At 43.6% G+C, this 72089-nt stretch overlaps 2 protein-coding genes and 1 long non-coding RNA gene across 4 annotated transcripts; all 3 read left to right on the top strand.

Annotated features, from left to right (window-relative positions):
* Nucleotides 1-14320: 14320 nt before the first annotated feature.
* On the top strand, nt 14321-34213 carry SRD5A3 (steroid 5 alpha-reductase 3). Of its 2 annotated transcripts, XM_075566420.1 has the most exons (5): nt 14354-14677; nt 19085-19236; nt 22528-22719; nt 25827-25955; nt 33936-34213. In XM_075566420.1, the coding sequence occupies exons 1-5, from the start codon at nt 14457-14459 to the stop codon at nt 34193-34195; spliced, it is 954 nt and encodes a 317-aa protein (XP_075422535.1). In that variant the 5' UTR covers nt 14354-14456; the 3' UTR covers nt 34196-34213. The 2 variants fall into 2 exon arrangements, with proteins under 2 accessions (XP_075422543.1, XP_075422535.1); XM_075566428.1 differs by lacking the exon at nt 25827-25955 and having other exon boundaries at nt 14321-14677.
* Nucleotides 34214-42308: 8095 nt separating this feature from the next.
* Nucleotides 42309-60445, top strand: TMEM165 (transmembrane protein 165). Its single transcript, XM_075566406.1, has 6 exons — nt 42309-42712; nt 49222-49447; nt 52872-53047; nt 54277-54459; nt 57146-57251; nt 58268-60445. The coding sequence occupies exons 1-6, from the start codon at nt 42518-42520 to the stop codon at nt 58342-58344; spliced, it is 963 nt and encodes a 320-aa protein (XP_075422521.1). The 5' UTR covers nt 42309-42517; the 3' UTR covers nt 58345-60445.
* Nucleotides 60446-65430: 4985 nt separating this feature from the next.
* Nucleotides 65431-70695, top strand: LOC142463528 (uncharacterized). Its single transcript, XR_012787448.1, has 2 exons — nt 65431-66967; nt 70392-70695. It is a non-coding gene; the product is annotated as an uncharacterized LOC142463528 (long non-coding RNA).
* The last annotated feature ends 1394 nt before the right edge of the window (nt 70696-72089 follow it).

Below are 72089 nucleotides of genomic sequence, written 5' to 3'. Positions count from 1 at the left end.
ACGAATGTAAGTTGTCAGATAATACATTTGGCAAGTTAGCATCTATTTGTTTTCAATTAGGTGGTCATTTTATTTATGACATTGGGCTATAGAGTTTCTTACATTTTACGCAGAATGTTAGCTTAGGAAATGTGTGCCTCCTTACATTGGGTGGATTTTGAGACTACAGAAGTAAAGGAAGAAAGTGATGCTCTGATACTGTACATATCATTAAAATGTATCAGTTATTTACCTCCCTACTTAACCCCCATTGTAACACTTCCCTAATCACAAACATGCTGTTTAATCAGATAGAAAATGTGCAAATATTCACTATTTAAAATACTACAGTGTCATCTAGTGGCAGAAACAGAAACAAGAATTTCCAATAGACCTAGTGTAAGAATTATGTTTAGTTTCTCTAAGATAATAAAAAAATCCTTTCTATACAGAATAAAAAGTAAAAGAAACAATGGAAGTGACTTTTACATAACAGGGCAAATGTATGTAGGGCACGGGAATTGTATTGTGATTTGTGTCTTTTTAGACAAGCTTGCCTCTACAGCAGGGGTGTGCAAACCTTTCAGTTCGCTCCCACCCTGGTCGCGCCCCCCTCCCTACCTGCTCCCAGGCTTCGGCGTCGTCATACGATGTCACAACATCATGTGATGTCGTGTTGCCATGGCAATGCGTTGCCATTTGATGCCGCGCTGTCAAGAGACGGCTGAGAGCAGGTAAGTGAAGTTGCAGAGGCCTCATGCCTCCCCCTGCATTTAATTTAAATGCCTTGGGGAAGAGCGCAGGGCCTCTGCAACCTGGAATTGTAAACGGGTTCATTGATTTTACCACCAGTTGGTGGTTCCTAGATATCCTTTGTTAATTACTCTTTAGGTAGAAACAGTGTGTAGGGGACAATGTGTTTAGCTCCAAGAAAGTGTGTGTGCACACATGATGCTGCATTGAAGGCAAAAATAACTTTCTTGATATGACAATGAACGTCTGCTTTCTGATATAGCCAACCTTTGTCATGCAGGGAAAAGGGATGAAAATAATAACGATCTCTAAAACAGAAGATTTTTACAAGATATAATATTTTATACATGCCATTAAAAATATGTGCACTGGATAACTCTAGCTTGATTTTACTATTACTTCACACAGCTAACCCCAATGTCTTACTGACCCAAGCAGGAAACAATATTGGCAAAATGCCGTCATGGAAGGTCGCCAAGAGATGCATGGTCAACGTTCATTCTTTGCTTTAATTGAAACTAAAACTTATCTTTTGTCATTAGTTAATAAATAAATACATCATGTTGTCATTAGTTAATTAGTATAGTCAATTTACATACATTTTGGTTCAACATTTCCATGAATCACTTCTTAAATTTAATTTTTTTAATCTGGTGATGAGCTATCGTTCTATGGGATTACAGCTACCATGGTTCAGCGAATAACTATTGAGCCATTAAAGTAATATTGCCTTATTATTTTTTAGCATCCTAAAGAAGTACATTATGATGGGCAGTGCATATAGAATTTGAAAAACTGCAGTGATTAGAGACAAGGTACCAAGTCGTTTTTGCAAACTTCCCAAATCATGTTGATATTATTTCAATATCAGTTTTTTTCTTTTTCTTCTTCCGAAACTGAGATCTTTAAATGAAAAAGACAAAGGAAGACAAATTCAGGAGTTGGGAATACACATTTGCAAGTACTAACTGAAAACCGCAGGTGTGAAAGGCCTACAAAAGATCAGTGACAGAAGCTGTTCACAATGTTTGTGTTTGTCATCAGGGGCAAATCAAGACTGTGTTTTTGACAAAGTCGCACAAAGTCTTGATTGACAGAAATGTAGCAAATGAAAGTAAGCGTACTGGCAGACTGACATTACGTCAATAAATCAGAAAGTAATAAGAACAATGCATGTAAAGAAGCTATTGTACTTTCAAACAGATTGCATCAACAAACACATCTTGAAAGGAATTGAATGACAGAATCCTGGTTAATCCTCACAGCGTGGCACAGGTGGAATTCTCCACATGAAGTGCAGGTATTATAGAGAAGGAAGACAATAGAAGTGCATACAATACAATAAACAGGCAAGCTTTTTCTCATTTAAAAAATATGTGGTATCTTCAAAGTAGAGGACTCAATAAAAAAAATAGTGGGGATTGACATACAAATATGTGAATATTTCAAAACAGAACGGCCCTAAGGTTCATTGAGCCTGTCCTTCTTATAAATTGGTAGTTACTTTCCTTGGAATATGTATGTACACGGAGAAGGGTTAGATATTTTTGCCTTGTTTAAAGTTATAAGCTGTTTTTCTGTCTGATCAGGACTCTGCAAAGTTGCAGTTTGCTGTGTAATATACTGAAAAAAGGCAAAAATAAGGAAGTACTTTAGATTTCCAAATCTGAAGAGTCGTTGTCTCTGCAAACAAAACTTCTGATGACTTGGGGGCCTATGTACTAAGGTGACATTTTAATTTGTTTACTTGCCAAAATTGTTGTGCTAAAAAGTCATACAAATCGTCATGAAATACGCAGGCAATGTGTTTCTGCTGCCGCCAGCTGTAGGACCGCTACACACCCGTATGACCTGTCTGAATTGTGGCTCCAAGGAGGTCAGAGAGTCCTGTCATCAGTAGGAACTTAGGCAGAGAAGGAATAGAACCCTACAGGTCACTTCTAGTCCGGTCCTGAGACTCGATGGCGCTACTTCACCCAGGTTCAAGGGAAGAAGAGTGAGGTAGCTATCCAAACATTGCTGCTCTCCCCGGAGCAACACATCTTCCCAACATCACCACATGGAGAAGCCCGTACGTCCTAACCCATCTTCAACTGAGGACACTGATGCTGCTAATGGACCAATGCCTGAGAGGAGTGCCAAGAGCCACATAGAGATAGACCAGGCCCCAACTGTGGAAACCACCCCCTCGAAGGAAAAGCTGCCGGAGAACAACATAGAGGTGGCCCTTTTCCATCTTTACTGCCACAGGGAGCCTAGCAATAGAAGAGCATTGGCCAGCTTTCCTCGCAACTACCCTCTTGCTGCTATACAGTGGAGGAGCTACAGGCTAAAATTAAGCCTACTTGGATTAGAGGCCAGACGAGGAGAGCAGGAGTCAAAATGTCCACAGGATGATGGAGGACGACCACTGCACCAAGCAGTGGGTATGCAAGAGGATCTGTGACTTGTGGGGGACTACCCCTTCTGTATGTCCTAAACTACTTGATGGACACTGTGGAGTGAGACTGCACCATGTGAATATGGGACTATATCCTTGACTTTATCAGGACCCCATAGGAAGGCAGGGACACAGTGTTACTCAATCTCCACAATGCCCAATATGACCACTTAACCGGGAATAGACCCAGTGGTTGCAATATTTACAACCACAGAGTAGAATATGTCCAAGGAAGAAGGCATTGTGGTCTGCTAGTGTACAGCGTGTCAACAGGTGCCTCATGCGTTCCGGAAGCAGGAAGTGAAACGGAAACTGGATAACGATTTCAGTAGAAAAATTTAATGAACAACAAGGACATCAGTAAAAGAGAAAAATCATCTTGATAAGGAACTCTGACGCGTTTCAAAGTGCACGAAATGCGTCAGAATTCCTTCTCAAGATGATTTTTCTCTTTTACTGATTTCCTTGTTGTTCATTAAATTTTTCTACTTAAATCGCTATCCAGTTTCTGTTTCACTTCCTGCTTCCGGAACGCATGAGGCACCTGTTGACACGCTGTGCACCGCCATTCTCTATCCTCTTCAGGGAGACTTTCCTCTGCTACACACATTGGGCTGAGAGCACGCCGGGACCAGACGGACCATACTCATAAGGGTCGTGAGTACTATGTCTTTAGACACTGTCATTTATTCTTTAATGGTCTAGCTCTAAGGGTTGTTGTTAGAGTTATCATTTAGATAGGGATCAGGTTTCCTTGTTCACATAGGTTCCCTTGACATCCCAGCTTCTTTATGTTTTAACCACACCCCCATCAATGAGCATTAATGACCTTAGTACAGTTTTGTACTCACTTTCATAGACCTGGACCCTCCAACAAAGGTGCATTTGAAGTAAAGACAACTGATGATTATGCTATATAGCCTTTATTTTACATCTATGGAGAAGCATATAATTGAACTTTGAGCACTGGCAGAGAAATCCCTTCTCTAAACTATCTCTGGTCTGCTAGTGTGTTAACGTACCCAATGATCAGAGAGGAAGTTTAGAAATGCCCAACCCTGTGTAACGATGCTCATCTCAAACAGGAAACGGACCTGCAGGGCTGAGGTAGGAAGGTGAAAGAACCGACCTGAGCTGAGGGACAAAGTCCTGATAGAGTAGTGAGTCGAAGGCCGATGGTCAAGTCTGGAAGCAGAGTTGCGTAGTCGGTGTGGATGCAAAGGTCAAGGCAGGCTGAAATCAAAGGTTAGTTGAGGTACTTGCAATGGGATGGGCGGGCTGAAGACAAGGGTAGTCGAGGTACGTGAGCCGGGTCTGGTAATGTGAGAGACAAAAAGCATAAACGCGTTGCATGAATACAGCAAGAAACTGAAACTTTGCTTGGCAACTTCCTGCTAACAGGGCTGCCCTTTTAAAGGCAGTTGCCAGGAGCAAAAATGAACATTCCAGCCACAGAGGGCGAGCAAGACCAAAATCCGGAACCGGAATCTGAATACCCGGAAAGGATTTTAACCAAACCTCTACCCTACATACTACTTTTAGAGAGGTTGTCCCATGTTCCTTGTGTGCCCATGTACTACATGTGGAGCCCCGTATTTTTTCAATTAGATTTTCATGTTGTGTGTGTTACTGTATACTGTTTTTATTTTTAAATATCTAATGTTTTATAAAAGAAAAATACTAATAAATAACACAAATACACGTTTTAGTAACCACATACTTAATGTGACCGTGTACTTTACATGATAAATATGTGTTTGTGTAGCTGTATTATTGTATTTTATTTATTTATTTATAAAATATTTTACCAGGAAGTAATACATTGAGAGTTCCCTCTCGTTTTCAAGTATGCCCTGGGCACAGAGTTAAGACAAATAATACATGTTTACAAATACAGTTACATAATGAGCAGGGTATACATATATATACAAGACATTGCATGCACAGTTAAAGATAATTTGTATTATGGGCGTATGAAACAATTACAGACCAGATTAAAATGTGTGACAGCCTTAGATTTGAAAGAACTTAGACTGGTGGTGGATGTAAGATGTGTATGGCAGTATAATATTATAAGGTATGCATTGGCATAGTAGTATAGTCAGTGTTCGACAAACCTATACATTTGCACGCCCCGGGCGAGTATATTTAATATCGTGGCGAGCTCCTATTGGCCCAAGCAGCACACGTGTGGTACTAGGTGGCGAGTAGATTTTTTTGTTCGGCAAGTAAATTTTTTGGTGATTTATCGACCACTGAGTATAGTGATGATAACAATTGTGCAGTATGTGTATGTATTGTAATTGAATTACATGAACTCCAGTAAAGGGTGTGACCATGGTGTGAGAGAGACCAGGCCACTTGTGCATAGGTCCCTAGAGATAGTGTGTTTCCATAGAAGGGGTATCAGGGAGGGCTTCTTCGCACCAGGTTCTGACAGTGTTGTATTTTGCCATGATTAGTAGGAATTCATCCCCTGAGAAGGTGGAGTTACTAATGGGCTCCTCAGGTAGCATTAGCTTCACAAGCAGTGGAAGGCTTCAGAATGTAATAATGTACATACTGAATGTATAGTGCGTACAGAAATCTTGACTGGGGCAACAGTCAATTAAACCAGGGAAGAATAGTCATCTATCAGGACACAAATGAGCTAGCTTTCTTATGGCCAGATTCACAGAGGTCCGTTAATTTACGGCTCATAATGTCTTGTTACCAAAATCAGTACGGTGCGTTATTTTCCCTGAGGTTAACACATACCACCAAAGTGAATTATATGCAAAATTATATGCGTTAACGTCAAATAACATGGTGTTAAGAATGTGTTACCTTACGGTGGCATAACTCCCATTACTCCCCCTGAGATATTGGTTTTGCAGTAGGAGTGGTGAGGTAGGTAGAGGAGTCCAATTTCTGCTAAGTCCATGGTGACATTTATACCTCCCAAACACTCATATAAACATCACGTGAGAGATGCCTGTGCCCAAACGCAACACACCTTAACTATAACGGACCTTTGAGGCTATGCATTGTTATGGGGAACACGTGTTTTGCATCTTATTAGTCCTAACAGCTATTACAGTTAACTCTATGCCCTTTACAAACTAACAATGCGTTATTAAGCTTTAAGGATACACATTAATGCTTAACACAGCCTTAACTTAGGTTATTATATAGGCCTCATTAAGTCAGCAATGAACATCTGTGGATCTGGATCTTAGAACTAGCCTAGGGCTCCACCTTGTGGAAGTAGTTTATGCTAGATTATGTAACACCCTTTCCCTACCCCTAAGGCTAAGGCCCCGCTCCCTCAGTCAGCGCGCCCGCATTGCAGACAGGCGGCGCGCTGACAGACACAGACCGCGATATGCGGTCTGTAGGAAACTTTTTTAGGAGCGGGGGGGCGTGACCAAAACGGGTCGGGTGGGCGGGGTGTCATGATGTGGGGGGCGGGGCCATTACACACAGGCACACACATGGAAACCCCTCTGCCGTGTTGCTTCTCTGTCTTCCCCCCCCCCCCCAACCACCAAATATGCTGCTGCCTCTGCCTCTCCTCCCCGGGAAGAAGATGAACTCAGCAGGAGCTGGCCGCAACCTTCCCAGTGAAACCGGCACCGGAGGGAGGGGAGGCGGGGAGTGTTGAAAATGTGGCAGGGGGGCGGGGCCGTGGCAGGGGCGGGCCAAAACACAAGCTATTTGCAACACCCAGCAAAAGCAGCAGATATATATATATACTGTTAAAAATGGTTTTTGAAGCAAAAAGTGACACTGTGTGCTCATTTGCATGTCATTCCCCAGAATCCCTTGCTGCAGTGGAAGTGCTGTATGCTGGGTGATGATGGGGAAAGGCGGGGTTGCAGACCTGCCTAAGACATGCAGATGAGCATACAGTTGTATTTACATTTGCATATATATATATATATATTTATATTTATTTCCCTGACACCACTTCCGGCAGTGACCATAGCCCTCACACTCTTGGAGCCCCATAGTCCTCACACTCCCAGAAATTCCCCCCCCCCCCCTCCCGGAGCAGGGTCAGCCTGCGAAACGGGCACAAGAGAGGAGGGGGGGCGCTTCACGGCTGCAGAGACACACAGACTTCCCTCCAGCTCCCCTCCTCATTGGCTCACTGCGAGACCACGTGACGCGTCGCCGCACGGGAACACAATTCTCTTGTATCTCCTGGTGGCTGACGTGTCACAGTATGGAGGGACTGGGACCGGATCGTGAGGCTACAAGGCAATGGCGAGTAGCGCTCACGCGGCCGCCCGCGCCATCGGGCGCAGCGGGTCCCAGCCCTAAGGGAAACTGCAGGTAATTAGTGTTACGGTGCTGCCTGTTAGAAAACACAAAACACACACAGCGCACCGGGGATTAGTAACCAGACATAACAGATAATGGACAAAGAATGTTGAAATGAGCCTCTAATATGTATTTAAAGGAATACTTTTAATAGGTTAATAACAATCTAATAGACCAGCGTTTCCCAAATGGTGGGTCGCGACCCGGCACCGGGCCACGGAACGAAAATTGCCGGGTCGCAGTGAGGCTGGCCGCGCGGTGTCCCCCTGCCCCTTCCGCTAAACCCCCTCCCCCCCCCCCCCCCCCCCGCTCAAGTAAAAAAAAATGGCGGCGATTCCCCCGCGGTCCCGCACGCATGCGCAGGGCATGCAGGGGCTGCCCCCCGCTCCCAACATGGGACGGAGGAGGAAGTACCAGCTCCTCTGCGGCCCGCACGTTACGTGGGATGGAGGGGAACGTACTAGTTCCTGCTGCGGCCCACTTCCCCCCGCGGCCAGCTTCCCGCGCTCCCCCCGAGCTCACCTCCCATGGCCCCCCCCCCTCCCGAGCCCACCTCCTGGGCCCCCAAGCCCACCTCCCATCCCGGGCAGCTGCCGCAGGGATATTGGAGCAGCAAGGGAAAGCGTCCGGCGGCAAGGTAAGTCACCCCACCCAGTCACTGTCACCCACCCAGTCACTGTCACCCACCCAGTCACTGTCACCCAGTCACTGTCACCTAGTCACTCTCTCCCACCCAGTCACTGTCACCCACCCAGTCACTGTCACCCACCCAGTCACTGTCACCCACCCAGTCACTGTCACCCAGTCACTGTCACCTAGTCACTCTCTCCCACCCAGTCACTGTCACCCACCCAGTCACTGTCACCCACCCAGTCACTGTCACCCACCCAGTCACTGTCACCCAGTCACTGTCACCTAGTCACTCTCTCCCACCCAGTCACTGTCACCCACCCAGTCACTGTCACCCACCCAGTCACTGTCACCCAGTCACTGTCACCTAGTCACTCTCTCCCACCCAGTCACTGTCACCCACCCAGTCACTGTCACCTACCCACCTACCCATCCAGTCACTGTCACTCACCCAGTCACTGTCACCCACCCAGTCACTGTCACCCACCCACCCAGTCACTGTCACCCACCCAGTCACTGTCACCCACCCAGTCACTGTCACTCATCCAGTCACTGTCACCCACCCAGTCACTGTCAATCACCCAGTCACTGTCACCCAGTCACTGTCACCCAGTCACTCTCTCCCACCCACTGTCACCCACCCAGTCACTGTCACCCAGTCACTCTCTCCCACCCAGTCACTGTCACCCAGTCACTGTCTTCCACCCACCCAGTCACTGTCACCCAGTCACTGTCTCCCACCCACCCAGTCACTATCAAACCCAGTCACTATCTCCCAAAGTCACAATCAAGTCACTATCAAGTCACTATCTAAGTCACTATCTCCCACCCACCCAGTCACTATTTCCCACCCACCAACCCACCAGTTACTATCTCCCACCCAGTCACTATCAAAGTCACTAAAAAGTCACTATCTCCCACCCACCAACCCAGTCACCCACCCACCCAGTCACTATCTCCAAACCCAGTCACTATCTACCACCCACCCACCCAGTCACTATCTCACAAACCCAGTCACTATCTCCCACCCACCCAGTCACTATCTCACACCCACCATGTCACTATCTCCCACCTACCAATGGTCACTATCTACCAGTCACTATCTAAGTCACTATCAACCAGTCACCCACGCACCCAGTCACTGTCTATCCAGTCTGTTGGTGCGGGAGATGGGCGCGGGTGCGGGCAATGGTGGCTGTGCAGTCGCTGGTGGGCAGGGAGAGGCGGTGGAGCCCCCTGCTTGGATCGCCGTCCTTTCCTCTCTCCCCCGTCCCCCCCCCCCACCTCCAGTCACTCACATCCGTCTCTGCCTGTAATTCCCTGTGTGTGTCTGTGTGTGTATAGGGGAGAGTGTGTGTGTGTGTGTATCAGTGTCTGTGTGTGTGTGTGTATCAGTGTCTGTGTGTGTGTGTGTGTGTGTGTGTGTGTGTGTGTGTGTGTGTGTGTGTGTGTGTGTGTGTGTGTGTGTGTGTGTGTGTGTGTGTGTGTGTGTGTGTGTGTGTGTGTGTGTATCAGTGTCTGTGTGTGCGTATCAGTGTCTGTGTGTGTGTATCAGTGTGTGTGTGTGTGTGTGTGTGTGTGTGTGTGTACCAGTGTGTGTGTGTGTGTGTGTGTGTATCCGTGTGTGTGTGTATTAGTGTGTGTGTGTGTGTGTGTGTGTGTGTGTGTGTGTGTGTGTGTGTCAGTGTGTGTGTGTCAGTGTGTGTGTATCAGTATCAGTGTATGTGTGTGTGTATCAGTGTCTGTGTCTGTGTCTGTGTGTGTGTGTGTGTGTGTGTGTGTGTGTGTGTGTGTGTGTGTGTGTGTGTGTGTGTGTGTGTGTGTGTGTGTGTGTGTGTGTGTGTGTGTGTCAGTGTCTCTGTGTGTGTATCAGTGTGTCTGTGTGTGCATGTGTATCTGTGTGTGTGTTTGTGTGTGTGAAGCAGTATCTCTGTGTGGCTGCGTGTGTGTCAGTGGCTGCGTGTGTGTCAGTGGCTGTGTGTGTGTATCAAGTGCTGTGTGTGTGTATCAGTGGCTGTGTGTGTATATCAGTGTCTGTGTGTGTGTGCTACCTGTTAGGTTTACAGCAGGCCTAAGCCTCCGCTCCTGGAGAGCCTTGGATGACTAGGTGCAGCGCCTCCACCCGTGAGGAACCCAGCGTAGGCGGGACGGTTCTTCACAGGAACCTGTATACATATATTGTATACCCCAAATGATCACAATCACAACAGTGTGTGCAACAACTTTTTACTGTGGTCCCACAGTAGGCACAATAATAAGAGTAACACAACACAGTAATAACAGTAATGACAATACCAGAAGAATGACAATTATATAGGGGTACGTATCCCCAACAGTACTGATGGTGCCCATGGCACCTAGAACCCAGTGTCCTGCAGAGCAACCCTTTTCCCAAATGTATGTATGAGGGCAGCCCTACCCTCCCCCTTGTTGTGGTGGTGCACTTCTACCTTCCTGGTACAGGCCTGTAACCAGGGGATGCTTCCAGGAGAAAAATAACGGTCAGATCCCACGCTGCGGCATCTCTGACAATAGCCCCTCACGCCTCATGTCCGGCACGCCACGTGGTGATATCCGCCGCCGGGGGAACTCCTTTCCCAGGTCTGGTCCTTCCCCGCTGGAACGTCTTACTACAAGGGAATCCCTATGCTGTTGGCGAGCCCTACAAACTCCACTGCGGTGAAGAGACTGCCTGGGGCCTAGGGGGAATAGTTCTGGCCTTGTCCAGGAAGCTTGACTAGCCTCCTGGACACTACCTCTCCCTCTGAAGGCTCCATAAGGACTGACACGCCGTCTCCAGTCCCGCAGACGAAATCCTGAACCACCAGGACATCCTCTTCCGGCGGCGCCAACCACAAGATGGGCGACGCAACTCGCCCGAATCCTCCCAAGCGACGGAACAAATACCACTGAGGAGGTAAGGGGGAGTACCCTGCTATACTCTCCCCCTCAAAATGTTACCAGGGATCGATAGCTTGTAAGTTATTTGCCTTTTCAGCAATGTCGGTCGAGTATGTCTGAGATATAAGACCATTCAGACTGGCTTTTATTTCCTCTGTCTGGAGGTGATGCAGAGAGCGGCCATCTTGCCTGCCCGCTGCCTCTTGGACGTATATGTTAAACAGCAGATGTATTGTGAGGTTTCTCTTTTCTCCCCGATCATCAAAAACTTTAGCAATGCCTTTATGGTCTTTATTGGAATCTAACTATTTTAAAGCAGCAACCCTGCATTCCTATTTATTTTGTTGCATTAAAAAGTTTGAAGTATGGGGACTCCGGAGCTGAACCGCATTAATTTCAGCTCCGGGACGCCCTGCTTCACGAGCTATTTACCTCCATAGCGGCAGCCGGTAGCAGCTCTGGCTGGGCGGCTTAAAGGTCATGCCTCAGGCGAGCCAATAAGAAGCCGTGATGTCATCATCCCTTGCGGCTTCCTATTGGCCCGCGCGACCAGGACCTTTAAAAATGTGGTGCAGCTACAGGCACCCTCTAGTGTTGATGGGGGTCCCCGCAGCTAAAATTTTAAAAATGCGGTTCAGCTCTGGAGACCCCATGCTCTCCACCTATTAAAAAAAGAACACATGTTCTGCTGCTTTAAGTCAGACATTTTTCTATTAACACAGATCAGCTTCACGTTGCATAGCCAGCAACCTCACACTGATGAGACCCAAAAGGTCAAAATGAAACAGCAGTCTGTGGGTACTGTAGGGATAGTGGCTATGCCCTTCTTTGACCTACGCTGTACTAAAAAGCTGTGTAATACGGCAGGCATGTTAAAATGGATGAGAAGTAAAGATGGTCACGCTGTGCTCATTTGCATGTCATTACCCAGAATACCTGCCTGCAGTGGAAGCAGTGGAAGCAATAATGGGGAAACTCAGGGTTGCAGACCTGTCTGAGACAAGCAAATGCACCACAAGTGATATTTTTATTTTATATTAATACTAGCTGATATACCCGGCGTTGCCCGGGAGTAAATTTTCCCGCTCCCCCTCTCTTTCCCCCCATTCACCTCTCTCTCTCACCCTTCCCCTCTCTGCCCCCTCTCTCTTTCTCCCCCCTTCACCCTTGCATCTCACATGACTCTCCCCCCCTGCACCTCACATGACTCTCCCCCCCTGCACCTCACATCACTCTCCCCCCTGCACCTCACATCTCTTCCCCCCCTGCACCTCACATCACTCTCCCCCCCCTGCACCTCACATCACTCTCCCCCCCCTGCACTTCACATCACTCTCCCCCCCCTGCACCTCACATCACTCTCCCCCCCTGCACCTCACATCACTCTCCCCTCCTGCACCTCACATCACTCTCCCTCCCTACACCTCACATCACTCTCCCCCCTACACCTCACATCACTTTCCCCACTGCACCTCACCTCACATAACTTTCCTACCCTGCACCTCACATCACTGCCCCCCCTGCAACTCACATCACTCTCCCCCCTGCACCTCACATCACTTTCCCCCCTGCATCTCACATCACTCTCCCTCCCTGCACCTCACATTACTCTCCCCCCCTGCACCTCACATCACTTTCCCCCCTGCACCTCACATAACTTTCCTACCCTGCACCTCAAATCACTGCCCCGCCCCCCCCCCTGCAACTCACATCACTCTCCCCCCCCTGCACCTCACATCACTCTCCCCCCCTGCACCTCACATCACTCTCCCCTCCTGCACCTCACATCACTCTCCCTCCCTACACCTCACATCACTCTCCCCCCTACACCTCACATCACTTTCCCCACTGCACCTCACATAACTTTCCTACCCTGCACCTCACATCACTGCCCCCCCTGCAACTCACATCACTCTCCCCCCTGCACCTCACATCACTTTCCCCCCTGCATCTCACATCACTCTCCCTCCCTGCACCTCACATTACTCTCCCCCCCTGCACCTCACATCACTTTCCCCCCTGCACCTCACATAACTTTCCTACCCTGCACCTCAAATCACTGCCCCGCCCCCCCCCCTGCAACTCACATCACTCTCCGCCCCCTGCACCTCACATCACTCCCACCCCCCCTGCACCTCACTCTCCCCCCCCCCTGCACCTCACATGACTCGTGAGGATTGGAGGCGCGGTGGGTCGGCTGGAGGTGAGGCGCGGTGGGGCAGCTGGAGGTGCGGCGGGGCGGATCGGGCCAATCGGAGGCGCGGTGGGTGGGCTGGAGGTGATGCGGTGGGGTGGAGGCGGGAGGTGAGATGCGGAGGGTGTACGGTGCGGCGGGGTGGCGGCAGGAGGTGCTGCAGCAGGGCGGCGGGAGGTGAGGGGCGGGGTGGCAGCTTTGTCTGAGGCACGGCGGATGGAGTTTGGGTGAGGCGGCGGATCGGAGGCGCGGTGGGTCGGCTGGAGGTGAGGCACGGTGGGGCGGCTGGAGGTGAGGTGCCGGGGTGGCAGCTGGAGGTGAGGTGCGGAGGGGTGTAAGGTGCGCCGGGGTGGCGGCTGGAGGTGAGGGGGGGTGTAAGTTGCGGCAGCGGGAGGTGAGGTGCAGCGGCTGGAGGTGAGGTGCGGGGGGGTGTAAGGTGCGACGGGGCAGCGGGAGGTGTGGCGGCTGGGTGGCGGCTTTGGCTGAGGCGTGGGTGGAGTTTGGGTGAGGCGGCGGGTGGAGGGTGTGAGGCGGTGGGCCTCGGTGAGCAGGTCAGGACGGTATGGGTGCACGGCGTGTGGCTCTTACGCGGTTTGAGGAGGCTGTGAGGGTGAGGGCGTGCATAGCCGTGTTGCTGACGTCACGGCACCCCGCAGGCCAATCACAGCGTGAGCCGCCGCCAACCAATGAGCAACCTCACAAACCCACACAAACAAACTTTCAGATTTATATATATAAATGTCATTTTTGTTTAAAACTTCACAATCTTCTCCCCTCGTGTAGCTTCTTATCACCCTCACACAGCCCCTTCTAGGTGATATTACACTTAAAGGCCAGGACAAATGTTTAAAGTGATGGAGACACACATTCAGCATTTCCTGCCTAAACTATTCAGTACATTTATTATCCCTTACACCAATGTCAGACAGACTTACACTAGCCCTGGAAGTGTTGTGAATTCTGTATTTTCACTACTGCAAAATCTAACCGGAGTTGAGACAGTAAATACCGCTCTAGATGGCAACAGTTCCACAGTGGATCTACCCCGTTGCAGGTTGGATCTCCCGCGTATCACAACGCAGTGTAGCCGGCAGTGTCATTCAATACACACGCAGCGTCATAATGGGAGTTTCTGTGTCGTCACAATGGGTTGGTGTTTCACATTATAAGCGTGGCTTGGTGGAGGCGGATATCTGCTCTGTGCACAGATAGCAGTGCCCATCACACCGCATGCGGAGGTGACACGGCCTGATCATGCCGCTGCATCTCGCAGGCACCGGGGTGAATGTGATCAGCCTGCTCTGGGGGCTTCTGGACGTCGCGTTCCTCTTTGCTTTGCTGTTACATCAGGCAGGGAGCCGCAGGAGCAGCCGGGCTTCGCTTTTCTGCGTGTTTGAAGATCTCATTCGCTATGGGAAGACCAAACTCGGCCTGCAGCGCCCTGCTTGGCTTCATTGTTTTGATGTCCCTAAGAGGTAACTCCAAGGTGTATATAGATTTAAAGGCATACTGTACTCCGATTCGATTCTAAAACGCTATTTACATTCGTATAATATTTGAACAAGTCTCTTTATACAACTAATCTTCATTTTCTGTAAATGAGGCTTTGTGAGCTCATTTTCTATTTTTATAAAATAAAGTGTATATTTTTGTTATTAAGGCATTGCACTTGTGTACTATATTTTAAATGCAATTGGCTGTGTGTGTGTGTGTGTATGTGTGTGTGTATATATGTATGTGTGTATATATTAATGTGTGTATATATACACACACCATAATTTATAAATAATTTTACGAGAATGCCATATAAAAACATTGGATTACATGTAGATAAAAGCAAGATAAGATCACCACGAGAATGCGACTGGGAAACCATATCATCTAAGCTTTTGCCACCAACACTTGAAGAACTGTTCACGAAATGGAATTGGGAGAATAAAGGAATCTAAATCAACAGAGAATACTTGAGCCACCTGCGATTTGCAGATATTAATTTTGCCAGAAGACCTCCAACAACAAATCGGAACTCGCCGAAGCACGTAAGAGAGTGGAGCTTTCATATGAATCTCAGCAAGACCAATGTGACGTTCAACAAATGTGTCAACTCTACAAAGATCAAAATAAATGGCATAGAACCAAATGTTTTTGGGCAGTGTATTCTTCCTCTGCTCAAGTATTAATGGGAAACTTGGACTCTTTCGGCCAGTGTGGTGCTGAGTGGGCGGTCGTGCTCACGCTGGCCGCGATGAAACACATTGCGGCAATGTGTGGCCAGCGTGAGCAAGCGAATACAAAAACAGGTGAGGAAGTAGGTTTGTGACAGCCTTGCTTTTTGCTCCCCAGCGTGAGCAAGTGCCTGCGCCTTCTCGGCGCATAGCTGCTTAAAGAGCAAGCAAATTTGAATTTGCCGCTCGCAAGCGCATCACGTGAGCGGTTCGCCCAATGAGGGCGAATCAGCTCCGTGATGTCGTAGCCGCGCGCACCTAGTCTGCCATAAATCGCCCGGCCGAGCAAGGCGCAGCGCACGAGCGCCAGCACAACCGCTCCCTGCCTTGCTGCAGCCTTAATATGAAGATAATTCAGAGTCTTCAGAATACTCAAAGAAGTATAGAGAGATGTATGCTGTGTATTACCTGGAGAGACGAAAAAGAATGAATGGGTTCAAAAACAAACAAAAGTCTGTTGTATCACATGAGTGAAGAAATTAAAATGTCAGTAGCCATGATATATTATCTTTGGACAGAGAAGGTACTCGACTGGATTCCAAGAGAAATTTAAAAGACCAAGACAATGACCAAAAGTAAGATGGGAGGATGATATCAGAAAATGTGTTACAGCAATGTGTAGAAGAGAGGCTTGCAACCTGCAGTACTTGGAAGATCATTGGGGAGGCCTTCATCCAGCAGTGGATCAACAAGGGGTGTGTGTGTGTGTGTGTGTGTGTGTGTGTGTGTACAGTTGCGAGAAAAAGAAAGTACAACCTCTGAATTCTATGGTTTTACATATCAGGACACAATAACAATCCTTAGCAGGTCTTAAAATTATGTAAATACAGCCTCAGATGAACAACACATGACATATTACACCATGTCATGATTTATTTAACAAAAATAAAGCCAAAATGGAGAAGCCATGTGTGAAAAACTAAGTACACCCTTACTGCTTCCATAGGAATTAAGATGCTAAGTAGCAGACATGTGCTGCTAATCAAATGCCCTTGATTAATTGATCATCAGCAAGTGTGACCACCTCCTATAAAAGCCGAAATTTTAGCAGTTTGCTGGTCTGGAGCATTCAGGTGTGTTAACACAATGCCAAGGAGGAAAGACATCAGCAATGATCTTAGAGAAGCAATTGTTGCTGCCCATCAATCTGGGAAGGGTTATAAAGCAATTTCCAACAATTTAAAGTCCATTATTCTACAGTGAGAAAGATTATTCAAAAGTGGAAAACATTCAAGACAGTTGTCAATTTTCCCAGGAGTGGACGTCCCAGCAAATTCACCCCAAGGTCAGACCGTGCAATGCTCAGAGATATTGCAAAAAACCCAAGAGTTACATCTCAGACTCTACAGGCCTCAGTTAGCATGTTTAAATGTTAAAGTTCATGACAGTACAATTAGAAAAAGATTTGAACAAGTATGGTTTGTTTGGAAGGGTTGCCAGGAGAAAGCCCCTTCTCTCTAAAAATAACATGGCAGCACGGCTTAGGTTTGCAAAGTTGCATCTGAACAAACTACAAGACTTCTGGAACAATGTCCTTTGGAGAGACGAGACCAAAGTGGAGATGTTTGTCCATAATGCACAACGCCACGTTTGGCGTAAACCAAACACAGCATATCAGCACAAACACCTGATACCAACTGTCAAGCACGGTGGTGGAGGGGTGATGATTTGGGCTTGTTTTGCAGCCACAGGACCTGGGAACCTTGCAGTCATTGAGTCGACCATGAGCTCTCTGTATACCAAAGTATTCTAGAGTCAAATGTGAGGCCATCTGTCCGACAGCTAAAGCTTGGCCGAAATTGGGTCATGCAAGAGGACAATGATCCCAAGCACACCAGCAAATCTACAACAGAATGGCTGAAAAAGAAAAGAATCAAGGTGTTGCAATGGCCCAGTCAAAGTCCAGACCTCAACCCGATTGAAATGCTGTAGCTGGACCTTAAGAGAGCTGTACATAAACAAATGCCCACAAACCTCAATGAACTGAAGCAGCGTTGTAAAGAAGAGTGGGCCAAAATTTCTCCACAACGATGTGAGAGGCTGATAAAGTCATACAGAAAACGATTACTTCAAGTTATTGCTGCTAAAGGTGGTTCTACAAGCTATTGAATCATAAGGTGTACTTAGTTTTTCACACATGGCTTCTCCATTTTGGCTTTATTTTTGTTACATAAGTCATGACACAGTGTAAAATGTCATGTGTTGTTCATCTGAGGTTGTATTTAACTAATTTTTAGACCTGCTAAGGAACAGATGATTGTTATTATGTCCCGATATGTAAAACCATAGAATTCAAAGAGGGTGTACTTTCTTTTTCACACCACTGTATAATCACACAACCATATCCATATCCATTCTTATCTGATCTAAGCGGTGTAATGCTAAACAAGTATGTCATGAACAAAATCCAACTCTATACTCTGCATAGGTCAATAAATAGTTATCTTGGAGAAAACAAAATAACCCATAGCATAGGAAAATAAATTTATATATTGTATGTAGAGTACAATTTTCAATTTCTGTAGCAGAAAAAAAAGCATTAGGGCCCTCCTCCCAATCGGTATTGCAGCACTAATACTGATCCTTTCATAATCTCTATGTAATAGTCAAGAGGGTCCCCGAGTACTAGCGCTCCCCTACATAATCAGACTGTGATATTTGAGTGGCGGTGTAATATTCCAGGTCCATCTCCCATCTATGGGTCAACACATTTTAAATTGGTAAAAAAGTATAGGAATGAAGCACTCCAATAATTTAAAAGATATTTTTTTTTTCAACTGGCCCGTGGCCTCCTAATTTTAAATGGACCGAAAAGCTAAAAAAAGTAGTGAGGTGCAAAAAAAAAAAAAAATACAGTAATTCAAAAATGTTTTCTAAAAACACAGAAGATTTGTCCTTTTTCAGGGTCTGCTCATTCTCTTTAAATCTCCTTTTGTGGTGACGTCCAGTGTTTAGGTTCTTAAAACACGTGTCGTACTTTAAAGAAATACTCATTAAATCATCTGTATTTGGAGAAATCTCTCAGATTTGTAAAATAAAACTGCTTTGTAAATCAAAAGATCTCTTAAATTTAAGTTTGCAATAAACCGATGATCAGCTCAGACGGCTGCTTTTACAAAATGTATATAGATCATCTATTTTAACCGATTTACAGGCATACCCCACATTAACGTACGCAATGGGTCCAGAGCATGTATGTAAAGCGAAAATGTACTTAAAGTGAAGCACTACCTTTTTTCCACTTATCGGTGCACGTACTGTACTGCAATTGTCATATACGTGCATAACTGATGTAAATAACGCATTTGTAACAGGCTCTATAGTCTCCTCGCTTGCGCACCACTTCGGTACAGGTAGGGAGCCGGTATTGCTGTTCAGGACGTGCTGATGGGCGCATGCGCGAGCTGCCGTTTGCCTATTGGGCGATATGTCCTTACTCGCGAGTCAACTTAAAGTAAGTGTCCTTAAACCAGGGTATGCCTGTAAATACATAAATGTCATTCCTTTATTTTGGTCATACTGTATGAGTATCAAAATAAATAAAATGACTGTATTGCTTAGGGCTTCTGAAAGATACCTCTGTTACCTGTTCATCCCCCTGCTCAGGAGATGGACAGGAAGAGTGTAACTAATCGTGGTTTTATCCTTGCTCCACAGATGGTTCTCTCATTTCTATTTCGTGTCTGTGATCTGGAACGGTATCTTGCTGTGGCTTCTCCTTCAGTCTTTGTTGCTGGGTTTTGAGATCCCAGCATGGATTCGATCATGGCTTCATTTTCTCAACTGCGATATGCAGCAACAAGTTCCAGGTGAGTTCTAGTACCGTGGTTTCTATCTCCGTGTAAACCTGCATGATATTTCTTTTTTAGCTCCACTTGTTTTTGTTTGGTTACCTGCTTCTTTGAATTCGGTTAGCAGTATGTTGCCCCTGAAGCTATTTAATTTACACTTGTTGTTTGCACTTCTGTTTTGAGGTTTTCATATTAACTCTTTGAGTGCCAGAGGGGTCGCAGCACCTGAATACCACGGCCCCTCCGGCACAGTGCGGTAACATGACAGCCATTTTGCAGGAAACGAAAGAGAAATACGTTTCCTCACTGGGCAGATCGTGTCCTGTGCTCCATGGGAACGCAAGACACGATCTAAGCGGCAAACTAACCTAAGTTGGGCATGACGTCACCACCTCCTGGGGGCACTCAAAGGGTTAAATGGTAACATTTATACATGGTATACATTAAAAAAAGTTTTCTAATCGATTTATCAATATAATCCACTTCCTTAGAAAGATTCAATCCCCACCTACAGTAAAATATACATTTTCTATTTGCTTTAGTTTTGTTTAATTTGAATGTTAACAAACGTGATGGGCGCTCCTCTTTTAAACCAATATTCTAAATTAGTGATACAAATGATAAACGTGAAAATAAATAACAATTATTGTGACTTCACAAGGGTTGTGAAGAAGAAATATCTGTGATTATATAATGGTGATTCCACAGGAGTGATTACAAATAAAAAAGGGTAGCATGCAGCTTGCAACCCTTTAGAAGAACAGTTTTTGTTCTTGCATCAGTTATCCCTTTTTTTTTTCTGAGATTGACCCATCTGGATAGAAGTTCATGAGGAATACCAATGCTACTGATTTGGATCTGCTGAGGCAACACTTGTATAATGTGAGTCTATTGGACCAGATATTACATACATATCACACATTGAAAAAGACATACTGCACAATATTGTGTTTATTTCTCTTCCCGGTCAAGACAAAGTTTCTGTGCTCCACTAAAGTTTGAAAATAACTAACTAATTTGAATGTTATCTGGTAAATATTCTCTTTTTAAACAAATTATGCTCCCCTCATTTGCCATACAGTTAAAGTGGAAAGAGTCTGGGTGGCCAGTCTTGCTGCAGATACAACATTTACAAACAGTGTGATCACAAAAGAGACTAGGGAATTATTGTATTAACACACCAAAGCACTGTGGAGACATTCACATAAGAAAAAAATTATATTTAGAAATACGTATTCTTGTTTGATTTTTATATATAAATGGTGTCAGTCACCTACATTAAAACTATAGATTATGCTATTAGTTAACTTTTTGGTTCTTTGAGGGATTGGCCCTTTAAATGTTTGTATGGGTTTTGGTCAATAGACAGTAGCACGCCTTTGAACGAAAAACACAGAAATCTGCACTCTAATTATAAACAGTGCGTACCTAGGTACATCATTGGGAAAAACAAAAAGCCTAAACAACATATGAGGTGCCTACCAGTTGGAAGTCAATCCCACTGCTAACTGAGAGAGCCACATGGTACAGTACTAAGAAGAAAAAGGGCCGTGCACTTGGCAAATCGAGCATACAACCCTCACATTTTTTTGTTGACTTGTTAGTGAACATGTCACAAGTGCCCAGCTCCTTCTTCTTCTTTTTTTCTTTTTTTTTCTTTCTTCTTCTTGCGTAGTAGCATGCCCTTCCCATGTCCAATAGGAATGGTACCCTACAACAATGCTCGTCTCCAATAGGAAGTGGACCTGCAGAGCTGAGGTAGGGGTTTATGATCACCGACCAGAGCCAGGGGACAGAGTATTCGGGATCCAGGCAGAGGTCAAGGCAGACGGCAAAGATGCAAGGTCAGGATAACAGGCTTGGGTCAGGGCAGGTAGCAGAGGCGCAAGATCTGGGTCACAGGCTTTGGGCCAAGGCAGGCGGCAGAAGAGCAGAGTCGGGGGTCACAGACTGGGGTCGGCAACAGGGTTAATATATAGGAACAAAAACTCACGGGGTCCAGGAACACATTGGATAGAATGCCATGCCAGGGCTGGGAGTAACTGACTGGCTGCACCTGTTCCAGGGCTTTAAATAGCAAATACCAAGTTCAGGAAGAGGTTTGACAGGATCAAAGATGGCTGTAAGGGCAAGTTCCAGGACTGGAGCCCTTACATAGCCTTGGCGAGTGTGTGTGATTTTTAGCAATACATGTTTTGCTGACAATGTATTAAAGCATCATAGAGGGGTGACCAACCTGTGGTTCGTGACAGCATTTGGAATTGTCCATGTCCATCCGCCATTCCCTCCCCTGCTGGTATCAGAAGTTGGGCCTCCGCTTGTGGGGCTGCGGCTCTACAGAGGGGCGAGATTGAGGAATGGGGGGGGGGGGGTAGCATAGTAAGACAGTGACCTGACCATTTATTGGCACGTCCTGAAAAAAAAATGGCCACACATGTATTAAAGCATCAAGTCTTCCTCCACCCTCCCCCTCTTGTTTCTTCAATCTACTAATATAAACAGGCCACCTGAAGTTTAGAGATGAACGACATTTTAATCTGGTTATTAACAAGTTGGCATACATGGAAAACAAAAGAACAGATCCTGCGCTCCCACCAATTTGGGCTTAAATATACGGAGTCCAACTTGACGAGGTTGGCTGACTTGAATCATGTTTTGATCAAAAGATGCAACCAAATGACTCCTTTGTTACACAAACTTAGGTTCTAAATGTAAACATGTCACTCGTATATTTTAGGACAAATTGGTAGGAGCGCAGAATCTGTTCTTTTGTTTTCCATAGATGTAAGGTCAATCCTTTTACCAGCAGCATACAATACTTCTAAAGGGAGGAGCGCAGGTAACATGTACTGTCTTCCACATGGTGGCATACTGTACATACCTGTTTGAGTGTGCATACACTGGGCACCATGTAATCTGCTTAAAAGCAAAGTGGTGTTAAATTAAAAGAAATAGTATGTATGATCTCTGAGTTCTTTGTTCTGTGTAGGATAATACGTGATAAGATTTGGGCGGTTAATTCTATGTACACCAAAGTGGCTCTTCAGGCTGGTTGAAGTCAATGGGCATTTTCAGCTAATCTTTGGCTGAAAATGGCCTCGACTGCCCCATGGTATACAGTATATAGAATAAGGTCCTTCGTTGAACATTGCAGCATGTAAATACAGAGATCGTTCTTTGCAGACAAAACATTAAAGACCCACGCACTAAAGCTATTTCCTTTACTGCCACATGGGTCAGCGGCTTATTGCAGGGAAATGTTGCTGGACCCTATGGCAAAGGGGCTGATCCTCAGTGCTTGTTTTGCAGGTGGAGAACTTTCGGCTGTTATGGCTCTCACACTTCTATGGGTGCATGGCGTCCGGAGGTTGATGGAATGCCTTTTTGTTAGTGTCTTCTCTACGGGAGTGATTCACCTTGTGCAGTATTGTTTTGGCTTGGGCTATTACCTTCTCATCGGTTTAACTGTATTTGGTCATTACCAATTGGACAGCAGGACTGGTAAGTGTTTTCCTTTCTATTGTGTTTTTTGTTATATTCACTTGAGGATGACCACAGTGTGATAGTTATCCTTATCTAAGCAGCGTAATGCTAAATATATATCTATATCTATATATTGATAGATGGATAGATTATATGTATATATCTATATATACAACTGTAAATATTACTGTATGTTCATTTGCATGTCTTAGACAGGTCTGCAACCCTGTCTTTCCCCATTGTCACCCAGCATACAGCGCTTCCACTGCAGCAAGGGATTCTGGGAAATGACATGCAAATGAGCACTCAGTGCCACCTTTTGTCTCAAGCTCGTATTACACAAGCCAATCCTCAAGCCACTGCATGCTGTTTTAAACACAGCTTTTAAACAGAGGCTGGGATGAGATGCAAAGCCATTAGACCTACTCACATACATGTTTCAACCTTGATGGATATAGATATATATAATCTATCTATCTATCAATAGATAGATATAAATATATATATATATATATATATATATATATATATATATATATATATATATATATATATATATATATATATATACTGAGTTAAGTTATGGTGAGTAAAAAAAGTGACAAAAACCCTCCACAGGAAAGCAAATATGCAAATATAACTGTATGCTCATCTGCATGTCTTAGGCAGGTCTGCAACCCATATATATATATATATATTTAGCATTACGCTGCTTAGATAAGGATAACTATCACACTGTGGTCATCCTCAAGTGAATATAACAAAAAACACAATAATATATAATCTATCACAATATATAATCTATCATGTATCAATATATATATATATATATATACAGGCATACCCCGCATTAACATACGCAATGGGACCGGAGCATGTATGTAAAGCGAAAAAGTACTTAAAGTGAAGCACTACCTTTTTCCCACTTATTGATGCATATACTGTACTGCAATCGTCATATACGTGCATAACTGATGTAAATAACGCATTTGTAACAGGCTCTATAGTCTCCCCGCTTGCACACAGCTTTGGTACAGGTAGGGAGCCGGTATTGCTGTTCAGGACGCGCTGACAGGCGCATGCGTGAGCTGCTGTTTGCCTATTGAGCTAGATGTACTTACTCGCGAGTGTACTTAAAGTGAGTGTACTTAAGGCGGGGTATGCCTGTATATATCAATCAACTCTGTACTCTCCATAGGTCAATAAATGGTTATCTTGAAGAAAAAAAAGCTGAAGCCCGCAATAAGGGGTGTTCTCTGAATGTTACTGATACAAAAAGAGAAAAAGAAATTCAAGGGAGGACTATTAAAGTTGCAAAAAATAATTGTAGTAATCTGTGACACTTGTAAAAACTATTCACAATAAAAAATGTTATACAATAATTATATAGAGTACAGGAGAACATTTCTAAAAAAATAATAATAAAGAAAATGCATGTGGTGTGTACACCGCCCCTTCCAGTCTAGACCATTAAACAGATGCAATGCAAGTATTAGGTGTTGCAATTAATCAAAAATTGCAACAGCATTTATTAACCAGTCTCTCTATATCAGTGGCTTTCAACCTTTTTTTGTTTTTTTGGGTTTTTTTGTTAGGGAACCCCAGAATTCGATTTTGAAATTCATAGGAACCCCAAACCTCGCCGTTGCCCCCGTCCCCGCCTCTCCCCCTTGCACGTGCACACACTTACACACACTCTCCTACTTACACACACCAACTTACACACTCACCAACTTACACACACACACACTCTCCCACTTACGCACACATACTCTCCCACTTACGCACACACTCTCCCACTTACGCACACACTCTCCCACTTACGCACACACACTCTCCCACTTACGCACACACACTCCCACTTACGCACACACACTCTCCCACTTACGCACACACACTCTCCCACTTACGCACACACACTCTCCCACTTACGCACACACACTCTCCCACTTACGCACACACACTCTCCCACTTATCTTTTTCACTATATTCACAACCGTGATCTTTTGGGGCAATTAGGAGCTGATATCAGCTAGTGATAGGTATTGGACCGTATATTGACATAGTTTATTTTAGTAGGGCAATTGTTTTTTTTTCACATTTCCACATATATAATATATGTACACACGCACGCACTCCCACTTATATACATACCCACACTTCCACTTATATATATACACACACACACACACACTCTCCCACTTATATATAAACACACACTCTCCCACTTATATATATACACACACACACACTGTCCAACTTATATACACACACACACTTATATGCAGACACACACTCTCCCATTTATATATACACACACACTCTCCCGCTTTATACATACACACAGCATGGGAGAGTAATCTCTCTCTCTTCTCACCCCTCCCCCCCGGCAGCCACGGAACCCCGGTTGAAAATCATTGCTCTATATTGTGTATATATTCAAGTATTAGAAACAATACTACCAATAAAGTGCAATCTTAAGGATTATACCAAATAGCTTTTAACCACTGGGATTGTGCAGCATACATTTAATAGATGCATAATGATGGTGTGACTATATTGGTACGACTAAGCACCTTGAGCATGCTTAAAACTATTGCAAGTCCGCATTTTATAGCTGCTTACCCTAATGTCGTCTATCCCCAACACACTTGTAGGATATCCTTAATGTTGGATGGACACGCAATAAAACATTAACATGCCAGGAGTGGCAGTGCTTTGCAGATGGTGACTAACTAAGTACTGTTTATAATAGAACATTGGCTCTTCTCTTTAAGAATTAATTTCAGTGGGGGACGTGACCTGCACAATTATAAATTTAGTCACGCAACATTGGCCATTAAGGAAATCTGTGCAAGACCAGGTGTAGTTGCTGGCGGCATATAATGGGGCATTTGGAAGGCTGTTCTTTTCTAAACCTAAAATAACTATTAATATCAACTAAGCACTTCTTAGGGCTGTAGCGTTAACAAATATAGCTAACGGGTTAGCTGTAACTACCTATAAATGTTAGAGACATACAATTTTTTGTAAATGGCGCACACCAGACTGCATCTTTTCAGTGTAATACCACGTGTGACATTACCTTTTGTAAAAAGATGTTTACCTTTACATTTATTTGTCAGTCTCTGTTGAAGATCTTCTAATGCAAACTCGCTGTTATCATGCACTGGGGATGATGCTCTACATTTGGGCTTCCATACATCAGTACAGGTGTCACGTTATTCTTGCTAATCTTCGGAAAAGTAAAGCAGGTGAGATATTTCTCTGTTTTAATGTATGGGTGCTGGTTGGTAATTGTAGAATTGAAGGCAAAGGGAATCACACAATCACACAGATAGGCATAGAAACCATTTGATGGCAGATAAGAACCACTTGGCCCACCACTGCTGTAAAACCTCAGGCCCTATTTGATCCTTAGCTTTCTTTCGTATTTAGGATAACCTTATCTGTATACCAAGCATGTTTTGAATTCACTTACTGTATTAGATCTTACCCCCGAAGAAGCTCGGCTATGAGTGAAACGCGCTTTGGGTTTTAATGACATCGCAAATGCAATTCCTGGGAGGCCACACTGAGCTGTGAGCGTGGAACGCTCTATATCTGCCTAGACTGATATAATTCTCTATCCTAATCCTCCCCTCTGAGTCTGCTTATATTTTCTAAAAGCTGTCTTTTTTTTAGTTTCTACAATAACTGCCACCTCCTTTGAAAATTATATCGGTTTTCTTATCCTAGTATTTTTACTATTGGTGGGTAGGATTTAATGCAAATCCCGAATCTGGTGCTCAAAAGACCACACAAACAAATAATACAGTGATGATAGTCCAGCTCAATCTTTACACATATGCAGCAGCGGAGATCATGAGTCCATAAACGGATAGCGCAGCGTTGTATCCACACTGAGTGTGATCGTGAAGTTATGTGAGTAAATATGCACATAAACTCACAAAGGAGGGAGACAGTCGCGGGTGTCTCTCGAGCAGAACTACCGACGCTGTCTATCCACACCAGATATGGAGGGGGGTAAGCAGGCAAAACAACTGGCTTAGAACTAAAGCACAATAATGTTGAACTCACGGTCCGCTGGGATGACTCCCCTCAGGCGCGCTCCCAGGTTTGAATAGATGAAGGGAAAGATCCAAATAGAAATAGCAGTGCATAAATAGTGCACAGCCAAAATAGCAAAGCTAGGGCGTGGTGACCAAAAAGTTAGTTATTGATTCAAAAATATAAAGTAGTAGTGCTGGTAATCCTCCTTTATTGAAGTGAAACTTCCTTAGTGGCACCTCATTCGAACTGGGGCAAAAATGGATTGTGGAGACAGAAATGAAACGGATGTGACGTCAGTGCTGGCAGTTGAGGCCGGGCTGTGTTCTGGCTCAGCCCGACCCCAACACTGACATCACACCCGCTCCACAAATCAGATGCGGCGGCGATAGCCGCCGGCGCCGCTCCTAACGCCCCGCACATCCGCTGCCAAGCTGCGCATGCTCAGTAGTCATGGGGACGCAGAGGAAAGCCACGCATGCGCAGAAGCGGTTGGCAGCGGCGCCGTTCCCCGCCCGCTGCCGCGGCTATTGACATCTGTGCTGCCGTTCCTCGTCTGCTGCCCGGGACAGCAGAGACCGCCCGACCGGGACAGCCCCCCCCACCCCCCCTTTCCTAACCCGAATGGGACCTCCCAGCTACAGTCACACATGAGCCCGCCTAACTTCCACGACCGCTGCCATGCCGCGCATGCGCAGTTGTGATGGCGCCGTTGAAGGACGCCACACATGCGCAGAAGCGGCTGGCAGCGGCGCCATTCACCCCTCCAGTGACGCGGGCGTTTGCGGGCCCCCCAGGAAGCGGTGGCACACGGCACAAACCCGGGCGCAACCTGCGCGGACCCCCCGGACCCCCCACACACTGACGGACCCCCCCACACACTGACTGACCCCCCCGGCCCCCCCCACACACTGACTGACCCCCCCCGAACCCCTCCACACACTGACTGACCCCCCCAGACCCCCACACACACTGACTGACCCCCCCCAGACCCCCACACACACTGACTGACCCCCCCAGACCCCCACACACACTGACTGACCCCCCCAGACCCCCACACACACTGACTGACCACCCCAGACCCCCACACACACTGACCCCCCAGAGACCCACACACACTGACTGACCCCCCCAGACTCCCACACACACTGACTGACCTCCCCAGACTCCCACACACACTGACTGACCCCCCCCAGACTCCCACACACACTGACTGACCCCCCAGACCCCACACACACTGACTGACCCCCCCAGACCCCCACACACACTGACTGACCCCCCCAGACCCCCACACACACTGCCTGACCCCCCCAGACCCCCACACACAGACCCCCACACACACTGACCCCCCCAGAGCCCCACACACACTGACCCCCCCAGACCCCCACACACACTGACTGACCCCCCCCAGACCCCCACACACACTGACCCCCCAGACCCCCACACACACTGACTGACCCCCCAGACCCCCACACACACTGACTGACCCCCCCAGACCCCCACACACACTGACCCCCCAACACACTGACTGACTGACCCCCCCCCCCCAGACCTCCACACACACTGACTGACCCCCCCAGACCCCCACACACACTGACTGACCCCCCCCAGACACCCACACACAGTGACTGACCCCCCAGACCCCCACAAACTGACTGACCCCCCCCACACACCCCCACCCCCCCACACACACACACACACCCACACCCCCCCACACACACACACACACCACCCCCCTGCCCATACACACACACACACCACCCCCCCACACACACACACCCCCACAACACACACACCACCCCCCCACACACACACCACCCCCCCACACACACTACCCCCCCCACACCACCACCCCCACATACACACCACCCCCCCCAACACACACACACCACCCCCCCCGCACACACACACACACCACCCCCCCCACACACACACCACCCCCCCACACACACACACACCACCCCCCCACACACACTACCCCCCCCCCCCCCCACACACACACACACACACACACACACCACCCCCCCACACACACACACCACCCCCCCCCCACACACACACCACCCCCCCCACACACACACCACCCCCCCACACACACACCAACCCCCCACACATACACCCCCCCCCACACATACACACACTGACTGACACACATACACACACTGACTGACACACATACACACACTGACATACACACATACACACAAGGAATTCACACTTAGTGCAAATAGCTAATACAGGGGATGTGTGCCGAGCACGCGCATTATAAGTCAAATTTATTTGCGTTTTGTCAATGAAATTGTATTTTGATTTTTAATTAAAACATCACCAATACAAATACAATTTCTGTGACAAAAGTCAAAGAAGTTTCACTTACTATGCGCATGCACAGCACACACAGCTTTTTTTTACTAACCTGTCTGACAAAAAGGTCTGTTTTTTTGTATGGCATATTTTAGTTTTTTCTAACAGCTCCTGCTTATCACTTCTACCTCCACCCTGCCAAAGAATCCCTTAAATAATTTCCCATATCTGAAAAGTCAGCCCTCCTACAATCTAAAGCCTTAGTTTTTGAGTGGTACAACTCATCCACACAAAAATGCAGGTTTAATATTTTTAGGAGGGCTGTAAGATATTAGATCGGAAAACCAAATCCCCCTTTCCCACTGCTACAGATAGAAAAAAACAACACTGTGATCATGGTCTGGTAGCTGTAACATAAAAATGCTTGAATCTCCATCCAATGCAAGTATGCATGTAGGAAGAATGTACTTAGTGTTCTGGTAAGTGCGTCTGCAAGGGGCCATGGTCTATGTATGAGGTGTATAGTATCAGCCACGGAGATACCCATATGCTTTGTTAAAAGGTGGATTTTAAGATGTGTCTTAAAAGGGGATAGAGTGCTGGTCAGATATTGAGGGTAAGGACATTCCAGAGGTGTGGGGCAGTGAGTGTGAGAAGTTTTAGGCAGGGAGGGGGCTTTAGATACAAAAGGTAGAGAGGAGAATCCTTGAGCAGAACGCAAGAGTTGGGATGACTTATAGCGAAAAATTAGGGCTGAGATGTAAGGAGGGGCAGAAGTGTCCAGCCTTAAAAGTGAGGAGGAGAATTTTGTGTGCAATACGGGATTTGATAGGAACCCAGTAGAAGAATTTCAGCAGGAGAGACCCTGAGACAGATGTAGGGGCGCGTAAAGTTATTCTAGCAGCAGCCCTTAGGATAGATTGATGGGAAAATAGGTGAGAGACGGGAAGGCTGGACAGCAGAAGGTTATAATAGTCGAGGCGGGAGAGCATGAGGGTCTGTGTTAGAGTTTTAGCAGTAGAGCAACAGAGGAAAGGGCGTATCTTTGCAATTTTAGGCTACGATTATACCAGATGCCGCTGGGCGTCAGCACGATCTGGTGAAGTCATCCTCGCTGCCACCGAGCAGAGGAGACAGGAGAGAAGCAGATTAGACAGGGAGACGTGGCGGAGACGTGGCCGTGAGCGGTTCACCCTCAAGGGAGGAGCAGAGGCTCAGTGAGTAAAGACACTGACACTGACCCTGGCACTTAGTTTGAAACAGGGGAACCTGGTGGAATTCCCTGTGTCTGCGCCTTGTGACCTTGAGCAAGTCACTGTACCTCCCTGTGCCTCAGGCACCAAAAACATAGACTGTAAGCTCCACGGGGCAGGGACTGCCTGCAAAATGTCTCTGTAAAGCGCTACGTAAAACTAACAGTGCTATACAAGAACAAACCATTATTATTGGCTGAACCGCTCACGTGACGCGGCCGTCATGTGGCAGCCTGCCGCTTTGCAGTTCGGCGCTGCGCGGCCATCACGCGAGGTATGTTTATTTTCATTGGATTCCAGCAATTTGTTTTTGAGCCACGCGGTGTCACAGAATGCGATTTCGGTATAACTATGGCCTAACGGAGCAAAAAAACAACAGCTACATTTTGAATGTGGGAGAGGAGTCAAATGTGACACCTAAGCAGCGTGCTTATGATGGTGCTGCCAACAGTAATATAGAAAGTGGCAGTAGGGCCAGGCTTAAGAGGAAGTATGAGGAGCTCAGTTTTTGACATGTTAAGTTTTAGTTTGCTGAGGGCCATGCAGTATAATATAGCTGAGACATTCAGAGATTTTGGTCTGTACAGCAGGTGTAAGGTCAGGAGTTGAAAAGTACATTTGTGTGTCATCAGCATAGAAGTGATATTTGAACTAAAGAGATGTGATAAGGTCACCTAGAGTGCGTGTGTAAAGAGAGAAGAGGTACCATGACAGACATCCCCCTCCCCCGGGTACCATGCCAGACCCCCCCTCCCCCGGGTACCTCCCAGAGAGAGCTCGGCAAAGGAGGAGGTGTTGGCAAACGAGACACTGAAAGTATGATGGGGATGTAAGGCTACCGCCCCGCTGCCTGCGCTGCACGCGCCTCTGGGAGGCAGGTGGCGCGTGCAGCCGAGTCCTCCGGTCTGCAGGGGGGGTGACGGGGCGCGGCCGCTACGTCACCCGGCATGTTCGCCCTCATTGGCTGAACCACTGGGGGCGTGGCCTAGCACTCCGTCGTGACTCCTGATCTCAATTTTCTTGAGCAGGAGTTTCTGTCGGCGCATCGTGGCAACTCCCCCTCGCAGCGGGCCCAGCCCCATTGTGGGGCGGCTCTTGTCCCTGCAGCGTCCGCCACCGCTGGCTCTACGGTAGCCAGCGGGGACCAGGCCTAAGAGGAAATCCAGGATGGAGCTCTGTTATGGATACCAAGAGTATGGAGAATGTGAAGAAGGTCCACGGTATCAAAGGCTGCAGAGAGGTCGAGTTATATGAGCAGAGTGGTAGTGACCTTTAGCAGCATGGAGGTCATTTGTTATTTTGGGGAGGGCTGTTTCTGTGGAGTGAGCTGTGCGGAAGCCAGATTGTAGCAGGTCTAAGAGAAAATAGGAGGTGAGAAAATGGAGCAAGTAAGAATACAAGTATACAATAAATATATTTTACACACAGATGTAGTAGATAGTATTACCCCCGTTTATGTGAAATAGCACTCCAGCGTAATTTAACAATGGTGCATTATCTTTAACAGTGGTTCAGGAGATAGTTCTGCATTACGCTGATGCGTTATTTAATGCATTATCTTAATGGGAGTGGTATCTGCTACATCTATATATAAAGATTGCAATATTGTTACTAAGCATTTACTCTTATAACAGCAGCCAAGTTTTGCTCTATGCTCTCTAAGCGGGCACCCAGTTAGAAATCAGTGTGACCCCTGCATCTGTGGTTGTTTTTATATATTTTTAACACAACGTAACTAGCAGGATATAAGCTGCTCAATACCACTTCAGGCTGCTACTGTAAGCAAATTTATGTTGATAGCTGCCCTTTAAACAGTAAAGGATTCCAGACCCTCTTGCTAATATTGCAAAAGTGTTACTTAATATTCACACAACTGTAGCTTATAGTATCTAATCGTGTTGCGTTCACTGCTAACAACTAAACTCATATGTTACTATGAGCCGTTGGGGGCAACAACTGTCTTACAGGCATACCCCGGTTTAAGGACACTCACTTTAAGTACACTCACGAGTAAGTACATATCGCTCAATAGGAAAACGCCAGCTCACGCATGCGCCTGTCAGCACGTCCTGAACAGCAATACTGGCTCCCTACCTGTACCGAAGCTGTGCGCAAGCGGGGAGACTATAGAGCCTGTTACACATGCGTTATTTACATCAGTTATGCACGTATATGACGATTGCAGTACAGTACATGCATCGATAAGTGGGAAAAAGGGAGTGCTTCACTTTAAGTACATTTTCTCTTTACATACATGCTCCGGTCCCATTGCGTACGTTAATGCGGGGTATGCCTGTATTTGATTAGTAGACATTACCGTCTGCAAGTAAACCCATACAAGTAAAGCTTTTGCTAACTAACACACCCTCTGTACATGCCTTATCGCCGCTCCCCTTCTTGATTTATTGCATCAACGTTTTTTCCATTTAACACTTGTATTTTATATGATTCTAATAAACGTTAAGTTCTAAGTGATTAATTATTCAACAATATAGGGATTTATTTTCTTTCAAGTATATATCTATAATGCTCATATATCCCTGTGTGCACCTCCTTTTACAATACTACGTTGTTTAACTTAAGCTGAGCAAACACCTGTATATACGTACAGACCTGGTCTTTGTTTGGAATGCTTTACTGTTACCATGCTGGAGCTAAGCTGTGGCAGCCATGACTGGCCTGATTTAAAGTGTCATAAACTGTATTTGTAAGGAGGGTGTATTAGTAATAATATTCCATTTCTATTTTACCAATACATCTAATCCCTATATATTATTGGTTTGGATATGATGATTGAGCAGTTAAAACTATGAATTTGTTTGTTTCTCTCTTTTGGATGAACACACAGATATCAAGCATAATACCACAAGGACAGGGACTTACCTGGACATTAATGCCCTGGTTGGGTGTTGCCTTAATGGTCAGGTCATTCTTTGTTCTGCAGGGATTATTACTATTATAGTCTAAATTATTTTTAATACGTGTTTTATTTGAATGGGAAGATTTACATTTAGGAGTAGCAACTGCTACTGGTTCAAATGTAATTTGCAGCTTTAAATTCAACCTAGGCACATTTGTATTGGTGGCATGGATGAGGTGTAAGACTTGATGCTGCTTTGTGATACACTTTAACACAAATTGTCTTCAAATTGGTGGCAGCTACACCAAAGTCCTAAATCCAAGATGACCAATCACTCATTTTGAAGAAGAAAAAAAAACTGAATGTAAATCATTTTCTTCTTTTTTTCCTTGTGGACATAGCCTGGCAAATGTACTGGGAAAATATGAACAGCTTGTCCATTTGCAGCACAATCCTTGGTGACTTTCAGTAGATCAGGCTGTGTTGTATAGGGAAACATTGTGTGAGTTGGGGTTGTGTGTATTTAAGCTGCTTCTCTTCCAGACATTCTGGAAAAACCAGTGGTGCTTTTTCATTCTTCTGAGGTAGTAATGATAAAGGTTGTATCACTGATAACACAAATGTCAATAATGTGTGGTGGGGTTTTTTTTGTATGTTATTTATATCCAATTTTATTGCATTCAGACATTACATATGTTCTGGAAGTAGTTATCCTTAATAACTTTTATTGTACAACTAACTTTTTTGTTATTTTTTTTCTGTTTCAGGTAAAATTGTAAATATGAACCATGCCGTACCGTCTGGAGACTGGTTTGACAGGGTATCTTGCCCACATTATTTTGCAGAGCTATTAATATATGTATCTATCGCGATCATTTTTGGACTTTGGAACATGACATGGTGGCTGGTGGTTATATATGTGTTGTTTAATCAAGCATTGGCTGCACTCTTATGCCATCAGTTTTATCATGAAAAGTTTGACTCATACCCTGTTAATAGGAAAGCATTTATACCATTCTTATTTTAAAATAAAAAAATATATTTATAATAACGTTTTGTAGATGTTCTTGTCTTGTAAAATGTGCGCATCTGGTTCGACTGCCTCTCTTGCAGGTCTATACAAATCTGACATTTCTTTTGGCAGGATTTATTCTGTAAATGAATAATTTGAATATTCCCAAGCAGTAGGAAGACTGCTTCACAGCACATTGAATAGAGACCTTCATTTGTAGTTGCCACAGTTTAACAAACCTAGCGTTTACCAAGACATACTCTGTATTATCCGAAATATGGGCATCCAAGTTGTATTTGCTGTTAGGCAGGGTCAAAGTCGATTTTTTTGTTTTTTAAAATGAGTAAAAAACCTTTTCGCCTTACCTCTTAGAGGACTAATTTGTATAACAAAGGTTCTTTTCTCTCCTCTGACCTTCCAGGTGAATGTTCGGCCAGAGCTTCAGTAATATTTTGACAGGATAGACACCACAGTGTAAATGTAATTGAGATGCACTTTGTCTCTATTGATATTGCCGGTGCCACGTTTAACCTTTTCTAGTGCCGTGATGACGTACCGGGTGATCCGGCTGAGTGCTCCAATGGAACGGCAAGCCTGATCCAAATGGAACTGGAGCATCCTGCACTTCTGTTTCATTTGTCCTGGGATTGGCTGCATCACATGATTCCTCCAGGAGTGATCACGTGACTAGGAAGTGATCTCTGGGGGGATAATGTGCCGCTCTGGTGCTGCCAGACCCCAGCACTGAAAAGGTTAAGGGAGCGTTCAGTTTCATGGCTTTGTTACTCTACAAAAGATATTATAAATGTTACACACCAAAATTGAAAAATCAATAAAGTGGATACTTGCACAGTAACAAGTACTTAAAAGTTCTGTGTGACTGCAGCATAGAGCATCTCCCGCTCCCTGCCTCAAGATGTATTCATGCTGAAGTAGCCAGTTACGGTCTTTGGCTGAGGTGTCGGCGCTGCACGCTCGCCTGCCAGGCTGGCGACGTGTGCAGCCGAGATCCCCGGTCTGCAAGAGAAGAGGGGGGGGCGACCATGACATCACCCGGCAGGTTTTCCCTCATTGGCTGAACCGCCGGGGGGGCATGGCCAGTGCTCCGTAGTGAGTTGTGAGCACAGATTTCCTGTTTTCAGGGAAATCTGTTCACACAATGTGGTGGGCAAGGCAGCAAGTGGGCTTGGCCCCATTGAGGGGTGGTTCTTGCCCCTTTGGAAAGAAGTAGAGTCCTCCAGCGTGTGGTTTTATATTCTCATCCCCAGTGTGCATACATGGAAAAAAGGGAAAAACACATACCACAAACAGGTGATGTAATACAGGAAGGTATCACTATAAATGGAACAAAAAGGCTTGAGGTTAGAGAACATGACACTTGCCTGTGCTCAGTTCCCACCAGGTGTATTCCTCCAAATTACCTAAAGGGTGTCTTTAGAAATAGACAGGAGAGGGCATAGCATAATAATGTTTTTATTCACAGTAGAGAAATAAAGATAAAAGGTGCACTCACAAACGGCCAATTGCAAAGGCTTTGTGGATTGGTTTTCCAGCGTACACTCCTCAGTGCAGTCTCCCCACGTGGTTCCCTTCTCCTGAGATGTCTGCGTGGTTGCCGGTTCAGATTCCAGTCACCAGCTTCCTCTCACAGTATGCAGAGGCTCCTCCAGGCTTGTGCACAGCCTGGTGTAGTCTCCCTGGTCTCGTCCCTCGTTCAGGACTTGGTTTGTGCATGCGTGGGTGTCTTTTCCATGTATGCACACTGGGGATGAGAATATAAAACCACGCGCTAGAGGACTCTATTTCTTTCCAAACGTTCTTCTGTTGAGAAGTTGGAATAACCTCCTTTGGACTCTAGCTGCAGGACTATAAGTATTGTTTATTTTAATATCCTTACATTGTGTTATTGGTTTGGCGCCGCTCTTTTATTTTTTTCCTGGTTCTTGTCCCTGCAGCAGCGGGGACCTGGCCTTTCTTTCCATGATTGGATAAACTAGAACAGTAGTTCTCAAATCTCTCCTCTGTATCCTACCCAGGCCACATTTCTGAGGCCACCACAGATACCTCTATTTATATGCAAATTAGTTGCATTCTCCTGAAATGCAATTTCATTGGTTATTCCTAAAACTTCGTGTGGTCACTGGGGAGAGGTTTGAGAATCACAATTAACACTAAGTTTGTATTGGTACTGTTATTGATTTTAAACCGGTTCTTGGATACTTCAACACAAAACCAATTAGTAATTTAAGTGGCCCACATTTGATGAGGACAAAGTCTCAAGTGGGTGTAGTGTTTGGAAATATATACTAAGCAAGCAATTTCATATACTTGCGCTTTAATAATGCATTGATATAAGTTGCACAACAACTTACTTGTGAGAGCCTCAATACCAACATTGTCACCATAAGGTGCTACACTTATGACAGACAGTCTTGCTAGCTTTCACTGAATACACTGTAATATACAAGAAAATATTTGTAATGAAAAAAAGATGTAACTACCGTGCCATAAAAAGAAGAAACTGCTTCAATTTAGGCTTTTCAGATTAATGTAATTTAAGTTCCTACATTTTTCTTGTAATTTCACGCTCATGCAGTCTGTATTTGTGCTTTTACTAATTTTGCTTTTTATTGTAGTAGTTACATTACAACACTAAAAAATAAACCAGCCTGGAAAAAAAATATCAGCAACTCATTTAACCTTGGGTGAGATTTAGTGACTAGGGAAACTTTAAGTCTACACTACAGGCTACCATAGATACCAAATAAGTCCCATTATAAATATATTCACTTACATTAGTAAGTAGGTTAAAGAAAGCAGTAAGCAGTTGTAATAGACTGACTCCAGTCCTGTGAGAGTTGGCCTGGTTTGATAACTGTACATAAACACAGGCAAATAGACTTAATAATCCTTTAGAAAGGTAGCCACAATACATTGAAAGGCACCGATCTGTACAGTACAATTCCAGAAGTACGGGCAAACAGCCACAGGCACGGAGAGTCCTGTTTGTTCAGCCATCACAACACAGACCATTTCTTTAAAGTGCCGGTCTCCTCAAAGATTGAGATAAAAGTTGAGCTCTACTTACTCGTTCATAAGGAAATTCTCCTTCAATGTGACGGCCAAGAACAGTGGAAAGACGAAAGAAAGAGTGTCCGGTCCCATGTGGACCTATCATCATATTAACTACTCGCCTCCTGACCAGCAGTTATAAAAAATGTATTTTTTTAACAGTAAGCAGCTCTGCCTCCCAGCCTAGAGCATCAACTTTAAACAGACCATCGTAATTAATAACCCAAACAAAAACGCCTTAACATGTTGCTGTGACAATCATATATTTTATATTAATTTGATTACATAAGTATAACCAGAACCAATACTGTAATGCAAGCGAGGGCATTTTCTGGCACCACTTGCTTTGACAGTGAAAAAACGCTATACCCCCATTTCCTTCTATAGATTTTTGGACCCCGCGCTGACCAACTTCCACTCGGCGGACCAATGGCTGGATTACAGCGCATCAGCCCCAACCTATCAGGAGCCACCATGTGACACCGACATCTAATCGGCAGCTGACAAATTCCCCCTGAGGCCAGCCTCCTCGAGGGCATGCAGCCCCTAGCTAGCTGTTGGAGTGTCCCTGCGGCCTCCAATATATAGGCCGAACTTCAAGACCATTACGGGTCCGAATCCTTGAACATCAAGGGAATATTCGGAAAGGCACACAGACACACAATGTCTCTAAACATTTTAGTATTTTTCATCAATCTGACCCCAAAAATGTAACATATAAAGGAATTGAACAAGTCTCCAGACATTGGAGGGGAGGACAGAATAAATGGTCTGACTAAAAAAAGAGACATACTGGATCCATAAAATGCAAACCCTCATCCTCAATGGCTTAAATGTAGATATTGACATAGGGGATTTTATTACTTGATTTTTATTTTTATGTTTGCTTAGATGCTGTCACTTTCACTTTATATCTCAATTTGTTTTGGTCATTCTGGGTCTTTCTGCTAGCCCAGTTTTTCTTTTTTCTTTATGTATATTTGAAGTAAATTAATTATTGCTCTTTATCTGCCGGCTTCTTCTTTTTTAGAGTTGTTGCTCCGTTACCATGCGTCATCATTTTAAATGTTATTAAAGTGATAGGCTATTATTAGTATCCATTTATTTGGGAGTTTAATTTAATTTGCATTTATACATTTAGGTTACACATATTTGTATTAATAGATTTAGTTATTACTTATATATGTGTAGCCCTCTTACCCCCACCCTAAGTGAGATTGGGGTGGGTAGGTGACTACTTATCAGTGTGGTGCTGTACCTGTTTGGCAACCAGGAGGGCTGAGCTTCCGCCACGGGGAACCTGGGGTATACACTTATCTTCACGGTGCAGCGCCTCCACCGACAAGGGATCCCGGCGTAGTGGGAGGAGCCCCTCGCCGGAACTCATATACACAATAATCACGCTCAGTTATATTATAACCATGTTTACTGAACACATCATAACTTATAGCCTTTACATAACACGGGCCTGATAGGCCTATCCCAACCCATAACACCTCCAGGGTGAACCCACAGAATACTTGAGTGCCTGAGCACGTAACCCTGTGATGTCCCAAGTAAGTCCCTTACTCAAAGAGTGTGTGTGTGAGGGGATAGTGCGCTTCCCTGGTGTTGGGGCCCGGTGGCGCACATGAACGATACCTTCCTGGTCTCAGACCGGACCAGGACACTTATTAGAACTCCTTGGGTCAGCGCCGGGGATCCGCGTCACAACCTGCGGCTCCTCTCCTGGATGACTCCTCAGGCCGATGCTTCTGGAGGGGTCTCCCGTCGGATTGTATCCCTTTAAATGAGTCTCTGATACTGTTCTTAATTGACAGGCTGCACTTCCCTTCAGCCAATGTCCTGCAGCTTGTCTCACACGAATCTCTGGTAGTGAGGACCCATATTACTTCACAGGCCTCGGGTCACACACCAGCTGCAACATCCTGCAGCTAATATCCCTTTCTGTATACTACTGGGGAAAGGTTCCTATCTCAAGGCCTTCCCTGCTGTACACCTCTCAGCAGACCTACTGTGGCTCAGGGGATCTATCTAGGACCTAGGGGGAAACTCTCTGGCCTAGTCCAAGGGACACACTCTCCCTGGTCCCTACCTTCCCCCTCTGTGTCCTGATCCCAACTCCCTGAACTGTCCCTTTCTCTCCAATTCTCTCACTGTCTCTATTCAAAAATATCTCAACTGCCACTAACATCTCACAGCCTCACTGGTTGCCTAGCAACATGTTAACTGCAGCCTCTGAAGCTGAGCTATACTAACTGCTCTTATTCAAAACTGCCAGCGCGAGCTCCCTATTCTATTACTGGAGCTGCCCCATCAACAGTTTCTGCTACCACTGCATAGGACAAGTTGTACTGCACTTCAGAAAAGGTTCTGCAGTCCCTCACACACACACACACACACACACACACACTAACTGTCCAGGGTCCCTCTCACACACACACTAACTGTTCAGGATCCCTCTCACACACACTAACTGTCCAGGGTCCCTGTCTAAACTAAACTTAACTGTCGCAGGGTGTCACTTTTTAAACTAAACTTAACGGTCGCAGGGTCCCTCTCCCGCGCGCACTTGCCTCTGCGCATGTGCGAACCTCTGACCTGCGCGTGCATCAAACATGGTGCCCGTCTGCAGCGGCAGCCGGCGAAATCCCCGCGATGCGCTCGCTTCTCCCCACAACAGCTCCCACACTCCCCACTCAGCGGAGGCCAAGCACAGATCTGGGGCTGGGGACCACCACTCGGGGCACCGGGCTACACCTGTATAAAATTGTTTTAAGTAATGTTCATCATAATTGTGCGGCAGAGATTTCCACGTCTGTATTTATACAAAACCATCTACCCTCTTAGAACGCCCATAGCATGCAGTACAGTACGGTTTCTGACAAAGAAGGAATGCGCTATTTAATTAGAAGTACTGATTCAATAATGAGCTGTGAGGGGTATAAATACTGTGAAGGGATAGATGGGGTCAAGACTCCTGATGAAGCTTAGGCAAAACGTGTCGAATCGATCCGCTAGCGCTGATGAGCAGAGCCTGGGGTCCTGGCAGCTGGAGGTATCCGATCCAGCTTCTTCCTCCCACACTACTGACGACGTCACCTGAAGTGCCGCGGGGAACCAGGAAAAAGTGAGTGAGAGAGCAGGAACCGGCTCAGACACCTGTGAATCTCCATACTATTTATTTATGTGCATTGCCATTGTGCTAAATATGAGCCCACATTTTTACCTGATCATTATCTGATTCGAGATTCTGCAATATAAGTATAGATATACTGTACCATTGCAAGTCTCCTTTTTTTGAGATACACTGGAGGGATATCATCCATTGGTTACCCACGATGCTGTTTACAACATCTGCTCCCGTCAGAGAGAGATTGGGTCTCTGATATGCCCAACTACTATAGGCAATTTGTGAGTGCAATACTTACCACTTGATTTATCCCTCACCCACAACCTTACTGGCTTCACTATTGTATACGGTATATACTTTTGTGTTTTCACATATCCACGTTGTGAACATCGGTGCTCCCCTTATCTGGAAGAAAAACCTAGCTAAAGGCTATTGGACATTTATGATTGACTGCACCCAAGGGAATGGGATTAACCACTCCTTCAAAGCAATGTTATTTATTTATAAAAATGTTTTACCAGGAAGTAATACAGAGAGTTACCTCTTGTTTCCAAGTATGTCCTGGGCACCGAGTTATGATGACAAATACATAGTTACATTAAGTGAGCAGGGTTATACATTATATACAAGACATTGCATGCACAGTAAGAGATCATATATGTTATAGGCGTATGTAACAGTTGCAGACAAGATTAAAATGTGTGACAGCTTTAGTTTTGAAAGTGTTGGTGGCTGAACTGTAAATTGGTACTGACAGTGTTTTAAAAAGGCGTTCCATAACCCTTGAGTGATTCATTACATTACTTTTGTCAATATACTCAATGTATTTGTAAAACATAGTGACAAAGTAGCGCACTAAGTGAAAATAGAGTGATATATTAGAAAACGTGTGAAATCATAAAGTGTGTAACAAGCTTACGTTAATATACATCTCAATAAGAGATGGCAATTGATAGAGCGTTTTCCATGACGTTGTTTTAATTATATTAAGTCAAGGCTATAAAAGTGAAAGAACTTGGCAATTGATAGTTGGATATTAGATCCAGTGAACATACAAAAGTTTGCAAATAATTACATTAGAATTCTGATTCTATAAGCGATTTCTTCCTTTGAATACAGGTTAAAAGGACACTAGGGGGCGGCGGCTGCTGCTGCTGCTGCTGCTGCTGCTGCTGCTGCTGCTGCTGCTGCTGCTGCTGCTGCTGCTGCTGCTGCTGCTGCTGCTGCTGCTGCTGCTGCTGCTGCTGCTGCTGCTGCTGCTGCTGCTGCTGCTGCTGCTGCTGCTGCTGCTTGCTCAAAGAACTGAATCTACAGAAAAAAGAACAAGGAAAAGAAGATAGCACAATCACTTTGTTTTATTTGTACAGCATCATGCATATACTGACTCAAAACTGTAACAAAGTAACGAGATGCAATACATCACTGGAATAACCACTTCAAACAATAAAGTACCGTTAGGAAAGAGAGTCCCTGTCGCTAAGAGCTTACAATCTAATCATGTAATGACAACACTGCAGTGAAACCAGGCCATGCCCCTTGTGCAGCCTTTGGTGGTCTTTTCCCACTTCCCCTCCGGTGATTTCAGTCAGATCTCTCCATGTCTTTTCTCTTCAGGGCAAATTGGTAAACGTGGAAAACACTTTGCATGGAAATTTGCTTAGGAAATGTGATCCATCTTCCTCTACAGTTGACTTGTACTGGGGCTGAGGGAACTTGTCACAGGGATAAAGCAGAGAGATTAATAGATTTTCAAAGTGAGTGTTTAAAGATGATAATTATAATAATAATAATAATTATTATTATGGTAAATAGGGAGACACGGGCAGTGTAGAGTTAGCTACCCATTCAAAGATGGCGGAAAGAGCTTCAACCCGTGGGTCACGTGACCCGCGCGGCGTCTTGCACAACGTCATCGCCACGTGCGCGACGTCAGCGCTCAGTAGGCTGTATCGGATGCCGGGAGTAGCAATGGCAGCGGGGCGGTAATCAGCGCCAGCCGCGGAGGAACCGGTCGGACAGGACCAGACCCGTGTGTCCGCGCGCGCCCGGTGACAGAGCTCCTGCTCATTTCCCTTACCCCCCGCAGCGTTAACATCCGGGCACCGTGGGCTCTGTCACCGTCCGGCGCCGCCATGATCCCGACACGGGGGAAGGACAGTCCGGCTCGCGCCGTCCGCCTCCCCGCGATGCGCCCGCTGCGGCTTCTCGCGCTTTGCCTGCTGCTGCTCCCCGGCCTGGGCCGCGCTACTCAGGAAGACGACGGGACCCATCGCAACAGAGAGCCGCCTCTACCGCAGAGACCGGATGCGGCGGGGGGCCGGGCCGAGGTGAGACCGCGGTGTGAGGAGGGGGGCTGCTGGACTGTAAAAACGGCTCTGGTTTGTTTCCTTTGTGGTGCAAGCTCTTCCCCAACCCAAGATCTCCCCTCCCCCCCTCACCAAACCCTAGATTCCCCCCCCCCCCTCCCCCCAAACCCAAGATCTCCCTCCCCTCTCCCCCCAAACCCAAGATCTCCCTCCCCAAACCCAAGATCTCCCCCCCCCCCCCTCCTCCCAAACCCAAGCTACATGGTATTTATCTGAGAGGGGATCAGGCTATAAATCCTTTGACACATCTTCATGACACTCACCAGCCTCCAACTTCCTCTGTTACCCCCCCCCCCCCCCCCATACAATATTTGTCTTGTATGGTGCTGTTAATGTATGCAGCGCTGTGCTTAGATGGGGCTGAAAAAAGACATGTCCATTATGTTCAGGCTATGCTAAATGTAAACGACTGATACATATCCTATATTTGTATTTACAATGTGTTGGTCCAGAGGAAGGCAAACACATTCCAAGTTTTAACAACCAGAAACACTTCCCTGTTTATTCATTTACATAATTGTCTACTATCAGTCTCCCATTTTTGTTGTTGGCAGTCAATACCAGTGCTGTCGCTCAGAAACGTTTTATACAGTACACTAACCTTAACTGTACCTTGTATTTGTAGAGTGTTTATCAATTCAGAAGTGCTTTACAGTTGTATGTCAGTGCAGGTCAAATGGTTGTGTTTGGGGATGGAAGGCTTGTCTGCATTTCAGGTACGCTAAAAGATTATTTGTATTGCAGCAACATATTCCTCAGAGCGGTACTGTGTGTGTGTGTGTGTGTGTGTGTGTGTGTGTGTAATTAAGGAATTAATCTGTAGTAAATGCAACAAATAAAAACACAATAGAAAAGTATGCACAAGGATCCTTTTTCCAAAATCAGTGTTGGCATGAGGACTGGAGACAGGAATCAAACCGAAAAAAGATTTTGTGTTCAGGAAAAATAAAATCTTAATCCCTGTTTTACTAATGCTTTGTCCCCAGCAGCGTCAAAGGATTTAATAGCATATTAATGTCTGGGGGCTGCACTTGACAGTGCGGTTGAGTAAAACAGGGTTTCATGAATCCCCTGTGTGTCCTGTTTAATTTGTGGATTTTGACCTAGTTCTGAATGACACAGGTCATCCTAACCCACAGTGTGACTGACAAATGTCCAACATCAGGTACATTATCTTGCCAGACTTGGGATACAGATTGAAGCCTATAAAACCGTTTATTAGGAGATCTGAGAACACAAAAAGCATAGTCTCTGTATTTCTGTAATCCTTGCTGTGGGAGAACAGCAGCTGTGGGCATAATACAACATAAACAATCAGGCCTGCAACTTTTTGAAATGTGGGCAATTGAAGTTACGTTTTCTGTAAGCTAAAACCTTTCAGGTGCAAGAAATGTACTGTATCTAGATACTTATTGTACTGCCGCAGATAATGCTAATGGTGTGTGCACCAGCAAAATTCCTCCTTAAAAGAAAAATACTATATACTGTATATATAATTTTTTATTTTTTTTTAATGAATTACTGCATCTGGAAATCCTCTCCCATAACCATTTTTCCAGTTATCATGATTCAACTAATACACCAGCTCATGGTCTGTTCAACAATGCTATCCCACCATCTGCTAATTCTACGTTTTGAGCACCTTTTCTTCATTCTAATGAAGTGGTTCTCATGATTTCTCCAGGGTCCTGAGCCAGACCAGGTGTTAGGAGGAACCAACCAAAATTCTAATAATGCAGCCTTGCAAAAAAAAAAAAAAAACTGCTTTAAATGTAACTGCTAAAAAGTATGCTGGATGCTGTAGGCGAGTGTCACTTAATAGAATGTAAGATGGCCAACCCTGTGGTATTATTTTTTTTTGTTTGTTTTTATTTTTTTTCTTCTTCCCACAATCATTGTTTACTTTGGAAACATTTTAAAATGACCCATGTGAAAGTCCTCATTGAGCAGCGAGCTGAATTGTGAGATTAGCAATTCAGAATTGCAGTTCTATTAAAATATTAATGGTGTACATTTAACAATCTGTTCTCCATTTAATTTGTAAAAGTGTTTTTGTTTGTCCCATGTGTTATCAACCTTATTTAATTCTTTAATGCCATAACAAAATAACTTCATTCACTACCAACCTTTTTACCAGCGTGTCAAATCCTATATTTGTTTGTCTATTGGTTTCAGTTTATTATTGCAATTTTAAAATACATTGAGTGTGAATATTGGTGTGTGCATAGGTAATGGGGTCCATAGCATAAGGTTAAACTTACTCATGTTGTATTGATCTGACTGCTGTAACTAGTGTGAATTTAAATGTAGAATGTTTTATTATTTTGTTAAGACCTTGCAGGCTTGCAGCCCTTTGGCTTGGTTGAAGGTAATGCTGACCCTCATGTTATTTTAGCATGCCTTCCATTGTATTATAAATAATCAATCTTGAACTCCATGCATTGTTGCAGAACCCACCATTACGAATTATGAGCATAAAAGTATTAAGTAGCAGTATTGTGAATAATTTATAAGGCAGTGATGCAAAGTAATTGATCATGCTGCTCCCTCATTTCTAATTCATAAATAACAGGCTGTAATATGTTTTTTAAGCTCCTCTGTCTGTACTTAGATCGTGTATGTGTTTATTATAAGAAAGTGTTCAGTGCATGTGGGGCTGTTTATAAAAATGAGTTGCTGATCAAAATGAAAGGCATACAACTTCTATTCCAACCATTGATATGAGAGAAAAACACTATAATTCTTTAAGGCATACATCCCTTTGCATAAACATAAAGTATACACATAATACAGTATGTTTATCATCAGTACTTCAGCTGCTCTGTTATTATGAAGGTTCCAGTGCTGGGATAGAACATTCAGTTATTGTTCCGGAAGCAACCTGAGACACACTGATTTACAGAACAAGTAACTGATATAAACTAAACAGAGTGCCCATTTTATAACTGCAATATGAAATAGAAGTCATCACTAATACAATTGTTAATTTAACCATCCCTACTGATTGTGTAATGCACTCTGCCTAATGCTATATTTTCTAAGATCTGAGAAGAAAATGCATATTTACTGTTGTGCACTACTGTATATCATAGTGAAGTTTTAAACCTGCAATGCCGCTTTAACGCAGAAGTTAATGTTAAGGAGGAATTTATCATTCCTCCCTCCAGCATGTAAATAAACTGTTTTGTGGATGGAAATGAACACAAAACTATACAATATCCAATTGTCCCTGCGTTTGAATGGGACTCGCGCTGTGTGAATCATACCAGGCTGCACCTGTCTGTAAGAGACGCACACTGAGTGAGACTGAATCAGTCGCTCCCTGCGCGCCTCCAATAAAAGCTGTGCGATCGCCTGTTAAGAGGCACACAGGGAGCGGCTGATTCAGTCTCACTCTTAGTGCGCCTCTCTTACAGACAGGTGCAGCCCGATAGGATTCACACAGTGCGAGTCCTATTCAAACGCAGGTTCCTCCGCTGTGTTAATCCAATGGGCCATTAAGTCTGGCTGCTGGGACTCCGGGGCTCGGGAGAGGATGTCGTAGGCGTACGGCATGGGTGCGCAAACTTTTGGTGCTGCAGTCCCCTGTCTGCTCTCTCCAGTGCTCAGGCCCCACCCGTACCTTTGTGCTAGCGTCAAATTACGCCGTGTGTCATTTGATGCTGTGTCGCCCAAAGCCGGCTGCATCAAGGTAAGTGTTACAGATGCTTCGCGCGGTCCCCCGGCATGTAATTTAATTGCCTTGGGCAAGAGTGCGGGGCCTCTGTAACTGCCGTGCCCCCAGTTTGCGCACCCCTGCCATACGGGACCCGCAAAGATAGAGGGTCCGAACCAAAAGTTCCATCTGTAGTTTGGTTTTCAATGTAGTGGTCTAAAGAAGTTTCTCGAAACCTAGAAGCAAGGTGTGTGCGTGTGCAGAGGTATGCAGAAGTATTCACTTTCCTGCAAATTTGACACATTTTGTTGCAACCTGAGCATACTCCATGATTCTTTCATGTAAAATCTGCAAAAACTACTTCAAAGTGATGATTAGAAAATGCACATAGAATATAAAGAAGTAAGGTTTACCGTGAAAAACAAATGAATCTCTGTTGCATAAGTATTCAACCCCGTTGCTACTGCAGCCTTAAATCCGCTCAGGTTTAAATTAATTGTTGGAAAGGTCACATAATTTGTGAAATGGTTTCTTTCAGCCCGTGTGTAATCAAAGTCGTTTAACTTGTAGATGATTTCTCTCAGGTATATACAGACTTTCAAGCTGCAACTCGCATAGTGATCCAACAAAACAACCATGAAGACCAAGGAGCTTTCAAAACAAGTCAGGGATAAAGGGGTAGAAAGGCAGAGTAGAAGGGTACAAGAAAATGTTAAATTATAGATTATCCCTCAGCACAGTAAAGTCCATCATTAAGAAGTGGAAGACGCATCATACTACCCAGATCAGGTCACCCTCCCTAAGACCGAGCTCATGGTGGCGGCGCACGCTCCTGAAGCCCCAGCGATGTGTGCACTAGGCTGCAGGAGATTAGGGGAGATGGGGCGGGGCGTACGTGTCACAGGCGTGGCGTACGTGTCACGGACGTATCACAAAGCTGGTTCGCCATCATTGGCTGACCCAGCTCACGTGACGCTGACGTCACACGACTGCAGCCCGAAATCTCAAATTTACTTGTAGGCCAAAATGTAGCAGTGTCGACGCTGGCACTTGAGGAACTACAATAGGAAATCAGGTAAGAGTCCCCACAACAATGCCCCCACCATGAGCGCGGCCTTACTGAGCAGCCGGGCAAGGAAACTGGTTTGGGGTGCTACTCTAAAGCCAACAGTGACGTTGAGAGATCTGCAGAGTTTTGTGTCTGAGATGGGAGTCGGTGTTCACACATCAACAATAAGCTGGTCCCTACACAAAGCTGGCCAGTATGACGGGTGGTAAGAAAGAAGCTGTTACTCAAAGACTCCTCTTAAATCACATATGCATTTTGCAAAAAAAAACAAAACATTGATAATACTGCAGACATGTGGAAAAAGGTTTTGTGGTTACATAAGACAAACATTAAACTTCTTTTTGGTCTAATTTCCAAGCGTTACGTCTGGCTCAAGCCCAACCCTGCACATCGTGCAGTTAACACAATCTCAACTGTCAAGCATGGGGGTGGCAACATCATGTTATGGGAATGCTTCTCTTCAGCAGGGACTAGAAAGCTTGTATGGGTAGGGGGGAGAATGGGTGGTGCAACGTACCAGCAAATCTTTGAGGAAAACCTGATTTGAGTCAAACCTGTTTGTCAGCCAAGAGTGAAACTGGGGAGGAAATTCACATTTCGGCAGAATAATGACCTGAAGCACAAAGCCAAAGTCACACTGGAGTGGTTGAACAAGAAGAGAATGAATGTTCTTGAGCGACACAGTCAATGTCCTGACGTGAATCCAATTGAACATTTATGGCGAGACTTGAAGATTGCAGTCTGACGATCCGCAATAAACTTATCAGAACTGGATACATTTTCCTGTGAAGAATGGGCAAAAATTTCACCATCTTAGGGCTGGGACCCGCGGCGCGGGCGGCCGCGTGAGCGTTCCCCACCAGCAGTGGAATCCTTCTGAGTCGGTCCCAGTCCCCCCTCGCTGCACGGCTCACTACGCGCTGTGACGCGTCAGCCGCCAGGGGATGCAAGAAAATTGTGATCCTGAGCAGCAGCCCGGGAGACTGAGCCCGTGGAGGGAGGAGGGGGGCGTAGCGGGTCCCTCCGCTCAAACACGCCAACCCCCCCCCCCCTGCTCAAACCACGCCCCCGGCTCCCTACAGACCGTATTTTGCGGTCTGTGCCTGTCAGCGCGCCGTCTGTCTGCAGTGCGGGCGAGCTGACTGAGGGAGCGGGGCCTTAGCCTTACTGTTCAAAGCTAGTAGAGATATATCATTATACAGTACATTGCAGCCGTAATTGCTGCAAAAGGTGCTTCTACCAAGTACTGATTTAAGTTGCTGGATACTTATGCAACCAGAAAATTTCATTTGTACATTTCCTTTGCTGACATTTAACCTCCTCGTATTTAATCACCACAGCTTCTTAGCTTAGAATAAAAAACGTGTGTTTTTTTTTTTGTTGTTTTTAAATGCACATACATTATTTGTCATACAACAAAATGTGACATTGTTAAAGGGTGAATACTTCTGCAAACAAGTGTGTGTAAAAATGAGATACAGCTCAAAATTAAAAATACTACCTATCTAGCGATTTAGTTAAGAGTTTTGCTTAAAATGAAGAAATTATCTTTATTTTTTAAAAGCAGCAGTTCTCGCAACTCGTTTGGTTCTAAAAACCCTATACAGTATCTTTAATTCATGTGAATTTTTTATTTTTTAAACCTCTGTATTGATTTTTCTTGAATTTGTTGTGAATACCACCCAGGCTAATTTGCTTTAGCTATTCATTGACCATTTCTGTATTGTCTTGTAATATATTCCACAGAAGATGCTCACTCCACCTTCTGCAGTACGTATTGGAAGCGAAGAGTCCTTATCCGCTACTAACATGGGCTTTATCCATGCTTTCGTGGCTGCTATATCTGTTATCATCGTGTCAGAGCTGGGAGATAAGACCTTCTTTATAGCAGCCATCATGGCAATGCGTTATAACCGCCTAACTGTTCTGGCTGGTGCTATGCTTGCCTTAGGACTGATGACTTGTTTATCAGGTGAGCAGTAATCCCATTCCTCCCCCTCTCCCCCAACCTTTTAATTTTTTCATTATTTGAACTGCAACATACAGTCTCTTTACTAGTACTGTATGTTGGAGTTGTTTTCTTAAATTTGTGGACCTAGAATATCTGGAAGTAGCATCCCAAAATGTATGTAAATCTTAAGTGCTTCACAGCAGTAATACATCTTATATAATAATATAACACACAGTGGCAATAAGTGCTTCAGACATGAAAGTAACAATAGGAAAAGGAGTCCCTGCCCTGAAGAGCTTACAATCTAAGTGGTAATTAGTGAGGACTTGCATAGACAGGAGGGTGTTATGGTAAGTGGCTTCTGCAAGGGGTCGGTGCATCTGAGATGTATCGTATGAGCCAACGGAGACACCCATATGCTTCATTAAAGAGGTGTGTTTTAAGATAGGTCTTAATGGTGAAGAGATCTTGGTAGGATATGAATTGTGTTCAATAATTTTAGTACATTCTTAAAGATCCATTGAAAGGATGATTTTGACACAAATTTTCCTTGCAGTAACTTCACTTTTAATCGGTTTGATACATAATGCAGGTGTCGTTTATAGCCTTGTCCTTTGTGTGAAATAGACAAGTCACTCTGAAGCACTCTTCCCGGTTTAGACAAAGTATTGGCTCTCATGGTACAATATTTGTACCTATGAAAACAACTATTCAGCAACATTAACATTCTCATTCTGCGCATGCCAGTCCACACCCATATTTCTGTCAATTATGCAACTTCATATATTTTTGATATATAAGCAGTGAGATGGGGGGGTATTGTAGTTTCAGTAGCAGTGTCATCAGTTTCGGCCAGTCTTGACATCCCATTGTTCATGTTATTGGGCGGGCGAGGTTACTGATGAGAACTTGCTCTCTTGTTTTCATGCAGCTGTACATATCTGTGCACTCGCCTGTCGAGTCTGTGTTGTCCTGTTAACCTCGGTACCGCATTTGCCAGAAACTTTGAACCCATCTCCGAAATGTTTACAATTTTTGCCTCTTAAAAAAAAAATTAAGTTGGATTCAAACTACAGGTTATGGTGCTTATATAATCAAACGTGAAAAAAATGTGATAACGCGCTAATGCTTAAAAAATGAAGTACTGATGGTACTAAAGGGGATACCAAAAAACCTCGAATGTACAAGGGCTAGGCTGCCTGGTATAAATACCAATACATACAAAAAAGCTGTGTGTGCTGTGCACGCGCATAGTAAGTGAAACTTCTTTGACTTTTGTCACAGAAATTGTATTTGTATTGGTGATGTTTTAATTAAAAATCAAAATACAATTTCATTGACAAAACGCAAATAAATTTGACTTGTAATGCGCGTGCTCGGCACACATCCCCTGTATTAGCTATTTGCACTAAGTGTGAATTCCTTGTGTGTATGTGTGTGTGTGTGTGTATATGTGTGTCAGTCAGTGTGTGTGTGTGTGTGTCAGTCAGTGTGTGTGTGTGTGTGTCCGTCAGTGTATGTGTGTCAGTCAGTGTGTGTGTGTGTGTGTGTGTGTGTCAGTCAATGTGTGTGTATATGTGTCATTCAGTGTGTGTGTGTATGTGTGTCAGTCAGTGTGTGTCAGTGTGTGTGGGGGTCAGTCAGTGTGTCAGTTAGTGTGTGTGTGTGGGGGGGGTGTTTGGTGGTGTGTGGGGGGGGGATGTGGTGGGGGTTTGGGGGGGTGTGTGGGGATGTGGTGTGTGTGGGGGCGTGGGTGGGTCAATCAGTGTGTGGGGGGGCGTGGGTGGGTCAGTCAGTGTGTGTGTGGGGGCGTGGGTGGGTCAGTCAGTGTGTGTGGGGGCGTGGGTGGGTCAGTCAGTGTGTGTGGGGGCGTGGGTGGGTCAGTCAGTGTGTGGGGGCGTGGGTGGGTCAGTCAGTGTGTGTGTGGGGGTGTGGGTGGGTCAATCAGTGTGTGTGGGGGCGTGGGTGGGTCAGTCAGTGTGTATGTGTCCAGCTGCAGCCAGGGGCGGGGTTTAACATGGCGCACCACCTCTCTTCCCCCCCCCCCCCTTACGCAAATTCTGCACACACACCCACACCACACCCCCCCCCCCCGAGCGCAAATTCTGCACCCCACCGCCCCCCCCGAGCCCCTGTGCCGCGCGGGTTGCGCCAGGGGGCCCGCGAACGCCCGCGTCAGTGGAGGGTTGAATGGTGCCGCTGCCAATGGGCGTTAGGAGCGTGTGGGTGGAACGCCACTGCCAGCCGCTTCTGCGCATGTGTGGCGTCCGTCAGCGGCGCCATCACAACTGCGCATGCGCGGCATGGCAGCGGTCGTGGAACAGTTACGCGGGCCGTTGGAAGCGGCGGCGGCTATCGCCGCCGCATATGTCAGCAGCCGGGTGGTGGTGGGGGGTGTGTGTGGGGGTGCGGCGGCGATTAGGAGCGGCGCCGGCGGCGGCGATGTATGTGACGGGACGTGTGAGCGGAGTGGCGTCCATTACGTGACGTCACTTCCGTTTTACATTTCGCCCCCATCTATCCCGTTTTGTTCTTCCAGGACTAGGTGCCACGAAAGAAGTTTCACTTCAAAAACACAAGATACTGGCGCCTAAAATAAACTATAAACCAATATGTGATAGCTGACCAGAAAGTGATAATGTCCTTAATGTCCAAACTCCAATAGGAACTTGATTGTAGTCTCATACCACATGCAAATAAATAAAGAAAAAGATCATAGTGCAACACTGACAATAATTGACTAAAAAACATTTAACAGATAATACATGAAACACAGAATAGCTAGATATTGTGTTTATTACATAGCACTGTTCATTTATATCTAACTATTCTGTGTTTCATGTATTATCTGATAAATGTTTTTTAGTCCAATTATTGTCAGTGTTGCACTATGATCTTTTTCTTTATTTGCATGTGGTATGAGACTACAATCAAGTTCCTATTGGAGATTGTTTGGACATTAAAGACATTATCACTTTCTGGTCAGCTACCACATGTTGGTTTATAGTTTATTTTAGGCGCCAGTATCTTGTGTTTTTTGCTTATATAATCAAGCTGCAAGGGGGGTGTATAAACACAACAAATTCAGTAACCATCTTGTATCAGTGAAAATCTAGAAACAAGTTATTTAAAGCAAAGAAAGGTGGGTAGCCATTTAAACAAAGTGTGTCACAATGAGCCTCCATGTATACATTTTTTCCCCTTATAGTTACCCAGCTAATTATATCTAGCTTGCTTTGCAGTTGCATCAGAAAACCATTCTACGCTATAAAATCTGTAAGCATTTTATCTTAATTTCAATCACTTTTTAATCCTGTTATGAACCAGTTGCAAAGTGTAGGTTTTGTATCCATATCTAGGCATACATATATTCTCCTTTTGTTCAAATATTGCCTTTTTTTTTTTTATACAAAGTGACTTCCTGTTTTTGCTTTGTTTCTTTCAGTTTTGTTTGGATATGCCACTACGGTTATCCCCAGAGTTTACACTTATTATGTGTCAACTGCCCTGTTTGCAATATTTGGTATTCGAATGCTTCGGGAGGGCTTAAAGATGAGCCCCGATGAAGGCCAGGAAGAGCTAGAGGAAGTTCAAGCAGATATCAAAAGAAAAGATGAAGAAGTAAGTAGTTTTCAACAGTGCCAGTAACACTCCCTTTTGCTTATTGATCGAATCAATGCAATGAATTTTTTTTTATCATGGAAACCTTGTCATTGTTAAAGCAGCAATGCTGGCATGCTTTCAAAATAAATAAATGAATAAAAAAACACCCCTTTTATTTTTGTTATAGAATGGGAATGTGGGTGGTGGTAGTGCTGTTCAGCTATCCCGGAAGTCCCAAGATACTGACTGTTTTTTCTCCCTCCAGAAACAAAATGGCCACCAAATATAACTCTTCAAAAAAAAAACCCCATGTCGTTTGTTGTGGCTTTCCATTGGGTGGCCATTTAAATCAATTTAAAAAAAACAAATACTGTACCGACAATTTTCACCATAAGTATATTGAGAATCGGAGGGTACAGAGGAATATCATTTATTTTGGTCCAGGGGTTACTCCTGAGCTAAACCATATTATTTTTACTTATGGTGACTCCCTGGATACATTGCTGATATTAGGTCTCATATTTATTTACAGCATTTTAGTCCAATGCTATATACTGATGAAATTGTATAATGTAACTGCCCTGTACACAGAGGTTGTATCTCGGCATCAAGGCTGTTGATGTTGGCATAGGCGGTTAGGTTTAAGGCTGCGCTTATAGTGACAGTGACGCGACTTCGCATCAACATGCATTGTCGTGCGCTTCTAGTAAGCGCCACGTGACGGCATGGTCGCGATCGCTGGAAGTCATCTCAATTAGATTTTTCCAGCAACAGCAGCCTGCCGTCGCCAGCACTATAAGCGTAGCCTTACTTATCGTATTCTGTCCTCTAAACACAATGCATTTTTGTTTAGAAAGTAAAACACAAATGCGGAAGTGGTCACTTTACCTCGTGATCCGTACAATTTATGTGCTTTAGTAATCTTCTGATGTTAACCAGATTGTCTGTTTTTGTTTACATTTCTGATGCGGTCTGATATCTCTGCAGTTTAGCTTCATAAAAGTCAGAAACTCGTAACTAATAAATTACATTGCATGCAGCTACTTTAGATTTATCTAGAACAATAAAATAGGTTCTGGATACTGACAATCTTAGATCTAACATATGAATGTATTGTTGCAGACCCGTTACTGATTTGTTTTTAGAGAAACCTTAAATAAATGCACCTTTTTTTTCAGACACGTTAATGCTGTTACATGTACAGTAGCGTCTTAAACCAATGTTTCGTACTTTATTATTGTCTTTAGTTTCAACGATCTAAACTATTAAATGCATCCGGGGATCTGGAAACTGGTGCAGGGCCAACCGTTCCCCAGAAGAGATGGATGCAGATCATCTCTCCAATTTTTGTTCAAGCTTTCACACTAACGTTCTTGGCAGAGTGGGGTGATCGCTCTCAACTCACAACCATCGTTTTGGCAGCTAGAGAGGTGAGTGAATAAGACATTAGTGGTGCTGTAACACTCATTACACTTTCCCCAAAAGATTATCTTTAGCTGCTGCATATTAATGTGTGGTAAATACATGTAATACTTAATTACATCTTGCATTCTTGGTATGGAAATGCAAAACTGATTGGGATAGACATAAAGCCATTCTAAATATAAAAAAAAGCTGAGGATTAAATAAAGTGTGAGGTTTTACAGCAGATCAAACAACATGGGCAGACTAGATGGTCTCAAGTGTAGTGGGCAGATCCAGCCATTCTAGGAAGCAGTACCAGCAGCATGTAAAGGTACGAAAATCACTTAACGTCTCCCAGCTATGGAGACTAAAGATGTGTGCAAATAAATGGTTACCAATTTTGAATGAAGGGTCATTTATATCGGTATCAGATGTCGAATAGTAAAATGTAATACAAATATATAATCGCCATGCTTCTCCATGTAAGGAGCATGCAGCTGGGGAAGGGATTGGCCATTCAAATGTGAAAAATACATTGAAAAACCACTATAAGCTCATATTGAACCCCAAAAATAACCACAACATATATATGCGTATAAGTGTCAAAGAGGAGTGCTACTGAGCATGGCAATATATATTTAAAACCAGAGACAGAACATGAAACACACAGAGCTCAGTGCTACATCGAAAGACACTAATACACGGTACAGTGCACACATATAGATATATATATATATATATCTATATATCTCTCTCTTTTGAATAAAATGGTCTTTTAGTTTAACTCTTTGGCCAAAGTGTTGTAAGCCCTTGAGCCCCTCCAAGGCAGACCACGTCTCAAGGGTCCTAACACTAAAATAGATTCTTAATAACCTGTACATTACCAGGAAGAATGATTTATAATAAATCTGTCAAAATTAGTTACATAGTTCTAAGTCTGATTGAAGCTCTTATTAACCTGTATAATACCAGGAAAAGCACTCTGTATTAGATTTGTCGCAATCAAACTGGATGCAAGTTCCCATGGGTGTGGAAGGTGCAAAGGAGTGAGCTTTAACCATTTAAATGTGGGAGGGGGTGAGCTTCAAACTAGGGAAGGAGGAGCCACCCTCCAAATCAGCTAGGACCAGCTGAACAAGAATTGCAAAACATACAGGACCCCTATAAGCTCATACTGAACCCCCAAAATAACCACAACATATATATGCGTGTAAGTGTCAGACGAGAGCTACTGAGCATGTATATATTCTATAAGATAACGGAGACTTTTGGTTTACATCCTTTGATCAAATAATGCCAAGCCTGCTAACCACGTCAAGGTAAGTCTCTATAGCAGGTCCCTATGCTAAATGCATACTAATGTTATGTGAAATAAACTCAGAAGGGGTTAATATATCCAAGCATATGCTTATATGCATATGCACCCCAAAACTGGAACAACCTACCAGAGACTCTCATATCCACCACCAGCTTAAGTTCTTTCAAATCTAAGGCTGTCTCACACTTTAATCTGGTCTGTAACTGTTTCATAAGCTCATAATATATATTTTCTTTAACTGTGCATGCAATGTCTTGTATATAAATGTATACCTTGTTCATTTATGTAACTGTATTTGTAACCATGTATTATTTGTTTTACTCTGTGCCCAGGACATACTTGAAAACGAGAGGTAACTCTCAATGTATTACTTCCTGGTAAAATATTTTATAAATAAATAAAATAAATATATAACATAGTGCAGTTAAAAACTGGCATGTACCAGTGAAGATACTCGCATGTCTGCAAGTAAAGCGAATAGTGAAATACAGGGGACCTTGCTGGGAGATTATATACCTTGAAGGAGGGGCTGGCCTCCCACAAGCTGCCCAGTAAGCAGTTGCAGGTGATTAGCTAAATATATTAATTACACCCTAAAAGTGGTTCCCTCTAGGAGCGTGCTGCTAAGGATTAAAATCGGCCTAACAGAAAATGTAAAACAAATATATAATCGTCGCGCTTCTCCATGTAAGGAGCATGCAGCTGGCAAAGGGATTGGCCATACAAATGTGAAAAACGGAAAGTGAATCCCTGCGCTTCTCCCTTTGGGATAGCAATAATTGGGGAACATGTGAGTATCTTCACTGGTATATACCAGTTTTTAACTGCACTGTTATATAAGCATATGCTTGGATATATTAACCCCTTCTGGGTTTATTTCACATAACATTAGTTTGAATTTAGCGTAGGGACCTGCTATAGAGACTTACCTTGACGTGGTTAGCAGGCTTGGCATTATTTGATCAAAGGATGTAAACCAAAAGTCTCCTTATCATATAGATTTTTACACTATATCTATATATCCCAATTATTGCTATCCCAAAGGGAGAAGTGCAGCGATTCACTGTCTAGTAAAATGTAATGTCTGAAAAAGTAGGGCTCAAAGTATAAACCTGTAACAATGATGTCTGTGTCCCTTTATGGTGTATCCAAGTGAACCATACATCATTCGGTTCAGAACAAGGGATACATATATTCAGTGTTGCTTTCCTGTGCGTATTTGATTGTGACTACTTCCCCAAAGCCGGAGGGGGCAGAGAAGCTAGCAATTGTATTGTTGCTCTTTGGACTGCCTGGGACTCCTAGGGAGCAAACTGTGATGAAGGAAAAATCCACGTAATAATTGCGCATATTTTCTTGGTACAGTTGTTCTATTGTTCCTTTCCCCTCTGTAGGATCCCTTTGGGGTTGCGATTGGGGGTACAATTGGACATAGCTTATGCACTGGCTTGGCCGTTATTGGTGGAAGAATGATAGCGCAGAAAATTTCGGTTAGAACTGGTAAGCTTGTGTTGCGTGGTTCGTGTTGTGTAGTAGAACTATTGTCATACTGAGAGTCTGAGATATAAGAAAGCGGAAAATCTTGAAGATTTTGGGGGTGGATGTTTCAAAATATTAAGCAACGTATAAAAAGGACACTGCAACACAAGACAGAATAATATAGAAAGAAGAACATATGATAAATTCACTTAAAAGAATAAATATGGGAATGGAAATGACAAATTAAATATGTGGAATTATATTTTTTATGCTCTATTTCTCATAACTTCTGACACAATGTAAATTACCTTGATAACTAGGGGCATATTCTGTGACTTAACCACTTGGAAGTTTTATTATACGTTGACTAAACCATTTAACACTTTTTTTTTTTTTGCTTAAATTGACGGCATCAAAGTTCTTACGTTTTTGTCAGAGGAAAAAGAAATAAACTATATATAGCTATGTGCACAAGATGCCGTATAAATCGATTATTTTGTTATCATTCACATCTGTAAAATCACACTGGGTTTTTACTAAATCCCTTTAAGAAGTTGCTATGTATAAGGTTTTTCTATGTTTTTAATTGCGAACAGATGATATATATATATATATATATATATACACACACACACACACACACACACACACACACACACACACACACACACACACACACACACACACACACACACACACACACACGTTGACAAATCACCAAAAAATCTACTCGCCACACACAAAAATCTACTCGCCACCTAGTAGCAAACGTGTGCTGCTTGGGCCAATATTTACTCCACCGGGGGTTAAATCCACTCGCCCGGGGCGAGCAAATGTATAGGTTTGTCGAACATTGTGTATATATATATGTGTGTATACACACACACACACTTACATTTTTTTATTTTTATTTTTAAATTGAGGACATGAAAAGCAACCTATTATTTAATAGGTAATTGTGAAAGTAGGTATTGAAGGAAATAGTTGCTGTTTTAGGTTATTTTGCTTAGTCCTAATCTCTACTCTTTCTTTTTCAGTGACAATCATCGGTGGCATCGTTTTTCTGGCATTTGCTTTCTCGGCGTTATTTATAAGTCCAGATGCTGGTTTTTAGCAATATCCTTTTTCTCCCCGCCCCAACAAATAGAGGATGAAATGCACCCCTTTGGCACTGTACTTCTGTAAATAATGTATAAAGTGTAGCTATGACAAACCCACTGTAGAGAATCATTCAATGTCAATTACTATTGTTTTTGAGTATTTGCAGAAGTATTAACTATTTGGGTGTGTCAAGTGATTTTTTTTTTTTTACACACACATCGGGTACATTTACAGATTCAAATATCACTTTAGTTTTCATTTATAATCAATGCTTTCTTTTACTGTGCAAACATGACATATTGTGGAGTGTAAACTCACAATATTTAGCAATTAAGTCGTCAATATTTGACATGGAGCTTTTCAGACTCAATGCAAGTGGAATACTACCGATGCTGTATAACGTGTATCCATATTTTCACATCGTACTGTATGAAAAACAAATAAAAACAGTCTCTACATAAGGGACACCTTTTTAAGAAGTTTAGTTTTGATTTACCTGATCTGTTATGAATTATTAGAGTATAAGAATTAAGTCCAAAGCCGTTCCTTCACGAGAAACGGGAATTAAAGCACCAGTCCTGGTTACTAGTTGCAGATTACCTCCACTTTTTCATCATGATCATGTATCATCCGAAAAACCTGGTGCGCTTCAAATTTGCTGGAAAGATGTTGCCGTGTTTGTAGAAGACGTCTGTCTGTCCCTCTCTGTATCTGAAGCATGCTGTATTGATGAGGTATTGTGAAGGTTCCCTTGGTTGCTATAGAATTCCCATCAGTCCTGCAGCATCCTTCTGTTACCCCTAGCAAAAGCAATATACAGGCATACCCCGGTTTAAGGACACTCACTTTAAGTACACGCAAGTAAGGACATATCGCCCAATAGGCAAACGGCAGCTCACGCATGCGCCTGTCAGCACGTCCTGAACAGCAATATCAGCTCCCTACCTGGACCGAAGCTGTGCGCAAGCAGGGAGACTATAGAGGCTGTTACAAATGCGATATTTACATCAGTTATGCACGTATATGACGATTGCAGTACAGTACATGAATCGATAAGTGGGGGAAAGGGAGTGCTTCACTTTAAGTACATGCTCCGGTCCCATTGCGTATGTTAATGCGGGGTATGCCTGTACTGTAGACTGCATGTTTCCTTGTATTTGCCATTTTGCCTTTAGGAATGTGACAACTGGTTACAAATTTGAAAAGTTGTTACATCACTTTTTGGTATTTTGGGGGGAAATAAGTGCTTCAATCAGAATAGTGTTCAACTTCTTTTCAATAGAATATTTTTTAAAAACAATCACGTTTTTTGATAGAAAACATTGGTTAGATATATTTTGATTAAACTTTATGACCAGTTTATACCTCCAAGTATTCATTGCTTAGATAAGTGGTAATTGTTACTAAAAGTAGCACGAGACAAGTAGTTCTGAAATGCAAAACTATTACAGCTGTGTATATAAATATATATTTAGTGGTGTTGTAGGTTGAACACCAAACATACCGTTATGTTTGTACCTTTATTATGACACATGTAACAATCCTTGGAATTGCATAGGCTTTACAGAATATTAGAATCAAAGATCGATCTGGTGGTGTTTGGTTCCACTACAGAGTCACTTATCTGCCATATGTAGATAATTGGTCTTCCATATGGCCTCCTGGATATACCAGGTGTCTTCTGGTTTGACGTATAGCTTCCCATATCCTTTTTGTTTTAAAACGGATACGGCACTGTAGGAAGTGAGGGAAGCACTTTGAATAATTGCTACTCTATTTGTTTTCAAGGTGTTTGTACATGTTAATGAGATTTGCGCAGTAGAAAAAATAGTTAATAGTGTTGCTGGATATGGGACATGTAGATGTTGACACTTGAGGATAGTGGTAATACTGTGCAACTTTATTTTTTCATCACCAACTTAAAAATGTATATATTTTCTAACCAATTAAAATTTTAAGATAACTGATTTTTGGCAGCTTACAATTGACATACGAACAGCCAAAAGAAATTATATTTTGATGCGATTTTTCAGAGTATTGTAGTCTGTCTTAAACTTTGTATGTTCTTTGCGTTAAGATTACAATTCACAATAAAACATTTTACCTTGAGTTTCTCACTGAAGTAAAGATTGTTTTTCATAATAACCTCGAACATAGATCAGTGTATCAAGCATAAATTATTAAAATATTTGAAGTGTTCTTCTGTATATGTGTGGTTCTGTGTAGTGAGGTCTTCATTGAAATTCCACCCCAGAATGCAAATACAGTACTTCTAAAAGTATTTAGTGCTTGGTATGCAACAATATAAACAGAAGTTTTATTTTGGAAAAATTTAATTTAAAACAGTTTTTTTTTTCCAAAGCTAGAATACATTGAGTGAAGTGTTCAAAGCCAAACTGTAAACCTGCTTTGTTAGGTAGCGGTTGCCTAAGCTTCATAGGACGGAAAATACATGGGGTGCTTTATACATCAAGTATATCTAGCAAATGGGTCTGGTGAACTCAGTCTAATGTAGGGTCTGTGTATGTATTAAAATCATAGGCCCAATCCTTGATGTATTTACTCAAGCATGTATGGGTGAAGATGGATGTTTGGGAAGTTGATCCCATCCTGAATTTTTGTCTGTTTACAGTTTGGCAATCCAGCACCTGCCCCATCTCCAAATCAATTGCAAGAAGAGCTTGTTAACATGGAAATAGAGCAGTTGGCAACATCCATAAGGGGTATATAAACGTGGGGTTTGAAAACATCTTAATGTTAGCTGCCCATCCAAACAATTGGTCATTTGGTGCAATCTTTTAGTTCAGTAGATACTTTGCATGTAGTAAAGTTTAGATTGGATAGATCCAAATGGATAGTGAGTCTTGTATTTGAACGGTGACTAGGCAATTTGGAAAGGGAGTGTCGCAGAGCACACTTGTTTTCTTATCCAGAAGATCTATATACCCATAAAAAGCAGTCACTTTTTCTATTATTTATATTAGTTTGGGTAAGTGTTTGTGGGGTTTGCTGACAGTCATCCTCAATGATATTTTGACATGGTCAATGGCCACTTTTAATGTCACAGTAGGGGTAGCCCGCCTCCCATAATAAAGGTGAAGCCCGTCTGGCTGCCCCTAAACCACACGGTTTAACTGGCCGACTTTGTAAGTCCATAGGGCCGGTAAAATGTATGGACTGCGACCCCTTCAAACCATGTTTCCCTAGCCGCCTATGTGAGCTCCTAGGCCGGGTCCAATTTGTGTCTTTGGACCCCTTAAGGGAAATAGCTTCAGAGCAGGGGCTTTGGGAACATGTTTAAGGGTGGATGTTGGGAAACAAAAGGGTTAAAATATGTATAAAATGTTCCTGACCAGACCTACCAGTAGTACTGTAATTGTACCTGCAAATCCTGCTTGTTTTGCGGGTACGCGAGTGTAATGTGTCCTGGTCTTTTCCTTATGTACAACATTGCCATACCAACCGGTTCTCGGAACATGTTCTTGGGCTCTAGTTCTGCAACCAGGTTATAGAAACCAAGTTGTAGAGCCCATGTTCTAGTTTTGTATTAAAATGTATTGCGATGTATTGTAATGCATTTCTATGGAGGCAGATATGGTAATTCGTTTAGCCGATTGCCTCTATAGAAATGGGGAACAAGGAGTGACTACGTGTTGGGCCATCTGGCAGGCGGGGAAGGGCAGAGGAACAGGTCTGTGAATGATTCCCCAGCGGAAGTGACCCTTTGTGCTAGGAGACACTGTGGCGCCTACCCAGTGGGCGGTAATGGGCTGGCCAGGGAAAGCCATTGCTTGCGGAGATGGCAGTCGTAGGTACAATTTCCATTGGCTATTTCATATTTCCTAACCTGAACCTAAGCACGCCACCTCCTCTGATAGGTTACAGCCAGGGGAGCCTCCGGCACGTCATTGGCTGCTGTGTTTCAATCGGTGCTCTGATTGGTCACCGCTCCATGTTAAAGATATCCACCAAGGGCTATGTAAGGCGAGCGGGCGATCGGAGAACCAGAGCAACTTGACTTGTGGTGGGCTTTTCAAAAGTGCTCTGCTCAGAATAGCAGACCACTCTGCATTGCGGTGCCGGGAGAAGCCTGGCCAAGCAGAGGACCAGTTCTCAAGACGCTTCCAAGTTCTCAAACGATCCTACTTGCTCCAGGCTTAATCCAGGGACGCGACCGTCAGGTGCTCAGCATTGAGGTGTCAGAGCAGCCTGGCCAAGCGGAGGATAAGCGCTGAGAGCAAATGCTTGCGGTTCTCCCGAAAAGAGTATTGTGTGATTTCTGGACGTGGAGCAGACAGGGTAAGCCTACTCAAGTTGGCGTCCTGCACCTAGTCGAGGCTAGTGTCTCCCCCATATGGTATGTATTACCTGTGTTTTTGTGCATTTTTGTATATCTGCAGGCTTGCCAGAATAAACCTATTTATTCAACTTCTTTCTACCATCTGTGGTAAATGATCCCGGAAGGTAAAGGTGAACAAATGTTCCTGGTCTGCTGTGACACTCAATACATAGGAAGCTATTCCATAGAGAATTAGAAAGGGATAATTTAGAAGGGGTACGGGCAGAGATGTACTACAGACCTATCCAGGTCTGGTTGTGGGTTGTCACAGGATCTGTCCATGCATACGCACACAGTTAAGGCAGGTAAGTAAAATGTAACCGCTAACTCAATTCTGCAATAATGGCAATTGCCAGCAACCGCTGTCATGCATAATAAGTAGTTGCATTTTTAAGCCGCTTCATTTTCCTACCATTTCTGTGTGTGGTGGAATATAGTATTCTGCTCTTTGGTTTACCCATGGAAGCTAGTAGGTTCTCAATAAAAACGTGGGGCCTCAGTCAGATCTTCAGAAAGGTTTTTTATTTTTTTTAAACCTTTTGATCTGATTCGCTAGCAAAATAAATACAGTATTTGGTTGGCCAGCAGACCAACCAGAAAAGAAAAGTTTAAAACTAAGTCAACAGAAACCAACTTGGTGCACCTGAAACTGAAAATAATGTGCATTTAAAGAGTGTGGGGTTCAAAAGAAAACATGGTGAGGATACCGAGCAGAAAAACTCTGCTTAAGGCCCACTAGGAGGTGAACTCTGGTATCTGCACAGTGTGGGTGAGCTCTACCCGGATGTGGGAGTGTACCAGTGCTCTGAACAGCCCAACTGGCAAGGAAGGGGGGGGGAGCCTCACCAGTCAAACACTGCTTCCCGGACTTATATCATGCCAGGACTACTTGTAACACTGGTATTTAGGGGGAGGATTGGGGGGTATAGCATCATTAAAAAGTGCCCTGGGATCTGACCATTTTGCACTGTAAGCAAGGCCCTTACAAGTGTTATGGTGATACAGCCATACATTTTACTGATTTGGTATTCCAAATTTCTGTAAAATGTTGCTAAAGTCTTTAGGGCATAAGAACTACCAATACAAAGTCAGACCAAAGGGCTTATCAAACCAAGTGGCCTGCCTTCCACAGTGGCATGCACTGCAAGGTTCTGGGTGAGCGTATCACTCGGACAGGCTCCAGCTGTCTATACTGCTAGTATGCATTTATAGACTTCTCATCTATGAATTGAATCAGTCCTCTTTTAAAGCCAGTAACTGTTGCAAGCTCTCCTAATAGTGCTGCTCCACAGGGGATGATGCTTCTTTGTTTTATGTGTGAAGGATGATAATTCAGTGTGTCTCCCGTGGTCCTTTTGGTATGTGAGTTTGTGGATAACAGTTCCCTATTTATTTTGTCTACACCCTTTAATATCTTGTATAATGCTATTGTGTCTCTGTCATCTTTTTTATTAGCTAAGGAGTGAATATTTTAAGCTTTGCCTCATCAGGTAAAGATCCCCTACTGACTTTACACTTTCTCAAGCTCCATTATGTAATTTAGGCACAGAGATATACAGATGTGAATGCAGTATTCTAGATTTGAGTGAACCAGGGTTTATACCACAGCATAATAATCTTTCTTGCTTATACTTTGCAAATAAAATGTTTTCTCGACTGCTGCACATTGCGCTGTTTGCAGCAAGTTGTCTAAACAACCCAAAGATTTCATTCCTGAGTCGTAGCTGATAATTAAAATCATTATATATAAAACAAAACAAACAAAGGAATGAAGTAGCGCCTCTATATATAACTAATTAGTATATAAGAACCAGTTTAGCTAATCATATAAGTGCATGGTGGGGTGACTAGTTACAAAACTGATACACAGTTTGTACACATGGATAAAGACTAAAAAATGCAATACAATATGGACTAATTCACTATTTATAACTAAATTAAAATACCTCTATAGGTTTGGACAACTAGCAGTTTAATAACACAAAATATTAAAAAAGTAAAAATGAAAAAATACAAAAAAAACCTTCAAAATTTAAAAGTCCTGTTCCAATGATAAAAGCACCAGGTTCTTGCTGCCCGTTTTGAAGGGATCACCAGTCCCTGACCATATCTGCAAAAAAAGAAAAGAAAAAACAGGCGCACACCTAGTGCATTAACGTAATAAAAATTGTATTTCAAGGAACATAAAATCTGACAAATGCCCACTCACAAGGTAAAAGCAATAAAATAGCGTGTATGAGATAGGCTCTCATTTGCCGTTGACTCGCTCCTCTCTGTGTAACTCCAAGTCCTGGCGTCGTCACGTGATTTCCCTCGTATAGCCAGTGAGCCGGTGAACCGGAAATGGAAGCTCACATGCAGTCTTCGGCTGGGAAGGGACCCTCTGGACGGCAAAGGTCCTCCAGGTCCTCTATGGTTGTGCTGTATCTGAGCCGTCTGATACAGACCGAAGGAAGAGTCTCTGGCAGCAGCAGGCCTCTATGCTCGTGGGCAAATGGCGGTCTCAAGCTAGTCACACGATCGTCAGGCCGATAAGGGAGGTGGTATTGTTATTCAAGATAGGGATATCTATGTACAGGAAGCAAAGAGACTATTGCAGGATGATACATTTTATGTCACTCTCAAATATGACCCCACTATTGAATTTCAATTATTGTATCATGTACATCACGCGTGACTAGCTTGAGACCGCCATTTGCCCACGAGCATAGAGGCCTGCTGCTGCCAGAGACTCTTCCTTCGGTCTGTATCAGACGGCTCAGATACAGCACAACCATATGATATGCCACGCAGTTTGTTTATAGCAATTTTAACCCCTATGTTACAATCGTTATAGGGAACGATAAACAACAAACACTATGGTATGATGCAAATTAACTACATGTATTTGCATAGGATCCAGCATGTGTAAATGGCTATCCCAACTCTAATATGCATACAAATAGGATATTTATCCATGCAAGGATACGCTACACCAATAAGCCTGAATAAATAGAATATGATATTAACTAACCTATCATAACCTGTGACTCTCTATTGAATCATTACATTGTATTAATCACTGATAGGAACTCTGCTGATTCTTGTATATTCATATCGATTTAGATAGTTTCCTGAACTAATACTGATTGTACTAGCCACCTCTGGATGGGGTATTTTAATAGGTTTGAATGATATGTATGTGTTTTAATAAGTATTTAGACTAATAAAACTTTATTATTTTCTTTGGACTTTGTGGTATTATAAGGGTTACTAATTCCCTATACAGTTGATTATACAGGTATGTTTTCCTGTCGGCTTATTGTTGTCCAGTACAATTTTTTCCAGCATTGAGTGCTGTGTGCTATGGGGACTTTTTTGATCCCTCTTGGATCACACTGTTATATGCATATACTTTTGTCCCTTCTGAGCACCTGCTTATTTATGTAACAATTGTGTATTAATAGGATGAGCGGTCTCATTTCCTTTAAAGAGTTAATTATAGAGAAGACAAACTTAAATCTATTAAAGAGGAAATTGAGAAAGTATTGAAACCATTTGAGGATCTACCGGAATTTTTAACTATGGATGATGTAGTCAATAAACGAGTATTAACCTTTGAGAAAGAGATTATTAACAGAAAAAATAACAAATCACTTAGAGATGAGGAAAATTATGCTAACGGTAGAGTTACCAATTGGAGGAAAAACCCTAGGAGATTTCCTTCACGGGTGAGGGACAATAAACAACACAAGACAGGATCTCATCCCACTCCAGGGTAGGCAGGAATTCTAAAACTAATGACCCCAATTCCAAATCCACACTTAATAGAGAACAACGGCTATATTCTTCCACAGTCCCAGTTAGGGCTGAGGAGGTAATAAGTCTGAGGATACATGAGGATAATAATGAATTTACTGATCCAATATTTGTATGCCAAACTGAAAATAGATTTTCGCCACTTCAACTTGATGAATCTATTACATTTGATCATGATGAACTAGTCCAAGATGACATATGTAGAGCTACAAGACCAAAATTACCGATCAGTGATGTTAATAAGACTTCTCAACATAACATTGAAGGTGAGTCTGCCATTGCTCTGTGTCCCTCAGCTTCTGCTTCTTTTTTAGACCAGATCCCAAATGGGGGTGTGCAGAAGATCAAACCATACCCACTTTGGGGGAAACAACAACATCAAGGGTCCAAATCAGATCAGAATCGAAGACGAAGGCGAAGTTTAGAGGAACAAGGGCAGGGCAGCGTTGCCAAAGAGAGAAGAGTCTAAAATCCGTTAAGGAGGACCCACGTAAATATGGTATTTTTAATCTATCTTCCCATTTATTATCCTCCCAACAGATTTCTCTGTTGGCAAAGGGTCTCTCATTCTCTCCTACTTCATTCCCTGACAAATTTGACCTCTTCATGGATCTGAACAAATTTATACGTAAAATCACTCTCAAACGTTATTTTACCATGAAACATCTCAGGGAAGAACAACACATACCTTCACTACACAAGAAGAAACCTGCAGTAAGGCATTAACATCGCTTTTGGTAGAACAGGACCCCATTGGGGATCTATGTGGCAACTACACTCGAGGAGACGAGTCATTTGTTGATCCAGCTAACATTGATTTTGCTGGATCCCAACTGACTCTCCATCCTTCAGGCCCTTTCTTGGAACCAAATATTAAGAATTCTCCATTTGGACCCAAGTCCCTATTTTTCCCCTACCAGTCTAAGGGTAACTTTGTCGAGACCTTTTACACTATGGTATTGAAAGATTTAGAGCAACTCTGTTCCTTACCGGCCAATAGGAGAAATATTTCAACTATTGAACAAAGAGCCCTAAAAGAACTTCAGACCCAAGATAATATTGTCATTCGTCAGGCCGATAAGGGAGGTGGTATTGTTATTCAAGATAGGGATATCTATGTACAGGAAGCAAAGAGACTATTGCAGGATGATACATTTTATGTCACTCTCAAATATGACCCCACTATTGAATTTCAATTATTGTATCATGTACATCTGACAAAAGCCAAGGACAATGCGATCATTACTCCATCGGAGTTTAAATTCCTGTACATTGATCACCTTAGAATTCCTATCTTTTACCACCTCCCCAAAATTCACAAGAGCCTTGACTGTCCACCAGGGCGACCAATAGTGTCGGGGATCGAGTCGATGACGTCCAACATGTCCCAATATGTTGATTATTTTCTTAATCCATATGTGACATCACTCAGATCATATCTGAGGGACACGTTGCACGTCATCGACTATCAAAGACATTCGTTGGAAACCCACATATCATTGGGCCTCCTGTGATGTCTCTTCACTGTATACGTGTATAGAGCATCACAGGGGTTTGGAAGCTGTTACTTATTTTCTAGATAGAGACCCCTCACTTAATCAAGGTCAGAAGGACTTTATACTCTCCAGTATATTCTTTATTTTACAACATAATTACTTTTTGTTTGAGGATGACTTTTATTTGCAAGTCTGTGGAACGGCCATGGGCACACGGTTTGCCCCCAGCTATGCGAACCTATACATGGGGTTGTGGGAGGACCTTCATGTGTGGGCGAACGCTGGACTGGTGGCGGGCGTGGTGTTCTATGGCCGTTTCATAGATGATATCATCATCATCTGGGAAGGTGCGGAGGATGAACTTCACAGCATCCTCCAATCCTTCAATACAAACGAGATGGGTCTCAAATTTACATTTCAAGTTCAGCCCAAACAGATTACATTTCTAGATCTCGTTTTATGTTACAGATGATGATGAAGGTCAGATATCCACAAAAACTCACTTTAAGGAAGTATCTGTCAATAGTTATCTTCAAGCATCAAGTAATCACCACAAAAAGTGGCTGGAGAATATTCCTAAGAGCCAATTCTATCGGCTAAAGAGAAACTGCTCATCTCAGAAAGATTTTGATATTCAGGGACAAAAATTGGTTTCTAAATTTATTCACAAGGGCTACAGGGAGGAGGTTGTCACTGGTGCTCTCAGTGAGGTCCAAAATATTAGCAGGGATGTTCTTCTTGCTCAATCTAAATCCAAAGTCACTACCTATCCCCTTATTAAACATGATATGGGTTCAGGTCGGGACAAGTGTCCTTGATTCATCACTAAATGTAATCAGTCTGCATACAAAATCAAACAGATATTGAACAATCACTGGGATATTCTCAAGAATGATCCTGTTTTGGGACCTACTTTACCTGCATACATTCCAGTCACATACAAAAAAGCTAGGAATATTAAAAATATTGTGGCCCCCAGTCGATTGAGAGTGACTGTGGGTGGAGATTCAGTTTCCTCTGACCGTTTCTCCGGCAATTTTTCATGTGGACGTACTAGATGTCTTACATCTAAACATCTTATTGCCGGTGAAAAGTTCTGCTCTTTCTCCAACAAGAGAGAGCATGATATAAAGGGCAGGATAAACTGTCTCTCCACCTACGTAGTCTATCTCCTCTCATGCTCCTGTGGTCCACAGTACATAGGGAGAACTATTCAACCTATGAGTACCAGGTTTCTAGAGCACAGACGCAACATCATCAATGGAAATCTGGCTCATAGTCTCTCTAAACATTTCTCAATCTGTCACAGTAAAGATCCTGCATCACTTACTATTAGGGGTATTGAACACATACCAGTGTCTCTCATTGGGGGGGATAGATTCAGGAGGTTATGTTTGCGAGAGACATTCTGGATCTATACCCTGGACACTTTGTCACCAAAGGGGTTCAATGAACATATAGATACTAGTACACTGGTATAGTGTTCTGTGGTCCCACTGCTCGTTTGATGACTACATCACCATAGGTGTGTATATATAACTATCAATTCAATAATGCTATTGTACTGATCTCTGTGGTTACCACTGGGGAATGAAAAATTTACTCTCATGTTTATAGTTGTGTTGATCACTGTCTCCATTTTAATTTAGTCACTTTCTTCTTCTTTTTTATTATTCATTTATTTATTCTTTATTATTTATTCAATATATTTTTTATTTTGATATTTGTTTCACTTTTTAAATATATTTCATCTTTATTTTTATTCATATTTTCATTTTTCATCTTTATATTCCTATTCTAATATTATTTATATTCATATATTTTTCATTTTTTTATTTTATTTATTAATTTTAAAACATTATGTTCATCATTATGTATTCTATATTAATATCTGAACCATTTCAATATCTGTGCTCAGCAATATCCATTTATATATTAATATATTTTTTATGTCATTCATGAACATATATATATATATATATATATATATATATATATATGACAAATCACCAAAAAATCTACTCGCCACCTAGTACCAAACGTGTGCTGCTTGGGCCAATATTTACTCGCCCGGGGCGAGCAAATGTATAGGTTTGTCGAACACTGTATATATATACACATATATTTTTAATGTTTAAAGTTTTTGTCATGTATCATGTAATCACTCTATGTTCCCCTTATGTTTTATCCCTCTTGTCCCCCTCCAGCCCTTTAAGAGTTAATGATTGATTTGCTATCATTTGTATTCAGGTGTTTTTAATGTGCTCCATTTTATTATGGCATATATACATGTATGGCATTTTTGCTAGTACAGCTTTATCCCCTGAGGACGTTGCATATCGCGACGAAACGCGTAGGGAGTAGCTAGCACTGGACTTTTGTTATTACTCATAATTTGAGCATTTCTATCTTTTGCTCGTTTTGGAGCCTGTCCGTCCTTCATCACGCTTGGAACCTTGATGCAGGAAGTTTGACTACCGTGTCAGCATCCTACAGTATCGGTGGACACATACTCTCGCGGGATTTACAACCAGGAGGAGATCGGGTGTGCGCGCACCCTCCTGGCATCTACGACAGGAGTGTGTTGGACACCACACACGGCATACATCCACGGAGGCTCCATCGGGTGATAGTAATGACTCCATTTATTGTCTGATTTTATTTTGCACAATGTAAGTGTCCGTGATTCATCTGCACGTTTATTTCATTATTAAATTACAGTATTATGCTATGGGAGCCGCGCAGTCTTCTTTTCGTTCTACAGATCAAGAGGAAGGTGGTTTTTTTCCTGAAGACTGGCAGCGACACCCAGTAGCTGTTGAAAGACACTTTTATGTTTCATTTTATTTTTTCACCACATCTCTTGGGGCTTTTTTACCCTTTCTTTTTCCCCTTCCCCTTTTCATTAACCCTCCCCCTCCATTGTTTGTGTTGTATGTACATTCATGTTTTATCCCTAGCAGTCACCTTGTACACACAGGTACTAGTGTTTTTTCCTTGATATATATATATATATATATATATCTCAAAAGATAAAAACAATAAAGCAGCGCCTGAATATGGTAATCAAATATAAAATAAAATAAAATATTAATACCGAGGATAAACCAACATAATATCAATGTATAAGTGCCTAATAAATCAATTGAATAAATGGTGTTAAATAAAAACCAAATATAAACATCAAACTGTGAATAAAGAAGGAAAAGAAATAAAAACCAGTCCTTTCAAAAATGTCCAACAAATGGTGCAGTAGTGATGCTGGTATGGGGGTCTCAGGCTGCTCCAAAGGGGATTAACCACATCCGTTTGGAATCTGCAGAAAAGAGAGAGGAGAGAGCGCACGCCCCATAGTATAAAACCGTATGTTTAATGATGGGAAAGGAAGGGAGGTGGAAGAAATTGACTCACAAGGGTACAAGAATTAAAAGCGTTTCGTGAAAATATCACCACCATCCGGTATCTGTAATCGAATCAAAAGTCCATCAGTCTCTCAGAGATGAAGGGGCAGTGATCCGTCAGGATTTCCAGGGTGCATCGGATATTGCTCAGCAAAACGTCCCAGGAATCCCAGAGAATGTCTCCTTGCTGGATGGGCTCTGTATTGTTTGGTGCTCGAACCAGCCTGTTCCTGCGCATGCGTAATGACGTAATGTCCGTGCGTATTGCGTAATGACGCTCCCTGACGCGTTTCGTCGCACACGGGCGACTTTTTGAAAGGGTGAAAAAGTCACCCGTGTGCGACGAAACGCGTCAGGGAGCGTCATTACGCAATACTCACGGACATTACGCATGCGCAGGAACAAGCCGGTTCGAGCGCCAAACAATACAGAGGCCATCCAGCAAGGAGACATTCTCTGGGATTCCTGGGACGTTTTGCTGAGCAATATCCGATGCACCCTGGAAATCCTGACGGATCACTGCCCCTTCATCTCTGAGAGACTGATGAACTTTTGATTCGATTACAGATACCGGATGGTGGTGATATTTTCACGAAACGCTTTTAATTCTTGTACCCTTGTGAGTCAATTTCTTCCACCTCCCTTCCTTTCCCATCATTAAACATACGGTTTTATACTATGGGGCCTGCGCTCTCTCCTCTCTCTTTCATATATATATATATAT

Source organism: Ascaphus truei, chromosome 1 (assembly GCF_040206685.1).
Source record: "Ascaphus truei isolate aAscTru1 chromosome 1, aAscTru1.hap1, whole genome shotgun sequence".
NCBI lineage: Eukaryota > Metazoa > Chordata > Amphibia > Anura > Ascaphidae > Ascaphus > Ascaphus truei.
Note: the sequence above shows the minus strand (reverse complement) of the source record. Positions and strands in the feature narration are given on the sequence as shown.

Excerpts from the sequence above, each read along its gene's own strand:
- SRD5A3 (XM_075566420.1), top strand. The coding sequence starts at position 14,457 with ATGCCGCTGCATCTCGCAGGCACCGGGGTGAATGTGATCAGCCTGCTC. Across the intron at positions 22,720-25,826 it reads CCAATTGGACAGCAGGACTG|TCTCTGTTGAAGATCTTCTA; the intron begins GTAAGTGTTTTC and ends TTTATTTGTCAG. Across the intron at positions 25,956-33,935 it reads TCTTCGGAAAAGTAAAGCAG|GTAAAATTGTAAATATGAAC; the intron begins GTGAGATATTTC and ends TTTCTGTTTCAG.
- TMEM165 (XM_075566406.1), top strand. The coding sequence starts at position 42,518 with ATGATCCCGACACGGGGGAAGGACAGTCCGGCTCGCGCCGTCCGCCTC. Across the intron at positions 53,048-54,276 it reads TCAAAAGAAAAGATGAAGAA|TTTCAACGATCTAAACTATT; the intron begins GTAAGTAGTTTT and ends TATTGTCTTTAG. Across the intron at positions 54,460-57,145 it reads TCGTTTTGGCAGCTAGAGAG|GATCCCTTTGGGGTTGCGAT; the intron begins GTGAGTGAATAA and ends TCCCCTCTGTAG.